Raw genomic sequence first — 72,089 nt, forward strand, 5'->3', positions numbered from 1 at the left:
ATGCAATTTCTGTGTTTCATCAACACACTGATAGTCCACAGATTGCAGAATGCCTCCAGCTTTGCATCGCAAACTACTACTGGTCTTCCAGGGAACGATCAAAGCGTAGACTTTTTGAGACAATACTATATTGAAGGAAAGTGCGCATGGTGACTGTTGTATTCAATCCCTCATGCTATTTCTGTGTTTCATCAACACTTTGATACTCCACAGATTACAGAATGCCTCCAGATGTACATCGGAAACTACTACTGGTCTTCCAGGGAAATCAAAGCGTAGACTGTTTGAGACATTACTCCCAAGGAGGATAGTGCAAATGGTGACGTATTGAATCCCACTGCAATCTCTGTCTTCTATCAACACTCAGTTAGTCCCCAGATTTCAGAATGCCTACAGATGTGCATCGGAAACTACTACTGGTCTTCCAGGTAACGATCGAAACGTAGACTATTTGAGACATTACTCCCATGGATCAAAGTGCGCATGGTGACTGTTGTATTCAATCCCGACGTAATTTCTGTGCTTCATCAACAATCTGATAGTCCAGAGATGAAGGAATGCCACCAGATGTGCATCGCAAACTACTACTGGTCTTCCAGGGAACGATCAAAGCGTAGACTGTTTGAGACATTACTCCCATGGAGGAAAGTGCGCATGGTGACTGTTGTATTAAATCCCGATGCAATTTCTGTGTTTCATCAACACTCTGATACTCCACAGATTACGGAATGCCTCCAGATGTGCATCGGAAACTGCTATTGGTATTCCAATGAACGATCAAAGCGTAGACTGTTTGAGACACTACTCCCATGGAGGATAGTGCGCATGGTAACTGTTGTATTCAATCCCGATGCAATTTCTGTGTTTCATCAACACTCTGATAGCCCACAGATTAAGGAATGCCACCAGGTGTGCATCGGAAACTACTACTGGTCTTCCAGGTAACGACCAAAGCGTAGACTGTTGGAGACATTACTCCTGCGGAGGAAAGTGCGCATGGTGACTGTTGTATTCAATCCCGATGCAATTTCTGTGTTTCATCAACACTCTGATAGTCCACAGATTACAGAATGCCACCAGATGTGCTTCGGAAACTACTACTGGTCTTCCAGGGAACGATCAAAGCGTAGACTGTTTGAGACATTACTCCTGTGGAGGAAAGTGCGCATGGTGACTGTTGTATTCAATCCCGATGCAAATTCTGTGTTCCATCAACACTCTGATAGTAGACAGATTACAGAATGCCTCCAGATGTGCATCGGAAATTACTACTGGTCTTCCAGGGAACGATCAAAGCGTAGATTATTTGAGACATTACTCCCATGGAGGAAAGTGCGCATGGTGACTGTTGTATTCAATCCCGATGTAATTTCTGTGTTTCATCAACACTCTGATATTCAACAGATTAAGGAATGCCACCAATGTGCATCGGAAGCTACTACTGGTCTTCCTGGGAACGATCAAAGCGTAGACTGTTAGAGACATTTCTCCCATGTAGGCAAGTGCGCATGGTGACTGTTGTATTCATTCCCGATGCAATTTCTGTGTTTCATCAACACTTTGAAGGTCCACAGATTACAGAATGCATCCAGATGTGCATCGGCAACTACTACTGGTCTTCCAGGGAACGATCAAAGCGTAGACTATTTGAGACATTACTCCCATGGTGGAAAGTGCGCATGGTGACTGTTGTATTCAATCCCGATGCAATTTCTGTGTTTCATCAACACATTGAAGGTCCACAGATTACAAAATGCATCCAGATGTGCATCGGAAACTACTACTGGTCTTCCAGGGAACGATCAAAACGTAGACTATTTGAGACATTACTCCCATGGATCAAAGTGCGCATGGTGACTGTTGTATTCAATCCCGATGCAATTTCTGTGTTTCATCAACACTCTGATAGTCCGGAGATGAAGGAATGCCACCAGATGTGCATCGGAAACTACTTCTGGTCTTCCAGGGAAAGATCAAAGCGTAGACTGTTTGAGACATTACTCCCGTGGAGGAAAGTTTGCATCCTGACTGCTGTATTCAATCCCGATGCAATTTCGGCGTTTCATCAACACTCTGATACTCCACAGATTACGGAATGCCTCCAGATGTGCATCGGAAACTGCTATTGGTATTCCAATGAACGATCAAAGCGTAGACTGTTTGAGACACTACTCCCATGGAGGAAAGTGCGCATGGTGACTGTTGTATTCAATCCCGATGCAATTTCTGTGTTTCATCAACACTCTGATAGTCCACAGATTACAGAATGCCACCAGATGTGCTTCGGAAACTACTACTGGTCTTCCAGGGAACGATCAAAGCGTAGACTGTTTGAGACATTACTCCTGTGGAGGAAAGTGCGCATGGTGACTGTTGTATTCAATCCCGATGCAAATTCTGTGTTCCATCAACACTCTGAAAGTAGACAGATTACAGAATGCCTCCAGATGTGCATCGGAAATTACTACTGGTCTTCCAGGGAACGATCAAAGCGTAGACTATTTGAGACATTACTCCCATGGAGGAAAGTGCGCATGGTGACTGTTGTATTCAATCCCGATGTAATTTCTGTGCTTCATCAACAACCTGATAGTCCAGAGATGAAGGAATGCCACCAGATGTGCATCGCAAACTACTACTGGTCTTCCAGGGAACGATCAAAGCGTAGACTGTTTGAGACATTACTCCCATGGAGGAAAGTGCGCATGGTGACTGTTGTATTAAATCCCGATGCAATTTCTGTGTTTCATCAACACTCTGATACTCCACAGATTACGGAATGCCTCCAGATGTGCATCGGAAACTGCTATTGGTATTCCAATGAACGATCAAAGCGTAGACTGTTTGAGACACTACTCCCATGGAGGAAAGTGCGCATGGTGACTGTTGTATTCAATCCCGATGCAATTTCTGTGTTTCATCAACACTCTGATAGTCCACAGATTACAGAATGCCACCAGATGTGCTTCGGAAACTACTACTGGTCTTCCATAGAACGATCAAAGCGTAGACTGTTTGAGACATTACTCCTGTGGAGGAAAGTGCGCATGGTGACTGTTGTATTCAATCCCGATGCAAATTCTGTGTTCCATCAACACTCTGATAGTAGACAGATTACAGAATGCCTCCAGATGTGCATCGGAAATTACTACTGGTCTTCCAGGGAACGATCAAAGCGTAGACTATTTGAGACATTACTCCCATGGAGGAAAGTGCGCATGGTGACTGTTGTATTCAATCCCGATGTAATTTCTGTGTTTCATCAACACTCTGATATTCAACAGATTAAGGAATGCCACCAATGTGCATCGGAAGCTACTACTGGTCTTCCTGGGAACGATCAAAGCGTAGACTGTTAGAGACATTTCTCCCATGTAGGCAAGTGCGCATGGTGACTGTTGTATTCATTCCCGATGCAATTTCTGTGTTTCATCAACACTTTGAAGGTCCACAGATTACAGAATGCATCCAGATGTGCATCGGCAACTACTACTGGTCTTCCAGGGAACGATCAAAGCGTAGACTATTTGAGACATTACTCCCATGGATCAAAGTGCGCATGGTGTCTGTTGTATTCAATCCCGATGCAATTTCTGTGTTTCATCAACACTCTGATAGTCCGGAGATGAAGGAATGCCACCAGATGTGCATCGGAAACTACTTCTGGTCTTCCAGGGAAAGATCAAAGCGTAGACTGTTTGAGACATTACTCCCGTGGAGGAAAGTTTGCATCCTGACTGCTGTATTCAATCCCGATGCAATTTCGGCGTTTCATCAACACTCTGATGGTCCACAGATTACAGAATGCCACCAGACATGCATCGGAAACTACTACTGGTCTTCCAGGGAACGATAAAAGCGTAGACTGTTTGAGACATTACTCCCATGGAGGAAAGTGCGCATGGTGACTGTTGTATTTAATCCTGATGCAATTTCTGTGTTTCATCAACACTCTGAGAGTCCACAGATTGAAGAATGCTTCGAGATGTGCATCGGAAACTACTACTGGTCTTCCAGGGAACGATCAAAGCGTAGACTGTTTGAGACACTACTCCCATGGAGGAAAGTGCGCATGGTGACTGTTCTATTATATCCCGATGCAATTTCTGTGTTTCATCAACACACTGACACTCCACAGATTACAGAATGCATCCAGATGTGCATCGGAAGCTACTACTGTTCTTCCTGGGAACGGTCAAAGCGAAGACTGTTAGAGACATTTCTCCCATGTAGGCAAGTGCGCATGGTGACTGTTGTAATCATCCCGATGCAATTTCTGTGTTTCATCAACAATCTGAAGGGCAACAGATTAAGGAATGCCACCAGATTAGCATCGGAAGCTACTACTGTTCTTCCTGGGAACGATCAAAGCGTAGACTGTTAGAGACATTAATCCCATGTAGGCAAGTGCGCTTGGTGATTGTTGTATTCAATCCCGATCCAATATCTGTGTTTCATCAACACTCTGATAGTCCACAGATTACAAAATGCCACCAGACGTGCATCGGAAACTCCTACTGGTCTTCCAGGGAACGATCAAAGCGTAGGCTGTTTGAGACATTCCTCCCGCGGAGGAAAGTGCGCATGGTGACTGTTATTTCAATCCCGATGATATTTCTGTGTTTCATCAACACTCTGATAGTCCACAGATTACAGAATGCCACCAGATGTGCTTCGGAAACTACTACTGGTCTTCCAGGGAACGATCAAAGCGTAGACTGTTTGAGTCATTACTCCTGTGGAGGAAAGTGCGCATGGTGACTGTTGTATTCAATCCCGATACAATTTCTGTGTTCCATCAACACTCTGATAGTAGACAGATTACAGAATGACTCCAGATGTGCATCGGAAACTACTACTGGTCTTCCAGGGAAAACAAAGCGTAGAGTGTTTGAGACATTACTCCCAAGGAGGATAGTGCGAATGGTGACGTATTCAATCCCATTGCAATCTCTGTCTTCTATCAACACTCAGTTAGTCCACAGATTTCAGAATGCCTCCAGATGTGCATTGGAAACTACTACTGGTCTTCCAGGGAACAATCAAAGCGTAGACTGTTTGAGACATTACTCCCATGGAAGAAAGTGCGCATGGTGACTGTTGTATTAAATCAGCGATGCAATTTCTGTGTTTCATCAACACTCTGATACTCCACAGATTACAGAATGCCTCCAGATGTGCATCGGAAACTGCTATTGGTCTTCCAATGAACGATCAAAGCGTAGACTGTTTGAGACACTACTCCCATGGAGGAAAGTGCGCATGGTGACTGTTGTATTCAATCCCGATGCAATTTCTGTGTTTCATCAACACTCTGATTGTCCACAGATTAAGGAATGCCACCAGGTGTGCATCGGAAACTACTACTGGTCTTCCAGGTAACGATCAAAGCGTAGACTGTTGGAGACATTACTCCTGTGGAGGAAAGTGCGCATAGTGACTGTTGTATTCAATCCCGATGCAGTTTCTGTGTTTTATCAACACTCTGATAGTCCACACATTACAGAATGCATCCAGATGTGCATCGGAAACTACCACTGGTCTTCCAGGGAACGATAAAAGCGTAGAATGTTTGAGACATTACTCCCATGGAGGAAAGTGCGCATCGTGATTGTTGTACTCAATCCCGATGCAATTTCTGTGTTTTATTAACACTCTGATAGTTCGGAGATGAAGGAATGCCACCAAATGTGCATCGGAAACTACTTCTGGTCTTCCAGGGAAATATCAAAGCGTAGACTGTTTGAGACATTACTCCCGTCGAGGAAAGTTTGCATCCTGGCTGTTGTATTCAATCCCGATGCAATTTCGGCGTTTCATCAACACTCTGATAGTCCACAGATTACAGAATGCCACCAGACATGCATCGGAAACTACTACTGGTCTTCCAGGGAACGATAAAAGCGTAGACTGTTTGAGACATTACTCCCGTGGAGGAATGTGCGCATGGTGACTGTTGTATTCAATCCCGATGCAATTTCTGTGTTTCATCAACACTCTGAGAGTCCACAGATTGCAGAATGCTTCGAGATGTGCATCGGAAACTACTACTGGTCTTCCAGGGAACGATCAAAGCGTAGACTGTTTGAGACACTACTCCCATGGAGGAAAGTGCGCTTGGTGACTGTTCTATTCAATCCCGATGCAATTTCTGTGTTTCATCAACACTCTGATACTCCACAGATTACAGAATGCATCCAGATGTGCATCGGAAGCTACTACTGTTCTTCCTGGGAACGGTCAAAGCGTAGACTGTTAGAGAAATTTCTCCCATGTAGGCAAGTGCGCATGGTGACTGTTGTAATCATCCCGATGCAATTTCTGTGTTTCATCAACAACCTGAAGGGCAACAGATTAAGGAATGCCACCAGATTTGCATCGGAAGCTAGTACTGTTCTTCCTGGGAACGATCAAAGCGTAGACTGTTTGAGACATTACTCCCGTGGAGGAAAGTGCGCATGGTGACTGTTGTATTAAATCGCGATGCAATTTCTGTGTTTCATCAACACTCTGATACTCCACAGATTACAGAATCCCTCCAGATGTGCATCGGAAACTGCTATTGGTCTTCCAATGAACGATCAAAGCGTAGACTGTTTAAGACACTACTCCCATGGAGGAATTGCGCATGGTGACTGTTGTATTCAATCCCGATGCAATTTCTGTGTTTCATCAACACTCTGATTGTCCACAGATTAAGGAATGCCACCAGGTGTGCATCGGAAACTACTACTGGTGTTCCAGGTAACGATCAAAGCGTAGACTGTTTGAGACATTACTCCTGTGGAGGAAAGTGCGCATGGTGACTGTTGTATTAAATCCCGATGCCATTTCTGTGTTTCATCAACACTCTGATACTCCACAGATTACAGAATGCCTCCAGATGTGCATCGGAAACTGCTATTGGTCTTCCAAAGAACGATCAAATCGTAAACTGTTAGAGACACTCCTCCCATGGAGGGAAGTGCGCATGGTGACTGTTGTATTCAATCCCGATTCAATTTCTGTGTTTCATCAACACTCTGATAGTCCACAGATTACAGAATGCCACCAGATGTGCTTCGGAAACTACTACTGGTCTTCCAGGGAACGATCAAAGCGTAGACTGTTTGAGACATTACTCCTGTGGAGGAAAGAGCGCATGGTGACTGTTGTATTCAATCCCGATGCAAATTCTGTGTTCCATCAACACTCTGATAGTAGACAGATTACAGAATGCCTCCAGATGTGCATCGGAAACTACTACTGGTCTTCCAGGGAACGATCAAAGCGTAGACTATTTGAGACATTACTCCCATGGAGGAAAGTGCGCATGGTGACTGTTGTATTCAATTCCGATGCAATTTCTGTGTTTCATCAACACTCTTATATTCAACAGATTAAGGAATGCCACCAGATGTGCATCGGAAGCTACTACTGGTCTTCCTGGGAACGATCAAAGCGTAGACTGTTAGAGACATTTCTCCCATGTAGGCAAGTGCGCATGGTGACTGTTGTATTCAATCCCGATGCAATTTCTGTGTTTCATCAACACTTTGAAGGTCCACAGATTACAGAATGCCTCCAGATGTGCATCGGAAACTACTACTGGTCTTCCAGGGAACGATCAAAGCGTAGACTATTTGAGACATTACTCCCATGGATCAAAGTGCGCATGGTGACTGTTGTATACAATCCCGATACAATTTCTGTGTTTCATCAACACGTTGAAGGTCCACAGATTACAAAATGCATCCAGATGTGCATCGGAAACTACTACTGGCCTTCCAGGAAACGATGAAAACGTAGACTATTTGAGACATTACTCCCATGGATCAAAGTGCGCATGGTGACTGTTGTATTCAATCCCGATACATTTTCTGTGTTTCATCAACACTCTGATAGTCCGGAGATGAAAGAATGCCACCAGATGTGCATCGGAAACTAATTCTTGTCTTCCAGGGAACGATCAAAGCGTAGACTGTTTGAGACATTACTCCCGTGGAGGAAAGTTTGCATCCTGACTGTTGTATTCCATCCCGATGCAATTTCGGCGTTTCATCAGCACTCTGATAGTCCACAGATTACAGAATGCCACCACACATGCACCGGAAACTACTACTGGTCTTCCAGGGAACGATAAAAGCGTAGACTGTTTAAGACATTACTCCCGTGGAGGAAAGTGCGCATGGTGACTGTTATATTCAATCCCGATGCAATTTCTGTGTTTCATCAACACTCTGAGAGTCCACAGATTGCAGAATGTTTCGAGATGTGAATCGGAAACTACTACTGGTCTTCCAGGGAACGATCAAAGCGTAGACTGATGGAGACACTACTCCCATGGAGGAAAGTGCGCATGGTGACTGTTATTTCAATCCCGATGATATTTCTGTGTTTCATCAACACTCTGATAGTCCACAGATTACAGAATGCCACCAGATGTGCTTCGGAAACTACTACTGGTCTTCCAGGGAACGATAAAAGCGTAGACTGTTTAAGACATTACTCCCGTGGAGGAAAGTGCGCATGGTGACTGTTGTATTCAATCCCGAAGCAATTTCTGTGTTTCATCAACACTCTGATACTCCACAGATTACAGAATGCATCCAGATGTGCATCGGAAGCTACTACTGTTCTTCCTGGGAACGGTCAAAGCGTAGACTGTTAGAGATATTTCTCCCATGTAGGCAAGTGCGCATGGTGACTGTTGTATTCAATCCCGATGCAATTTCTGTGTTTCATCAACAATCTGAAGGGCAACAGATTAAGGAATGCCACCAGATTTGCATCGGAAGCTACTACTGTTCTTCCTGGGAACGATCAAGGCGTAGACTGTTAGAGACATTTCTCCCATGTAGGCAAGTGCGCATGGTGACTGTTGTATTCAATCCCGATGCAATATCTGTGTTTCATCAACACTCTGATAGTCCACAGATTACAAAATGCCACCAGACGTGCATCGGAAACTACTACTGGTCTTCCAGGGAACGATCAAAGCGTAGGCTGTTTGAGACATTACTCCCGTGGAGGAAAGTGCGCATGGTGACTGTTATTTCAATCCCGATGATATTTCTGTGTTTCATCAACACTCTGATAGTCCACAGATTACAGAATGCCACCAGAAGTGCTTCGGAAACTACTACTGGTCTTCCAGGGAACGATCAAAGCGTAGACTGTATGAGACATTACTCCTGTGGAGGAAAGTGCGCATGGTGACTGTTGTATTCAATCCCGATGCAACTTCTGTGTTTCATCAACACTCTGATACTCCACAGATTACAGAATGCCTCCAGATGTGCATCGGAAACTACTACTGGTCTTCCAGGGATCTCAAAGCGTAGAGTGTTTGAGACATTACTCCCATAGAGGAAAGTGCGCATGGTGACTGTTGTATTAAATCCCATTGCAATTTCTGTGTTTCATCAACACTCAGTTAGTCAACAGATTTCAGAATGCCTCCAGATGTGCATCGGAAGCTACTACTGGTCCTCCAGGGAACGATCAGAACGTAGACTCTTTGAGACACTACTCCCATGGAGGAAAGTGCGCATGGTGACTGTTGTATTCAATCCCGATGCAATTTCTGTGTTTCATCAACACTCTGATACTCCACAGATTACAGAATGCCTCCAGATGTGCATCAGAAACTACTACTGGTTTTCCTGGGAACGATAAAAGTGTAAACTGTTAGAGACATTACTCCCATGTAGGGAAGTGCGCATGGTGACTGTTGTATTCAATCCCGATGCAATTTCTGTGTTTCATCAACACGTTGAAGGTCCACAGATTACAGAATGCCACCAGATGTGCATCGGAAACTACTACTGGTCTTCCAGGGAACGATCAAAACGTAGACTATTTGAGACATTACTCACATGGATCAAAGTGCGCATGGTGACTGTTGTATTCAATACCGACGCAATTTCTGTGTTTCATCAATACTCTGATAGTCCAGAGATGAAGGAATGCCACCAGATGTGCATTGGAAACTACTACTGGTCTTCCAGGGATCTCAAAGCGTAGAGTGTTTGAGACATTACTCCCATAGAGGAAAGTGCGCATGGTGACTGTTGTATTCAATCCCGATGCACTTTCTGTGTTTCATAAACACTCTGATAGTCCACACATTGCAGAATGTTTCGAGATGTGCATCGGAAACTACTACTGGTCTTCCAGGGAACGATCAAATCGTAGACTGTTAGAGACATTTCTCCCATGTAGGCAAGTGCGCATGGTGACTGTTGTATTCAATCATGATGCAATATCTGTGTTTCATCAACACTCTGATAGTCCACAGATTACAAAATGCCACCAGATGTGCATCGGAACCTACTACTGGTATTCCTGGGAACGATCAAATCGTAGACTGTTAGAGACATTTCTCCCATGTAGGCAAGTGCGGATGGTGACTGTTGTATTCAATCCCGAAGCAATTTCTGTGTTTCATCAACACTTTGAAGGTCCACAGATTACAGAATGCATCCAGATGTGCATCGGAAACTACTACTGGTCTTCCAGGGAACGATCAAAGCGTAGACTATTTGAGACATTACTCCCATGGATCAAAGTGCGCATGGTGACTGTTGTATACAATCCCGATGCAATTTCTGTGTTTCATCAACACGTTGAAGGTCCACAGATTACAAAATGCATCCAGATGTGCATCGGAAACTACTACTGGTCTTCCAGGGAACGATCAAAACGTAGACTATTTGAGACATTACTCCCATGGATCAAAGTGCGCATGGTGACTGTTGTATTCAATCCCGATGCATTTTCTGTGTTTCATCAACACTCTGATAGTCCGGAGATGAAGGAATGCCACCATATGTGCATCGGAAACTAATTCCGGTCTTCCAGGGAACGATCAAAGCGTAGACTGTTTGAGACATTACTCCCGTGGAGGAAAGTTTGCATCCTGACTGTTGTATTCAATCCCGATGCAATTTCGGCGTTTCATCAGCACTCTGATAGTCCACAGATTACAGAATGCCACATGACATGCATCGGAAACTACTACTGGTCTTCCAGGGAACGATAAAAGCGTAGACTGTTTAAGACATTACTCCCGTGGATGAAAGTGCGCATGGTGACTGTTGTATTCAATCCCGATGCAATTTCTGTGTTTCATCAACACTCTGAGAGTCTACAGATTGCAGAATGCTTCGAGATGTGCATCAGAAACTACTACTGGTCTTCCAGGGAACGATCAAAGCGTAGGCTGTTTGAGACATTACTCCCGTGGAGGAAAGTGCGCATGGTGACTGTTATTTCAATCCCGATGATATTTCTGTGTTTCATCAACACTCTGATAGTCCACAGATTACAGAATGCCACCAGATGTGCTTTGGAAACTACTACTGGTCTTCCAGGGAACGATCAAAGCGTAGACTGTATGAGACATTACTCCTGTGGAGGAAAGTGCGCATGGTGACTGTTGTATTCAATCCCGACGCAACTTCTGTGTTTCATCAACACTCTGATACTCCACAGATTACAGAATGCCTCCAGATGTGCATCGGAAACTACTACTGGTCTTCCAGGGATCTCAAAGCGTAGAGTGTTTGAGACATTACTCCCATGGAGGAAAGTGCGCATCGTGATTGTTGTACTCAATCCCGATGCAATTTCTGTGTTTTATTAACACTCTGATAGTTCGGAGATGAAGGAATGCCACCAAATGTGCATCGGAAACTACTTCTGGTCTTCCAGGGAAAGATCAAAGCGTAGACTGTTTGAGACATTACTCCCGTATAGGAAAGTTTGCATCCTGGCTGTTGTATTCAATCCCGATGTAATTTCGGCGTTTCATCAACACTCTGATAGTCCACAGATTACAGAATGCCACCAGACATGCATCGGAAACTACTACTGGTCTTCCAGGGAACGAGAAAAGCGTAGACTGTTTGAGACATTACTCCCGTGGAGGAATGTGCGCATGGTGACTGTTGTATTCAATCCCGATGCAATTTCTGTGTTTCATCAACACTCTGAGAGTCCACAGATTGCAGAATGCTTCGAGATGTGCATCGGAAACTACTACTGGTCTTCCAGGGAACGATCAAAGCGTAGACTGTTTGAGACACTACTCCCATGGAGGAAAGTGCGCTTGGTGACTGTTCTATTCAATCCCGATGCAATTTCTGTGTTTCATCAACACTCTGATACTCCACAGATTACAGAATGCATCCAGATGTGCATCGGAAGCTACTACTGTTCTTCCTGGGAACGGTCAAAGCGTAGACTGTTAGAGACATTTCTCCCATGTAGGCAAGTGCGCATGGTGACTGTTGTATTCATCCCGATGCAATTTCTGTGTTTCATCAACACTCTGATTGTCCACAGATTAAGGAATGCCACCAGGTGTGCATCGGAAACTACTACTGGTGTTCCAGGTAACGATCAAAGCGTAGACTGTTTGAGACATTACTCCTGTGGAGGAAAGTGCGCATGGTGACTGTTGTATTAAATCCCGATGCAATTTCTGTGTTTCATCAACACTCTGATACTCCACAGATTACAGAATGCCTCCAGATGTGCATCGGAAACTGCTATTGGTCTTCCAAAGAACGATCAAATCGTAAACTGTTAGAGACACTCCTCCCATGGAGGAAAGTGCGCATGGTGACTGTTGTATTCAATCCCGATTCAATTTCTGTGTTTCATCAACACTCTGATAGTCCACAGATTACAGAATGCCACAAGATGTGCTTCGGAAACTACTACTGGTCTTCCAGGGAACGATCAAAGCGTAGACTGTTTGAGACATTACTCCTGTGGAGGAAAGTGCGCATGGTGACTGTTGTATTCAATCCCGATGCAAATTCTGTGTTCCATCAACACTCTGATAGTAGACAGATTACAGAATGCCTCCAGATGTGCATCGGAAACTACTACTGGTCTTCCAGGGAACGATCAAAGCGTAGACTATTTGAGACATTACTCCCATGGATCAAAGTGCGCATGGTGACTGTTGTATACAATCCCGATGCAATTTCTGTGTTTCATCAACACGTTGAAGGTCCACCGATTACAAAATGCATCCAGATGTGCATCGGAAACTACTACTGGCCTTCCAGGGAACGATCAAAACGTAGACTATTTGAGACATTACTCCCATGGATCAAAGTGCGCATGGTGACTGTTGTATTCAATCCCGATACATTTTCTGTGTTTCATCAACACTCTGATAGTCCGGAGATGAAGGAATGCCACCAGATGTGCATCGGAAACTAATTCTTGTCTTCCAGGGAACGATCAAAGCGTAGACTGTTTGAGACATTACTCCCGTGGAGGAAGTTTGCATCCTGACTGTTGTATTCAATCCCGATGCAATTTCGGCGTTTCATCAGCACTCTGATAGTCCACAGATTACAGAATGCCACCAGACATGCACCGGAAACTACTACTGGTCTTCCAGGGAACGATAAAAGCGTAGACTGTTTAAGACATTACTCCCGTGGAGGAAAGTGCGCATGGTGACTGTTGTATTCAATCCCGATGCAATTTCTGTGTTTCATCAACACTTTGAGAGTCCACAGATTGCAGAATGCTTCGAGATGTGAATCGGAAACTACTACTGGTCTTCCAGGGAACGATCAAAGCGTAGACTCTTTGAGACACTACTCCCATGGAGGAAAGTGCGCATGGTGACTGTTGTATTCAATCCCGATGCAATTTCTGTGTTTCATCAACACTCTGATACTCCACAGATTACAGAATGCATCCAGATGTGCATCGGAAGCTACTACTGTTCTTCCTGGGAACGGTCAAAGCGTAGACTGTTAGAGATATTTCTCCCATGTAGGCAAGTGCGCATGGTGACTGTTGTATTCAATCCCGATGCAATTTCTGTGTTTCATCAACAATCTGAAGGGCAACAGTTTAAGGAATACCACCAGATTTGCATCGGAAGCTACTACTGTTCTTCCTGGGAACGATCAAGGCGTAGACTGTTAGAGACTTTTCTCCAATGTAGGCAAGTGCGCATGGTGACTGTTGTATTCAATCCCGATGCAATATCTGTGTTTCATCAACACTCTGATAGTCCACAGATTACAAAATGCCACCAGACGTGCATCGTAAACTACTACTGGTCTTCCAGGTAACGATCAAAGCGTAGGCTGTTTGAGACATTACTCCCGTGGAGGAAAGTGCGCATGGTGACTGTTATTTCAATCCCGATGATATTTCTGTGTTTCATCAACACTCTGATAGTCCACAGATTACAGAATGCCACCAGATGTGCTTCGGAAACTACTACTGGTCTTCCAGGGAACGATCAAAGCGTAGACTGTATGAGACATTACTCCTGTGGAGGAAAGTGCGCATGGTGACTGTTGTATTCAATCCCGATGCAACTTCTGTGTTTCATCAACACTCTGATACTCCACAGATTACAGAATGCCTCCAGATGTGCATCGGAAACTACTACTGGTCTTCCAGGGATCTCAAAGCGTAGAGTGTTTGAGACATTACTCCCATAGAGGAAAGTGCGCATGGTGACTGTTGTATTAAATCCCATTGCAATTTCTGTGTTTCATCAACACTCAGTTAGTCCACAGATTTCAGAATGCCTCCAGATGTGCATCGGAAGCTACTACTGGTCCTCCAGGGAACGATCAGAACGTAGACTCTTTGAGACACTACTCCCATGGAGGAAAGTGCGCATGGTGACTGTTGTATTCAATCCCGATGCAATTTCTGTGTTTCAACAACACTCTGATACTCCACAGATTACAGAATGCCTCCAGATGTGCATCAGAAACTACTACTGGTTTTCCTGGGAACGATAAAAGTGTAAACTGTTAGAGACATTACTCCCATGTAGGGAAGTGCGCATGGTGACTGTTGTATTCAATCCCGATGCTATTTCTGTGTTTCATCAACACGTTGAAGGTCCACAGATTACAGAATGCCACCAGATGTGCATCGGAAACTACTACTGGTCTTCCAGGGAACGATCAAAACGTAGACTATTTGAGACATTACTCACATGGATCAAAGTGCGCATGGTGACTGTTGTATTCAATACCGACGCAATTTCTGTGTTTCATCAACACTCTGATAGTCCAGAGATGAAGGAATGCCACCAGATGTGCATCGGAAACTACTACTGGTCTTCCAGGGATCTCAAAGCGTAGAGTGTTTGAGACATTACTCCCATAGAGGAAAGTGCGCATGGTGACTGTTGTATTCAATCCCGATGCACTTTCTGTGTTTCATAAACACTCTGATTGTCCACACATTGCAGAATGTTTCGAGATGTGCATCGGAAACTACTACTGGTCTTCCAGGGAACGATCAAATCGTAGACTGTTAGAGACATTTCTCCCATGTAGGCAAGTGCGCATGGTGACTGTTGTATTCAATCATGATGCAATATCTGTGTTTCATCAACACTCTGATAGTCCACAGATTACAAAATGCCACCAGATGTGCATCGGAACCTACTACTGGTATTCCTGGGAACGATCAAATCGTAGACTGTTAGAGACATTTCTCCCATGTAGGCAAGTGCGGATGGTGACTGTTGTATTCAATCCCGATGCAATTTCTGTGTTTCATCAACACTTTGAAGGTCCCCAGATTACAGAATGCATCCAGATGTGCATCGGAAACTACTACTGGTCTTCCAGGGAACGATCAAAGCGTAGACTATTTGAGACATTACTCCCATGGATCAAAGTGCGCATGGTGACTGTTGTATACAATCCCGATGCAATTTCTGTGTTTCATCAACACGTTGAAGGTCCACAGATTACAAAATGCATCCAGATGTGCATCGGAAACTACTACTGGTCTTCCAGGGAACGATCAAAACGTAGACTATTTGAGACATTACTCCCATGGATCAAAGTGCGCATGGTGACTGTTGTATTCAATCCCGATGCATTTTCTGTGTTTCATCAACACTCTGATAGTCCGGAGATGAAGGAATGCCACCATATGTGCATCGGAAACTAATTCCGGTCTTCCAGGGAACGATCAAAGCGTAGACTGTTTGAGACATTACTCCCGTGGAGGAAAGTTTGCATCCTGACTGTTGTATTCAATCCCGATGCAATTTCGGCGTTTCATCAGCACTCTGATAGTCCACAGATTACAGAATGCCACATGACATGCATCGGAAACTACTACTGGTCTTCCAGGGAACGATAAAAGCGTAGACTGTTTAAGACATTACTCCCGTGGAGGAAAGTGCGCATGGTGACTGTTGTATTCAATCCCGATGCAATTTCTGTGTTTCATCAACACTCTGAGAGTCTACAGATTGCAGAATGTTTCGAGTTGTGCATCAGAAACTACTACTGGTCTTCCAGGGAACGATCAAAGCGTAGACTGTTTGAGACACTACTCCCATGAAGGAAAGTGCGCATGGTGACTGTTGTATTCAATCCCGATGCAATTTCTGTGTTTCATTAACATTCTGATACTCCACAGATTACAGAATGCATCCAGATGTGCATCGGAAGCTACTACTGTTCTTCCTGGGAACGGTCAAAGCGTAGACTGTTAGAGATATTTCTCCCATGTAGGCAAGTGCGCATGGTGACTGTTGTATTCAATCCCGATGCAATTTCTGTGTTTCATCAACAATCTGAAGGGCAACAGATTAAGGAATGCAACCAGAATTGCATCGGAAGCTACTACTGTTCTTCCTGGGAACGATCAAAGCGTAGACTGTTAGAGACATTTCTCCCATGTAGGCAAGTGCGCATGGTGACTGTTGTATTCAATCCCGATGCAATATCTGTTTCATCAACACTCTGATAGTCCACAGATTACAAAATGCCACCAGACGTGCATCGGAAACTACTACTGGTCTTCCAGGGAACGATCAAAGCGTAGGCTGTTTGAGACATTACTCCCGTGGAGGAAAGTGCGCATGGTGACTGTTATTTCAATCCCGATGATATTTCTGTGTTTCATCAACACTCTGATAGTCCACAGATTACAGAATGCCACCAGATGTGCTTCGGAAACTACTACTGGTCTTCCAGGGAACGATCAAAGCGTAGACTGTTTGAGACATTACTCCTGTGGAGGAAAGTGCGCATGGTGACTGTTGTATTTAATCCCGATGCAATTTCTGTGTTTCATCAACACTCTGATACTCCACAGATTACAGAATGCCTCCAGATGTGCATCGGATACTACTACTGGTTTTCCTGGGAACGATAAAAGCGTAAACTGTTAGAGACATTACTCCCATGTAGGGAAGTGCGCATGATGACTGTTGTATTCAATCCCGATGCAATTTCTGTGTTTCATCTACACGTTGAAGGTCCACAGATTACAGAATGCCACCAGATGTGCATCGGAAACTACTACTGGTCTTCCAGGGAATGATCGAAACGTAGACTATATGAGACATTACCCCCATGGATCAAAGTGCGCATGGTGACTGTTGTATTCAATCCCGACGCAATTTCTGTGTTTAGTCAACACTCTGATAGTCCAGAGATGAAGGAATGCCACCAGATGTGCATCGGAAACTACTACTGATCTTCCAGGGATCTCAAAGCGTAGAGTGTTTGAGACATTACTCCCATAGAGGAAAGTGCGCATGGTGACTGTTGTATTCAATCCCGATGAAATTTCTGTATTTCATAAACACACTGATAGTCCACACATTGCAGAATGCTTCGAGATGTGCATCGGAAACTACTACTGGTCTTCCAGGGAACGATCAAAGCGTAGACTGTTTGAGACACTACTCCCATGGACGAAAGTGCGCATGGTGACTGTTGTATTCAATCCCGATGCAATTTCTGTGTTTCATCAACAATCTGATAGTCAACAGATTACAGAATGCCTCCAGATGTGCATCGGAAGCTACTACTGTTCCTCCTGGGAACGGTCAAAGCGTAGACTGTTAGAGACATTTCTCCCATGTAGGCAAGTGCGCATGGCGACTGTTGTATTCAATCATGGTGCAATATCTGTGTTTCATCAACACTCTGATAGTCCACAGATTACAAAATGCCACCAGATGTGCATCGGAACCTACTACTGGTATTCCTGGGAACGATCAAATCGTAGACTGTTAGAGACATTTCTCCCATGTAGGCAAGTGCGCATGGTGACTGTTGTATTCAATCCCGATGCAATTTCTGTGTTCCATCAACACTCTGATAGTAGAAAGATTACAGAATGCCTCCAGATGTGCATCGGAAACTACTACTGGTCTTCCAGGGATCTCAAAGCGTAGAGTGTTTGAGACATTACTCCCATAGAGGAAAGTGCGCATGGTGACTGTTGTATTCAATCCCACTGCAATTTCTGTGTTTCATCAACACTCAGTTAGTCCACATATTTCAGAATGCCTCCAGATGTGCATCGGAAACTACTACTGGTCTTCCAGGGAACGATCAAAGCGTAGACTATTTGAGACATTACTCCCATGGAGGAAAGTGGGCATGGTGACTGTTGTATTCAATCCCGATGCAATTTCTGTGTTTCATCAACACTCTGATAGTCCACAGATTGCAGAATGCTTCGAGATGTGCATCGGAAACTACTACTGGTCTTCCAGTTAACGATCAAAGCGTAGACTGTTTGAGACACTACTCCCATTGACGAAAGTGCGCACGGTGACTGTTGTATTCAATCCCGATGCTATTTCTGTGTTTCAACAACACTCAGTTTGTCCACAGATTACAGATTGTCTCCAGATGTGCAACGGAAACTACTACTGGTCTTCCTGGGAACGATCAAGACGTAGACTGATCCAGACAACACTCCCTTGGAGTAAAGTGCGGATGGTGACTGTTGTATTCACTCCCGATGGATTTTCTGTGTTTCATCAACACTTTGAAGGTCCACAGGTTACAGAATGCCTCCAGATGTGCATTTTAAACTACTACTCGTCTTCCAGGGAACGATCAAGGCGTATACTGATTCAGACATTACTCCCATGTAGGAAAGTGCGGATGGTCACTGTTGTATTCAATCCCGATGCAATTTCTGTGTTTCATCAACACTCTGATAGTTCACAGATTACAGATTGTCTCCAGATGTGCTTCGGAAACTACTACCCGTCTTCCAGGGAACGACCAAAGCGTAGACTGTTTGAGACATTACTCCCCTCGAGGAATGTTTGCATGGTGACTGTTGTTATCAATCCCCTTTGCCATTTTGTGTTTCATCAACACTCTGATAGTCCACAGATTACAGAATGCCAGCAGATGTGCATCGCAAACTACTACTCGTCTTCCTGGGAACGATCAAAGCGTAGACTGTTTGAGACAGTACTCCCATGGAGGAAAGTGCGCATGGTGACTGTTGTATTCAATCCTGATGCAATTTCTGTGTTTCACCAACACTCTGATAGTCCACAGATTACAGATTGCCTCCAGATGTGCATCGGAAACTACTACTGGTCTTCCGGGGAATGATCAAACCGTAGACTGTTTGAGACTTTACTCCCATGGAGGAAAGTGCGGATGGTGACTGTTGTATTCAATCCCGATGCAATTTCTGTGTTTCATCAACACTTTGATAGTTCACAGAATTACAGATTGTCTCCAGATGTGCTTCGGAAACAACTACTCGTCATCCAGGAAACGATCGAAGCGTAGACTGTTTGAGACATTACTCCCCTGGAGGTATGTTTGCATGGTGACTGTTGTTATCAATCCCCTTTGCCATTTTGTGTTTCATCAACACTCTGATATTCTACAGATTACAGAATGCCACCAGATGTGCATCGGAAACTACTACTGGTCTTCCACGGAACGATCAAAGCGTAGACTGTTTGAGACATTACTCCCATGGAGGAAGGTGCAAATGTTGACAGTTGTATTCAATCCCGATGCAATTTCTGTGTTTCATCAACACTCTGATAGTCCACAAATTACAGATTGCCTCCAGATGTGCATCGGAAACTATTACTGGTCATCAGGGAACGATCAAACATAGTCTGTTTGAGACATTACATACGTGGAGGAAAGTGCGCATGGTGACTGTTGTATTCAATCCCGATGCAATTTCTGTGTTTCATCAACACTCAGTTAGTCCACAGATTACAGATTGTCTCCAGATGTGCATCGGAAACTACTACTGGTCTTCCTGGCAACAATGAAAACGTAGACTGATCCAGACATTACTCCCATGGAGTAAAGTGCGGATGGTGACTGTTGTATTCACTCTCGATGCAATTTCTGTGTTTCATCAACACTTTGAAGGTCCACAGGTTACAGAATGCCTCAAGATGTGCATTGGAAACTAATACTGGTCTTCCAGGGAACGGTCAAAGCGTAGACTGATTCAGACATTATTCCCAAGAAGGAAAGTGCGCATGGTGACTGTTGTATTCAATCCCGATGCAATTTCTGTGTTTCATCAACAGTCTGATAGTCCACAGATTACAGAATGCCTCCACATGTGCATCGGAAACTACTACTGGCCTTCCAGGGAACGATCAAAGCGTAGACTGTTTGAGACATTACTCCCATGAAGGAAAGTGCGCATGGTGATTGTTGTATTCAATCCCGATGCCATTTCTGTGTTTCATCAACACTCTGATAATCCAGAGATTACAGAATGCCACCAGATGTGCATCGGAAAATATTACTGGTCTTCCAGGGAACGATGAAAGCGTGGACTGTTTGAGACATTACTCCCATGGAGGAAAGTGCGCATGGTGACTGTTCTATTCAATCCCGATGCAATTTCTGTGTTTCATGAACACTCTGATAGTCCACAGATTACAGAATGCCTCCAGATGTGCATCGGAAACTACTACTGGTCTTCCTGGGAACGATCAAAGCGTAGACTGTTTGAGACATAACTCCCATGGAGGAAATTGCGGATGGTGACTGTTGTATTCAATCCTGATGCAGTTTCATTGTTTCATCAACACTCTGATAGTCCACAGATTACAGATTGTCACCAGATGTGCCTCGGAAACTACTACTGGCCTTCCAGGGAAAGATCAAATCGTAGACTGTTGGAGACATTACTCCCATGGAGGAAAGTGCGCATGGTGACTGTTGTATTCAATCCCCATGCCATCTCTGTGTTTCATCAACACGCTGATAGTCCACAGATTACAGAATGCCACCAGATGAGCATCGGAAACTACTACTGGTCTTTCAGGGAACGGTCAAAGCGTACATTGTTTGACACGTTAACCCCATGGAGGAAAGTGCGCATGGTGACTGTTGTATTCAAACACGATGCAATTTCTTTGTTTCATCACCACTCTGATAGTCCACAGATTACAGAATGCCTCCAGATGTGCATCGGATACTACTACTGTTCTTCCAGGGAACGATCAAAGCGTATTCTGTTTGAGACATGTCTCCCATGGAGGAAAGTGCGAATATTGACTGTTGTATTCAATCCCGATTCAATTTCTGTGTTTCATCAACAGTCTGATAGTCCACAGATTACAGAATGAGTCCAGATGTGCATCGGAAACTACTACTGGTCTTATAGGGGACGATCAAAGCGTAGAATGTTGAGACATTACTCCCAAGGAGTAGAGTGCGCATGGTGACTGTTGTATTCAATCCCGATGCAAATTCTGTGTTTCATCAACACTTTGAAGGTCCACAGATTACAGAATGCCTATAGATGTGCATTGGAAACTACTACTGGTCTTCCATGGAACGATGAAAGCGTAGACAGTTTGAGACATTACTCCCATGAAGGAATCTGCGCATGGTGATTGTTGTATTCAATCCCGATGCCATTTCTGTGTTTCATCAACACTCTGATAGTCCACAGATTACAGAATGCCACCAGATGTGCATCGGAAAATATTACTGATCTTCCAGGGAACGATGAAAGCGTGGACTGTTTGAGACATTACTCCCATTGAGGAAAGTGCGCATGGTTACTGTTGTATTCAATCCCGATGCAATTTCTGTGTTTCATGAAACCCTGATAGTCCACAGATTACAGAATGCCTCCAGATGTGCATCGGAAACTACTACTGGTCTTCCTGGGAACGATCAAAGCGTAGACTGTTTGAGACATAACTCCCATGGAGGAAATTGCGGATGGTGACTGTTGTATTCAATACTGATGCAGTTTCATTGTTTCATCAACACTCTGATAGTCCACAGATTACAGATTGCCTCCAGATGTGCATCGGAATATACTACAGGTCTTCAGGGAAGGATCAAAGCATAGACTGTTTGAGACATTACTCACGTGGAGGAAAGTGCACATGTTGACTGTTGTATTCGAACCCGATGCTATTTCTGCGTTTCAACAATACTCAGTTTGTCCACAGATTACAGATTGTCTCCAGATGTGCATCGAAAACTACTACTGGTCTTCCTGGGAACGATCAAAACGTAGACTGATCCAGACATTACTCCCATGGAGTAAAGTGCGGATGGTGACTGTTGTATTCACTCCCGATGCAATTTCTGTGTTTCATTACACTTTGAAGGTCCACAGGTTACAGAATGCCTCACGATGTGCATTGGAAACTACTACTGGTCTTCCAGGGAACGGTCAAAGCGTAGACTGATTCAGACATTACTCCCAAGAAGGAAAGTGCGCATGGTGACTGTTGTATTCAATCCCGATGCAATTTCTGTGTTTCATCAACAGTCTGATAGTCCACAGATTACAGAATGCCTCCACATGTGCATCGGAAACTACTACTGGCCTTCCAGGGAACGATCAAAGCGTAGACTGTTTGAGACATTACTCCCATGAAGGAAAGTGCGCATGGTGATTGTTGTATTCAATCCCGATGCCATTTCTGTGTTTCATCAACACTCTGATAGTCCACAGATTACAGAATGCCTCCAGATGTGCGTCGGATACTACTACTGTTCTTCCAGGGAACGATCAAAGCGTATTCTGTTTGAGACATGTCTCCCATGGAGGAAAGTGCGAATATTGACTGTTGTATTCAATCCCGATGCAATTTCTGTGTTTCATCAACAGTCTGATAGTCCACAGATTACAGAATGAGTCCAGATGTGCATCGGAAACTACTACTGGTCTTATAGGGGACGATCAAAGCGTAGAATGTTTGAGACATTATTCCCATGAAGGAATCTGCGCATGGTGATTGTTGTATTCAATCCCGATGCCATTTCTGTGTTTCATCAACACTCTGATAGTCCACAGATTACAGACTGCCACCAGATGTGCATCGGAAAATAATACTGGTCTTCCAGGGAACGATGAAAGCGTGGACTCTTTGAGACATTACTCCCATTGAGGAAAGTGCGCATGGTTACTGTTGTATTCAATCCCGATGCAATTTCTGTGTTTCATGAAACCCTGATAGTCCACAGATTACAGAATGCCTCCAGATGTGCATCGGAAACTACTACTGGTCTTCCTGGGAACGATCAAAGCGTAGACTGTTTGAGACATAACTCCCATGGAGGAAATTGCGGATGGTGACTGTTGTATTCAATACTGATGCAGTTTCATTGTTTCATCAACACTCTGATAGTCCACAGATTACGGATTGTCACCAGATGTGCATCGGAAACTACTACTGGCCTTCCAGGGAAAGATCAAATCGTAGACTGTTGGAGACATTACTCCCATGGAGGAAAGTGCGCATGGTGACTGTTGTATTCAATCCCCATGCCATCTCTGTGTTTCATCAACACGCTGATAGTCCACAGATTACAGAATGCCACCAGATGTGCATCGGAAACTACTACTGGTCTTTCAGGGAACGGTCAAAGCGTAGATTGTTTGACACGTTAACCCCATGGAGGAAAGTGCGCATGGTGACTGTTGTATTCAAACAAGATGCATTTTCTTTGTTTCATCACCACTCTGATAGTCCACAGATTACAGAATGCCTCCAGATGTGCATCGGATACTACTACTGTTCTTCCAGGAACGATCAAAGCGTATTCTGTTTGAGACATGTCTCCCATGGAGGAAAGTATGAATATTGACTGTTGTATTCAATCCCGATGCAATTTCTGTGTTTCATCAACAGTCTGATAGTCCACAGATTACAGAATGAGTCCAGATGTGCATCGGAAACTACTACTGGTCTTATAGGGGACGATCAAAGCGTAGAATGTTTGAGACATTACTCCCATGGAGGAGAGTGCGCATGGTGACTGTTGTATTCAATCCCGATGCAAATTCTGTGTTTCATCAACACTTTGAAGGTCCACAGATTACAGAATGCCTATAGATGTGCATTGGAAACTACTACTGGTCTTCCATGGAACGATCAAAGCGTAGACAGTTTGAGACATTACTCCCATGAAGGAATCTGCGCATGGTGATTGTTGTATTCAATCCCGATGCCATTTCTGTGTTTCATCAACACTCTGATAGTCCACAGATTACAGAATGCCACCAGATGTGCATCGGAAAATATTACTCGTCTTCCAGGGAACGATGAAAGCGTGGACTGTTTGAGACATTACTGCCATTGAGGAAAGTGCGCATGGTTACTGTTGTATTCAATCCCGATGCAATTTCTGTGTTTCATGAAACCCTGATAGTCCACAGATTACAGAATGAATCCAGATGTGCATCGGAAACTACTACTGGTCTTCATGGGAACGATCAAAGCGTAGACTGTTTGAGACATAACTCCCATGGAGGAAATTGCGGATGGTGAATGTTGTATTCAATCCCGATGCAATTTCTGTGTTTCATCAACACTCTGATAGTCCACAGATTACAGATTGCCTCCAGATGTGCATCGGAAAATACTACTGGTCTTCAGGGAAGGATCAAAGCATAGACTGTTTGAGACATTACTCACGTGGAGGAAAGTGCACATGGTGAGTTTTGTATTCGAACCCGATGCTATTTCTGCGTTTCAACAACACTCAGTTTGTCCACAGTTTACAGATTGTCTCCAGATGTGCATCGAAAACTACTACTGGTCTTCCTGGGAACGATCAAAACGTAGACTGATCCAGACATTACTCCCATGGAGTAAAGTGCGGATGGTGACTGTTGTATTCACTCCCCATGCAATTTCTGTGTTTCATCAACACTTTGAAGGTCCACAGGTTACAGAATGCCTCAAGATGTGCATTGGAAAGTACTACTGGTCTTCCAGGGAACGGTCAAAGCGTAGACTGATTCAGACATTACTCCCAAGAAGGAAAGTGCGCATGGTGACTGTTGTATTCAATCCCGATGAAATTTCTGTGTTTCATCAACAGTCTGATAGTCCACAGATTACAGAATGCCTCCACATGTGCATCGGAAACTACTACTGGCCTTCCAGGGAACGATCAAAGCGTAGACTGTTTGAGACATTACTCCCATGAAGGAAAGTGCGCATGGTGATTGTTGTATTCAATCTCGATGGCATTTCTGTGTTTCATCAACACTCTGATAGTCCACAGATTACAGAATGCCTCCAGATGTGCATCGGAAACTACTACTGGTCTTCCTGGGAACGATCAAAGCGTAGACTGTTTGAGACATAACTCCCATGGAGGAAATTGCGGATGGTGACTGTTGTATTCAATCCTGATGCAGCTTCATTGTTTCATCAACACTCTGATAGTCCACAGATTACAGATTGTCACCAGATGTGCATCGGAAACTACTACTGGCCTTCCAGGGAACGATCAAAGCGTTGACTGTTTCAGACGTTACTCCCATGGAGGAAAGTGCGGTTGGTGACTGTTGTATTCAATCCCGATGCAATTTCTGTGTTTCATCAACACTCTGATAGTCCACAGATTAAAGATTGCCTCCAGATGTGCATCGGAAAATACTATTGGTTTTCAGGGAACGATCAAAGCATAGACTGTTTGAGACTTAACTCACGTGGAGGAAAGTGCGCATGGTGACTGTTGTATTCAATCCCGATGCTATTTCTGTGTTTCAACAACACTCAGTTTGTCCACAGATTATAGATTGTCTCCAGATGTGCATCGGAAACTAGTACTGGTCTTCCTGGGAACGATCAAAACGTAGCCTGATCCAGACATTACTCCCATGGAGTAAAGTGCGGAGGGTGACTGTTGTATTCACTCCCGAGGCAATTTCTGTGTTTCATCAACACTTTGAAGGTCCACAGGTTACAGAATGCCTCCAGATGTGCATTGGAAACTACTACTGGTCTTCCAGGGAACGATCAAAGCGTAGACTCATTGAGACATTACTCCCAAGAAGGAAAGTGCGCATGGTGACTGTTGTATTCAATCCCGATGCAATTTCTGTGTTTCATCAAAAGTCTGATAGTCCACAGATTACAGAATGCCTCCAGATGTGCATTGGAAACTACTACTGGTCTTCCAGGGAACGATCAAAGCGTAGACTGAATGAGACATTACTCCCATGAAGGAAAGTGCGCATGGTGATTGTTGTATTCAATCCCGATGCCATTTCTGTGTTTCATCAACACTCTGATAGTCCACAGATTACAGAATGCCACCAGATGAGCATCGGAAAATATTACTGGTCTTCCAGGGAACGATGAAAGCGTGGACTGTTTGAGACATTACTCCCATGGAGGAAAGTGCGCATGGTGACTGTTGTATTCAATCCCGATGCAATTTCTGTGTTTCATGAACACTCTGATAGTCCACAGATTACAGAATGCCTCCAGATGTGCATCGGAAACTACTACTGGTCTTAATGGCAACGATCAAAGCGTAAACTGTTTGAGACATAACTCCCATGGAGGAAATTGCGGATGGTGACTGTTGTATTCAATCCCGATGCAATTTCTGTGTTTCATCAACACTCTGATAGTCCACAGATTACAGATTGTCACCTGATGTGCATGGGAAACTACTACTGGCCTTCCAGGGAAAGATCAAATCGTAGACTGTTGGAGACATTACTCCGTGGAGGAAAGTGCGTATGGTGGCTATTGTATTCAATCCCGAAACAATTTCTGAATTTCATCAACACTTTGAAGGTCCACAGATTACAGAATGCCTATAGATGTGCATCGGAAACTACAACTGCGCTTCCAGGGAAAGATCAAAGCGTAGAAAGTTTCAGACGTTACTCCCATGGAGGAAAGTGCGGATGGTCACTGTTGTATTCAATCCAGATGCAATTTCAGTGTTTCATCAACACTCTGTTAGTCCACAGATTACAAATTGCCTCCAGATGTGCATCGGAAACTACTACTGGTCTTCAGGGAAGGATCAATGCATAGACTGTTTGAGACATTACCCCCTTGGAGAAAAGTGCGGATGGTGACTGTTGTATTAAATCCAGATGCAGTTTCTGCGTTTCATCATCACTCTGATAGTCCACAGATTACAGGTTGCCTCCAGATGTGGATCGCAAACTACTACTGGTCTTATAGGGGACGATCAAAGCGTAGACTGTTTGAGACATTACTCCCATGGAGGAGAGTGCGCATGGTGACTGTTGTATTCAATCCCGATGCAAATTCTGTGTTTCATCAACACTTTGAAGGTCCACAGATTACAGAATGCCTATAGATGTGCATTGGAAACTACTACTGGTCTTCCAGGGAACGATCAAAGCGTTGACTGTTTCAGACGTTACTCCCATGGAGGAAAGTGCGGTTGGTGACTGTTGTATTCAATCCCGATGCAATTTCTGTGTTTCATCAACACTCTGATAGTCCACAGATGACAGATTGATTCCAGAGGTGCATGGTAAAATACTACTAGTCTTCAGGGAACGATCAAAGCATAGACTGTTTGAGACATTACTCACGTGGAGGAAAGTGCGCATGGTGACTGTTGTATTCAATCCCGATGCTATTTCTGTGTTTCATCAACACTCAGTTAGTCCACAGATTACAGATTGTCTCCAGATGTGCATCGGAAACAACTACTAGTTTTCCTGGGAAAGATCAAAGCGTAGACTGTTTCACACATTACTCCCATGGAGTAAGGTGCGGATGGTGACTGGTGTATTCAATCCCGATGAAATATCTGTGTTTCATCAACACTCTGATAGTCCACAGATTACAGAATCCCACCAATTGTGCATCGGAAACTCTTACTGGTCTTCCACGGAACGATCAAAGCGTAGACTGTTTGAGACATTACTCCCATGGAGGAAAGTGCGTATGGTGACTATTGTATTCAATCCCGATGCAATTTCTGTGTTTCATCAACACTCTGGTAGTCCACAGATTACAGAATGCCTCCAGATGTGCATCGGTAACTACTACTGGTCTCCCAGGTAACGATCAATGCGTAGACTGTTTGAGAAATTACTCCCATGGAGGTAAGACGCTTGGTGACTGTTGTATTCAATCCCGAAGCAATTTCTGTGTTTCATCAACACTTTGAAGGTCCACAGATTACAAAATGCCTATAGATGTGCATCGGGAACTACTACTGGTCTTCAGCTAACGATCAAGGCATAGACTGTTTAAGACAATACTCACGTGGAGGAAAGTGAACATGGTGACTGTTGTATTCAATCCAGATGCAATTTCTGTGTTTCATCAACACTCTGATAGTCCACAGATTACAGATTGCCTCCAGATGTGCATCGGAAACTACTACTTGTCTTCAGGGAACGATCAAAGCATAGACTGTTTAAGACATTACTCACGTGGAGGAAAGTGTGCACAGTAACTGTTGTATTCAATCCAGATGCAATTTCTGTGTTTCAACAACACTCAGGTAGTCCACAGATTACAGATTGTCTCCAGATGCGCTTCTAAAACTACTAATCGTCTTCCAGGGAACGATCAAAACGTAGACTGTTTGAGACATTACTCCCCTGAAGGAAAGTGCGCATGGTGACTGTTGTTATGAATCCCCTTGCCATTTCTGTGTTTCATCAACACTCTGATAGTCCACAGATTACAGAATGCCTTCAGATGTGCATCGGAAACTACTACTGGCCCTCCTGGGAACTATCAAAGTGTAGACTGCTTCAGACATTACTCCCATGGAGGAAAGTGTGGATGGTGACTGTCGTATCGGAAGCTGATGCAATTTCTGTGTTTCATCAACACTCTGATTGTCCACAGATTACAGAATACCACCAGATATGCATCGCAAAGCACTACTGGTCTTCCTGGGAACGATCAAAGCGAAGACTGTTAGAGTCATAACTCCCATGGAAGAAAGTGCGCATGGTGACTTTTGTATTCAATCCTGATGCAATTTATGTGTTTCATCAACACTCTGTTAGTCCACAGATTACAGATTGCCTCCAGATGTGCATCGGAAACTACTACTGGTCTTCAGGGAAGTATCGAAGCATAGACTGTTTAAGACATAAATCCCATGGAGGGAAGTGTGGATGGTGACTGTTGTATTCAATCCAGATGCAGTTTCTGCGTTTCATCATCACTCTGATAGTCCACAGATTACAGATTGCCTCCAGATGTGCATCGGAAACTACTACTGGTCTTCCAGGGAACGATCAATGCGTAGACTGTTTGAGAAATTACTCCCATGGAGGTAAGTGCGCATGGTGACTGTTGTATTCAATCCCGATGCAAATTCTGTGTTTCATCAACACTTTGAAGGTCCACAGATTACAGAATGCCTATAGATGTGCATTGGAAACTACTACTGGACTTCCAGGGAACGATCAAATCGTAGACTGTTTCAGACGTTACTCCCATGGAGGAAAGTGCGGTTGGTGACTGTTGTATTCAATCCCCATGCAATTTCTGTGTTTCATCAACACTCTGATAGTCCACAGATTACAGAATGCCACCAGATGTGCATCGGAAACTACTACTGGTATTCGACGGAACGATCAAAGCGTAGACTGTTTGAGACATTACTCCCATGGAGGAAAGTGCGTATGGTGACTATTGTATTCAATCCCGATGGAATTTCTGTGTTTCATCAACACTCTGGTAGTCCACAGATTACAGAATGCCTCCAGATGTGCATCGGAAACTACTACTGGTCTTCCAGGGAACGATCAATGCGTAGACTGTTTGAGAAATTACTCCCATGGAGGTAAGTGCGCATGGTGACTCTTGTATTCAATCCCGAAGCAATTTCTGTGTTTCATCAACACTTTGAAGGTCCACAGATTACAAAATGCCTATAGATGTGCATCGGGAACTACTACTGGTCTTCAGCTAACGATCAAGGCATAGACTGTTTAAGAAAATACTCACGTGGAGGAAAGTGAGCATGGTGACTGTTGTATTCAATCCAGATGCAATTTCTGTGTTTCATCAACACTCTAATAGTCCACAGATTACAGAATGCCTTCAGATGTGCATCGGAAACTACTACTGGTCTTCCTGGGAACTATCAAAGTGTAGACTGTTTGAGACGTTACTCCCATGGAGGAAATTGCGGATGGTGACTGTTGTATTCAATCCCGATGCAATTTCTGTGTTTCATCAACACTCTGATAGTCCACAGATTACAGATTGTCATCAGATGTGCATCGGAAACTACTACTGGTCTTCCAGGGAAAGATCAAAGCATAGACTGTTTGAGACATTACTCCCCTGGAGGAAAGTGCGCATGGTGACTGTTGTATTCAATCCCCATGCCATATCTGTGTTTCATCAACACACTGATAGTCCACAGATTACAGAATGCTACCAGATGTGCATCGGAAACTACTACTGGTCTTCCAGGGAACGGTCAAAGCGTTGATTGTTTGACACGTTACCCCCATTGGAGGAAAGTGCGCATGGTGACTGTTGTATTCAAACCCGATGCCATTTCTGTGTTTCATCAACTCTCTGATAGTCCACAGATTACACAATGCCTCCAGATGTGCATCGAAAACTACTACTGGTCTTCCAGGGAACGGTCAATGCGTAGACTGTTTCTGACATTACTCCCATGGAGGAAAGTGCGCATGGTGACTGTTGTATTCAATCCCGATGCAAATTCTGTGTTTCATCAACACAATGATAGTCCACAGATTACAGAATGCCTCCAGATGTGCATCAGATACTACTACTGTTCTTCCAGGGAACCATCAAAGCGTATCCTGCTTGAGACATTACTCCCATGGAGGAAAGTGCTAATTTTGACTGTTGTATTCAATCCCGATGCAATTTCTGTGTTTCATCAACAGTGTGATAGTCCACAGATTACAGAATGCCTCCAGATGTGCATCGGAAACTACTACTGGTCTTCCAGGGAACGATCATAGCGTAGACTGTTTGAGACATTAATCATATGGAGGAAAGAGCGAATGGTGACTGTTGTATTCAATCCCGATGCAATTTCTGTGTTTCATCAACACTCTGATAGTCCACAGATTACAGAATTTCTCCACATGTGCATCGGAAACTACTACTGGTCTAACAGGGAACGATCAAAGAGTTGACTGTTTGAAACATTACTCCCATGGGGGAAAGTGAGCATGGTGACTGTTGTATTCAATCCCGATGAAATATCTGTGTTTCATCAACACTTTGAAGGTCCACAGATTACAGAATGCTTCCAGATGTGAATCGAAACTACTACTGGTCTACCAGATAACGATCAAAGCGTAGACCGTTTAAGATATTACTCCCATGGAGGAAAGTGCGCATGGTGACTGTTGTATTCAATCCCGATGCAATTTCTGTGTTTCAACAACACTCTGACAGTCTACAGATTACAGAATGCCTCCAGATGTGCATCAGATACTACTACTGTTCTTCCAGGGAACCATCAAAGCGTATTCTGTTTGAGACATTACTCCCATGGAGGAAAGTGCTAATATTGACTGTTGTATTCAATCCCGATGCAATTTCTGTGTTTCAACATCACACTGATAGTAAGCAGATTACAGAATGCCTCCAGATGTGCATGGGAAACTACTACTGGTCTTCCAGGGAACGATCAAAGCGTAGACTGTATGAGACTTTACTTCTATGTAGGAAAATGCGCATGGTGACTGTTGAATTCAATCCCGATGCAATTTCTGTGTTTCATCAAAACTCTGATAGTCCACAGATTACAGATTGCCTGCAGATGTGCATCGAAAACTACCACTGGTCTTCCAGTTAACGATCAAAGCAAAGACTGTTTGAGACATTACTCAAATGGAGGAAAGTGCGCATGGTGACTGTTGTATTCAATCCCGATGGAATTTCTGTGTTTCATCAACACTTTGAAGATCCACAGATTACAGAATTCTTCCAGATGTGCATTGGAAACTACTACTGGTCTTACAGGGAACGATCAAACCGTAGACACTTTCAGACATTACACTCGTGGAGGAAACTGCGCATGGTGACTGTTGTATTCAATCACCATGAAATTTCTGTGTTTCATCAACACAGTGATAGTCCACAGATTACAGAATGCCACCAGATGTGCATCGGAAACTACTACTGGTCTTCCAGGGAACGGTCAAAGCGATGATTGTTTGACACATTACTCCCATGGAGGAAAGTGCGAATAATGATTGTTGTACTCAATCCCGATGCAATTTCTGTGTTTCATCAACAGTGTGATAGTCCACAGATTACAGAACGCCTACAGATGTGCATCGGAAACTACTATTGGTCTTCCAGGGAACGTTTAAAGCGTAGACTGTTTGAGACACTACTCCCATGGAGGAAAGTGCGCATGGTAAATGTTGTATTCAATCCCGATGCAATTTCTGAGTTTCATCAACACTCTGATAGTCCACAGACTACAGAATGCCCCCAGATGAGCTTCGGATTCATCTACTGGCCTTCCAGGGAACGATCAAACCGTAGACTGTTTGAGACATTACTCCCATGGAGGAAAGTGCGAATGGTGACTGTTGTATTCAATCGCGATATAATTTCTGTGTTTCAACAACACTCTGATAGTCCACAGATTACAGAATGAATCCAGATGTGCATCGGAAACTACTACCGGTCTTCCAGGGAACGATCAAAGAGTAGACTGTTTGAAACATTACTCCCATGGAGGAAAGTGCGCATGGTGACTGTTGTATTCAATCCCCATGCCATTTCTGTGTTTCATCAACACACTGATAGTCCACAGATTACAGAATGCCACCAGATTTGCATCGGAAACTACTACTGGTCTTCCAGGGAACGGTCAAAACGTTGATTGTTTGACACGTTACCCCCATGGAATAAAGTGCGCATGGTGACTGTTGTATTCAAACCCGATGCAATATCTGTGTTTCATCAACTCTCTGATAGTCCACAGATTACACAATGCCTCCAGATGTGCAACGAAAACTATTAATGGTCTTCCAGGGAACGGTCAATGCGTAAACTGTTTCAGACATTACTCCCATGGAGGAAAGTGCGCATGGTGACTGTTGTATTCAATCCCGATGCAATTTCTGTGTTTCATCAACACTCTGATAGTCCACAGATTACAGAATTTCTCCGCATGTGCATCGGAAACTACTACTGGTCTAACAGGGAATGATCAAAGAGTAGACTGTTTGAAACATTATTCCCATGGGGGAAGGTGCGCATGGTGACTGTTGTATTCAATCCCGATGAAATATCTGTGTTTCATCAACACTTTGGAGGTCCACAGATTACAGAATGCTTCCAGATGTGAATCGAAACTACTACTGGTCTACCAGTTAACGATCAAAGCGTAGACTGTTTAAGATATTACTCCCATGGAGGAAAGTGCGCATGGTGACTGTTGTATTCAATCCCGATGCAATTTCTGTGTTTCAACAACACTCTGACAGTCCACAGATTACAGAATGCCTCCAGATGTGCATCGGAAACTACTACTTTTTTCCAGGGAACGATCAAAGCGTTGACTGTATGAGACATTACTCCCATGGAGGAAAGTGCGCATGGTGACTGTTGTATTCAATCCCGATGCAATTTCTGTGTTTCAACAACACACTGATAGTAAGCAGTTTACAGAATGCCTCCAGATGTGCATGGGAAACTACTACTGGTCTTCCAGGGAACGATCAAAGCGTAGACTGTTTGAGACTTTACTTCTATGTAGGAAAATGCGCATGGTGACTGTTGAATTCAATCCCGATGCAATTTCTGTGTTTCATCAAAACTCTGATAGTCCGCAGATTACAGATTGCCTGCAGATGTGCATCGGAAACTACCACTGGTGTTATAGTTAACGATCAAAGCAAAGACTGTTTGAGACATTACTCCCATGGAGGAAAGTGCGCATGGTGACTGTTGTATTCAATCCCGATGAAATATCTATGTTTCATCAACACTTTGAAGGTCCACAGATTACAGAATGCTTCCAGATGTGAATCGAAACTACTACTATTCTACCAGATAACGATCAAAGCGTAGACTGTTTAAGATATTACTCCCATGGAGGAAAGTGCGCATGGTGACTGTTGTATTCAATCCCGATGCAATTTCTGTGTTTCAACAACACTCTGACAGTCCACAGATTACAGAATGCCTCCAGATGTGCATCGGAAACTACTACTTTTTTCCAGGGAACGATCAAAGCGTAGACTGTTTGAGACATTACTCCCATGGAGGAAAGTGCGCATGGTGACTGTTGTATTCAATCCCGATGCAATTTCTGTGTTTCAACAACACACTGATAGTAAGCAGATTACCGAATGCCTCCAGATGTGCATGGGAAACTACTACTGGTCTTCCAGGGAACGATCAAAGCGTAGACTGTTTGAGACTTTACTTCTATGTAGGAAAATGCGCATGGTGACTGTTGTATTCAATCCCGATGCAATATCTGTGTTTCATCAACACCCTGATAGTCCACAGATTACAGAATTTCTCCAGATGTGCATAGGAAACTACTACTGGTCTAACAGGGAACGATCAAAGAGTAGACTGTTTGAAACATCACTCCCATGGAGGAAAGTGCGCATGGTGACTGTTGTATTCAATCCCGATGCAATTTCTGTGTTTCAACAACACTCTGACAGTCCACAGATTACAGATTGCCTCCAGATGTGCTTCGGAAACTACTACTGGTTTCCAGGGAACGATCAAAGCGTAGACTGTTTGAGACATTACTCCCCTGGAGGAAAGTGCGCATGGTGACTGTTGTATTCAATCACCATGAAATTTCTGTGTTTCATCAACACACTGATAGTCCACAGATTACAGAATGCCACCAGATGCGCATCGGAAACTACTACTGGTCTTCCAGGGAACGGTCAAAGCGTTGATTGTTTGACACATTACTCCCATGGAGGAAAGTGCGAATATTGATTGTTGTATTCAATCCCGATGCAATTTCTGTGTTTCATCAACAGTGTGATAGTCCACAGATTACAGAACGCCTACAGATGTGCATCGGAAACTACTATTGGTCTTCCAGGGAACGATCAAAGCGTAGACTGTTTGAGACACTACTCCCATGGAGGAAAGTGCGCATGGTGACTGTTGTATTCAATCCCGATGCAATTTCTGAGTTTCATCAACACTCTGATAGTCCACAGACTACAGAATGCCCCCAGATGAGCTTCGGATTCATCTACTGGCTTTCCAGGGAACGATCAAACCGTAGACTGTTTGAGACATTACTCCCATGGAGGAAAGTGCGAATGGTGCCCGTTGTATTCAATCGCGATATAATTTCTGTGTTTCAACAACACTCTGATAGTCCACAGATTACAGAATGAATCCAGATGTGCATCGGAAACTACTACCGGTCTTCCAGGGAACGATCAAAGAGTGGACTGTTTGAGACATTACTCACATGGAGGAAAGTGCGCATGGTGACTGTTGTATTCAATCCCGATGCCATTTCTGTGTTTCATCAACACACTGATAGTCCACAGATTACAGAATGCCACCAGATTTGCATCGGAAACTACTACTGGTCTTCCAGGGAACGGTCAAAACGTTGATTGTTTGACACGTAACCCCCATGGAGGAAAGTGCGCATGGTGACTGTTGTATTCAAACCCGATGCAATATCTGTGTTTCATCAACTCTCTGATAGTCCACAGATTACACAATGCCTCCAGATGTGCAACGAAAACTATTACTGGTGTTCCAGGGAACGGTCAATGCGTAAACTGTTTCAGACTTTACTCCCATGGAGGAAAGTGCGCATGGTGACTGTTGTATTCAATCCCGATGCAATTTCTGTGTTTCATCAACACTCTGATAGTCCACAGATTACAGAATTTCTCCACATGTGCATCGGAAACTAATACTGGTCTAACAGGGAATGATCAAAGAGTAGACTGTTTGAAACATTACTCCCATGTGGGAAAGTGCGCATGGTGACTGTTGTATTCAATCCCGATGAAATATCTGTGTTTCATCAACACTTTGAAGGTCCACAGATTACAGAATGCTTCCAGATGTGAATCGAAACTTTTACTGGTCTACCAGATAACGATCAAAGCGTAGACTGTTTAAGATGTTACTCCCATGGAGGAAAGTGCGCATGGTGACTGTTGTATTCAATCCCGATGCAATTTCTGTGTTTCAACAACACTCTGACAGTCCACAGATTACAGAATGCCTCCAGATGTGCATCGGAAACTACTACTTTTTTCCAAGGAACGATCAAAGCGTAGACTGTTTGAGACATTACTCACATGGAGGAAAGTGCGCATGGTGACTGTTGTATTTAATCCCGATGCAATTTCTGTGTTTCAACATCACACTGATAGTAAGCAGATTACAGAATGCCTCCAGATGTGCATGGGAAACTACTACTGGTCTTCCAGGGAACGATCAAAGCGTAGACTGTTTGAGACTTTACTTCTATGTAGGAAAATGCGCATGGTGACTGTTGAATTCAATCCCGATGCAATTTCTGTGTTTCATCAAAACTCTGATAGTCCACAGATTACAGATTGCCTGCAGATGTGCATCGGAAACTATAACTGGTCTTCCAGTTAACGATCAAAGCAAAGACTGTTTGAGACATTACTCCCATGGAGGAAAGTGCGCATGGTGACTGTTGTATTCAATCCCGATGTAATTTCTGTGTTTCATCACCACTTTTAAAGTCCACAGATTACAGAATTTCTCGAGATGTGCATAGGAAACTACTACTGGTCTAACAGGGAACGATCAAAGAGTAGACTGTTTGAAACATTACTCCCATGGAGGAAAGTGCGCATCGTGACTGTTGTATTCAATCCCGATGCAATATCTGTGTTTCATCAACACTCTGATAGTCCACAGATTACAGAATTTCTCCAGATGTGCATAGGAAACTACTACTGGTCTAACTGGGAACGATCAAAGAGTAGACTGTTTGAAACATCACTCCCATGGAGGAAAGTGCGCATGGTGACTGTTGTATTCAATCCCCATGCCATTTCTGTGTTTCATCAACACACTGATAGTCCACAGATTACAGAATGCCACCAGATTTGCATCGGAAACTACAACTGGTCTTCCAGGGAACGGTCAAAACGTTGATTGTTTGACACGTTACCCCCATGGAGGAAAGTGCGCATGGTGACTGTTATATTCAAACCCGATGCAATATCTGTGTTTCATCAACTCTCTGATAGTCCACAGATTACAGAATGCCTCCAGATGTGCGTCAGATACTACTACTGTTCTTCCAGGGAACGATCAAAGCGTATTCTGTTTGAGACCTTACTCCCATGGAGGAAAGTGCGCATGGTGACTCTTGTATTCATTCCCGATGCAATTTCTGTGTTTCATGAACACTCTGATAGTCCACAGATTACAGAATGCCACCAGATGTGCATCAGAAACTACTACTGGTCTTCCTGGGAACGATCAAAGCGTAGACTGTTTGAGTCATTACTCCCATGGAGGAAAGTGCGCATGGTGACTGTTGTATTAAATCGCGATGCAATTTCTGTGTTTCATCAACACTTTGAAGGTCCACAGATTACAGAATGCCACCAGATGTGCTTCGGAATCCTCAACTGGCCTTCCAGGGAACGATAAACCGTAGACTGTTTGAGACATTACTAACATGGAGGAAAGTGCGAATGGTGACTGTTGTATTCAATCCCGATGTAATTTTTGTGTTTCAACAAGACTCTGTTAGTCCACAGATTACAGAATGCCTCCAGATGTGCATCGGAAACTACTACCGGTCTTCCAGGGAACGATCAAAGCGTAGACTGTTTGAGTCATTACTCCCATGGAGGAAAGTGCGCATGGTTACTTTTGTATTAAATCGCGATGCAATCTCTGTGTTTCAACAACACTCTGATCGTCCACAGAATACACAATGCCTCCAGTTGTGCATCGGAAACTACTACTTTTCTTCCAGGGAACGATCAAGTCGTAGACTGTTTGAGACATTACTCCCATGGAGGAAACTGCGCATGGTGACTGTTGTATTCAATCCCGATGCAATTTCTGTGTTTCATGAACACTCTGATAGTCCACAGATTACAGAATGCCACCAGATGTGCATCGGAAAATATTACTGGTCTTCCAGGGAACGATGAAAGCGTGGACTGTTTGAGACATTACTCCCATGGAGGTAAGTGCGCATGGTGACTGTTGTATTCAATCCCGATGCAATATCTGTGTTTCATGAACACTCTGATAGTCCACAGATTACAGAATGCCTCCAGATGTGCATCGGAAACTACTACTGGTCTTCCTGGGAACGATCAAAGCGTAGACTGTTTGAGACATAACTCCCATGAAGGAAATTGCGGATGGTGACTGTTGTATTCAATCCTGATGCAATTTCTGTGTTTCATCAACACTCTGATAGTCCACAGAATACAGATTGTCACCAGATGTGCATCGGAAACTACTACTGGCCTTCCAGGGAAAGATCAAATCGTAGACTGTTGGTGACATTACTCCCATGGAGGAAAGTGCGCATGGTGACTGTTGTATTCAATCCCCATGCCATCTCTGTGTTTCATCAACACGCTGATAGTCCACAGATTACAGAATGCCACCAGATGTGTGTCGGAAAGTACTACTGGTCTTTCAGGGAACGGTCAAAGCGTAGATTGTTTGACACGTTACCCCCATGGAGGAAAGTGCTTATGGTGACTGTTGTATTCAAACACGATGCAATTTCTGTGTTTCATCAACACTCTGATAGTCTACAGATTACAGAATGCCTCCAGATGTGCATAGGACACTACTACTGTTCTTCCAGGGAACGATCAAAGCGTATTCTGTTTGAGACATGACACCCATGGAGGAAAGTGCGAATATTGACTGTTGTATTCAATACCGATGCAATTTCTGTGTTCCATAAACAGTGTGATAGTCCACAGATTACAGAATGCCTCCAGATATGCATCGGAAACTACTACTGGTCCTCTAGGGAACGATCAAAGCGTAGACTGTTTGAGACATTACTCCCATAGAGGAAAGTGCGAATATTGACTGTTGTATTCAATCCCGATGCAATTTCTGTGTTTCATCAACATTGTGATAGTCCACAGATTACAGAATGCCTCCAGATGTGCATCGGAAACTACTATTGGTCTTCCAGGGAACGATCAAAGCCTAGACTGTTTGAGACATTACTCCCATGGAGGAAAGTGCGCATGGTGACTCCTATATTCATTCCCGATGCAATTTCTGTGTTTCATGAACACTCTGATAGTCCACAAATTACAGAATGCCACCAGATGTGCATCAGAAACTACTACTGGTCTTCCTGGGAACGATCAAAGCGTAGACTGTTTGAGTCATTACTCCCATGGGGGAAAGTGTGCATGGTTACTTTTGTGTTAAATCGCGATGCAATCTCTGTGTTTCAACAACACTCTGATCGTCCACAGATTACAGAATGCCTCCAGATGTGCATCGGAAACTACTACTTTTCTTCCGTGGAACGATCAAGTCGTAGACTGTTTGAGACATTACCCCCATGGAGGAAAGTGCGCATGGTGACTGTTGTATTAAATCGCGATGCCATTTCTGTGTTTCATCAACACTCTGATAATCCAAAGATTACAGAATGCCACCAGATGTGCATCGGAAAATATTACTGGTCTTCCAGGGAACGATGAAAGCGTGGACTGTTTGAGACATTACTCCCATGGAGGTAAGAGCGCATGGTGACTGTTATATTCAATCCCGATGCAATTTCTGTGTTTCATGAACACTCTGATAGTCCACAGATTACAGAATGCCTCCAGATGTGCATCGGAAACTTTTACTGGTCTTCCTGGGAACGATCAAAGCGTAGACTGTTTGAGACATAACTCCCATGGAGGAAATTGCGGATGGTGACTGTTGTATTCAATCCTGATGCAATTTCTGTGTTTCATCAACAGTGTGATAGTCCACATATTACAGAATGCCTCCACATGTGCATCGGAAACTACTACTGGTCTTATAGGGGACGATCAAACCGTAGACTGTTTGGAACATTACTCCCATGGAGGAGAGTGCGCATGGTGACTGTTGTATTCAATCCCGATGCAAATTCTGTGTTTCATCAACACTTTGAAGGTCCACAGATTACAGAATGCCTATAGATGTGCATTGGAAACTACTACTGGTCTTCCAGGGAACGATCAAAGCGTTGACTGTTTCAGACGTCACTCCCATTGAGGAAAGTGCGGTTGGTGACTGTTGTATTCAATCCCGATGCAATTTCTGTGTTTCATCAACACTCTGATAGTCCACAGTTTACAGATTGCCTCCAGTTGTGCATCGGAAAATACTACTGGTCCTCAGGGAACGATCGAAGCATAGACTCTTTAAGACATTACTCACGTGGAGGAAAGTGCGCATGGTGACTGTTGTATTCAATCCCGATGCTATTTCTGTGTTTCATCAACACTCAGTTAGTCCACAGATTACAGATTGTCTCCAGATGTGCATCGGAAACTAGTACTGGTCTTCCTGGGAACGATCAAAACGTAGCCTGATCCAGACATTACTCCCATGGAGTAAAGTGCGGAGGATGACTGTTGTATTCACTCCCGAGGCATTCTCTGTGTTTCATCAACACTTTGAAGGTCCACAGGTTACAGTATGCCTCCAGATGTGCATTGGAAACTACTACTGGTCTTCCAGGGAACGATCAAAGCGTAGACTGATTCAGACATTACTCCCAAGAAGGAAAGTGCGCATGGTGACTGTTGTATTCAATCCCGATGCAATTTCTGTGTTTCATCAAAAGTCTGATAGTCCACAGATTACGGAATGCCACCAGATGTGCATCGGAAAATATTACTGGCCTTCCAGGGAACGATGAAAGCGTGGACTGTTTGAGACATTACTCCCATGGAGGAAAGTGCGCATGGTGACTGTTGTATTAAATCCCGATGCAATTTCTGTGTTTCATGAACACTCTGATAGTCCACAGATTACAGAATGCCTCCAGATGTGCATCGGAAACTACTACTGGTCTTCCTGGGAACGATCAATGTGTAGACTGTTTCAGACATTACTCCCATGGAGGAAAGTGCGGATGGTGACTGTTGTATTCAATCCAGATGCAATCTCTGTGTTTCATCAACACTCTATTAGTCCACAGATTACAGATTGCCTCCAGATGTGCATCGGAAACTACTACTGGTGTTCAGGGAAGGATCAAAGCATAGACTGTTTAAGACATTACTCCCATGGAGGAAAGTGCGGATGGTGACTGTTGTATTAAATCCAGATGCAGTTTCTGCGTTTCATCATCACTCTGATAGACCACAGATTACAGATTGCCTCCAGATGTGCATCGGAAACTACTACTGGTCTTATAGGGGCGATCAAAGCGTAGACTGTTTGAGACATTACTCCCATGGAGGAGAGTGCGCATGGTGACTGTTGTATTCAATCCCGATGCAAATTCTGTGTTTCATCAATACTTTGAAGGTCCACAGATTACAGAATGCCTATAGATGTGCCTTGGAAACTACTACTGGTCTTCCAGTGAACGATCAATAGCGTTGACTGTTTCAGACGTTACTCCCATGGAGGAAAGTGGGGTTGGTGACTGTTGTATTCAATCCCGATGCAATTTCTGTGTTTCATCAACACTCTGATAGTCCACAGATTACAGAATGCCTCCAGATGTGTATCGGAAACTACTACTGGTCTTCCTGGGAACGATCAAAGCGTAGACTGTTTAAGACATAACTCCCATGGAGGAAATTGCGGATGGTGACTGTTGTATTCAATCGCGATGCAATTTCTGTGTTTCATCAACACTCTGATAGTCCACAGATTACAGATTGTCACCTGATGTGCATCGGATACTACTACTTGCCTTCCAGGGAAAGATCAAATCGTAGACTGTTGGAGACATTACTCCCGTGGAGGAAAGTGCGATTGGTGACTATTGTATTCAATCCCGATGCAATTTCTGTGTTTCATCAACACTCTGATAGTCCACAGATTACAGATTGTCACCAGATGTCCATCGGAAACTACTACTGGTCTTCCAGGGATAGATCAAAGCATAGACTGTTTGAGACATTACTCCCGTGGAGGAAAGTGCGCATGGTGACTGTTGTATTCAATCCCCATGCCATTTCTGTGTTTCATCCACACACTGATAGTCCACAGATTACAGAATGATACCAGATGTGCATCGGAAACTACTACTGGTCTTCCAGGGAACGGTCAAAGCGTAGACTCTTTGAGACATTACTCCCATGGAGGAAAGTGCGCATGGTGACTGTTGTATTCAATCCCGATGTAATTTGTGTGTTTCATCAATACTCTGATAATCCACCCGTTACAGAATGCCTCCAGATGTGCATCGGAAACTACTGCTGGTGTTCCAGGGAACGATAAAAGCCAGGACTGTTTCAGACATTACTTCCATGGAGGAAAGTGTGGATGGTGACTGTTGTATTCAATCCTGATGCAATTTCTGTGTTTCATCAACACTTTGAAGGTCCACAGATTACAGAATGCCTATAGATGTGCATCGGAAACTACTACTGGTCTTCCAGGGAACGATCAGAGCGTAGACTGTTTGAGACATTACTCCCATGGAGGAAAGTGCGCATGGTGACTGTTGTATTCAATCCCGATGCAATTTCTGTGTTTCATCAACACTCGGATAGTCCACATATTACAGAATGATACCAGATGTGCATCGGAAACTACTACTGGTCTTCCAGGGAACGATGACATCCTGGACTGTTTCAGACATTACTCCCATGGAGGAAAGTGTGGACGGTGACTGTTGTATTCAATCCTGATGCAATTTCTGTGTTTCATCAACACTCTGATTGTCCACAGATTACAGAATACCAACAGATATGCATCGCAAAGCACTACTGGTCTTCCTGGGAACGATCAAAGCGAAGACTGTTAGAGTCATAACTCCCATGGAAGAAAGTGTGCATGGTGACTGTTGTTTTCAATCCCGATGCAATTTCTGTGTTTCATCAACACTTTGAAGGTCCACAGATTACAGAATGCCTATAGATGTGCATCGGAAACTACAACTGGGCTTCCAGGGAAAGATCAAAGCGTAGACTGTTTCAGGCGTTACTCCCATGGAGGAAAGTGCGGATGGTGACTGTTGTATTCAATCCAGATGCAATTTCTGTGTTTCATCAACACTCTGTTAGTCCACAGATTACAGATTGAATCCAGATGTGCATCGGAAACTACTACTGGTCTTCAGGGAAGGATCAAAGCATAGACTGTTTAAGACATTACTCCCATGGAGGAAAGTGCGGATGGTGACTGTTGTATTAAATCCAAATGCAGTTTCTGCGTTTCATCATCACTCTGATAGTCCACAGATTACAGATTGCCTCCAGATGTTCATCGGAAACTACTACTGGTCTTATTGGGGACGATCAAAGCGTAGACTGTTTGAGACATTACTCCCATGGAGGAGAGTCCGCATGGTGACTGTTGTATTCAATCCCGAAGTAATTTCTGTGTTCATCAACACTTTGAAGGTCCACAGATTACAAAATACCTATAGATGTGCATCGGGAACTACTACTGGTCTTCAGCTAACGATCAAGGCATAGACTGTTTAAGACAATACTCACGTGGAGGAAAGTGCGCATGGTGACTGTTGTATTCAATCCCGATGTAATTTGTGTGTTTCATCAACACTCTGATAATCCACCCGTTACAGAATGCCTCCAGATGTGCATCGGAAACTACTGCTGGTCTTCCAGGGCACGATGAAAACCTGCACTGTTTCAGACATTACTCCCATGGAGGAAAGTGTGGATGGAGACTGTTGTATTCAATCCTGATGCAATTTCTGTGTTTCATCAACACTTTGAAGGTCCACAGATTACAGAATGCCTTCAGATGAGCATCGGAAACTACTACTGGTCTTCCTGGGAACTATCAAAGTGTAGACTGTTTGAGACATTACCCCCATGGAGGAAATTGCGGATGGTGACTGTTGTATTCAATCCCGATGCAATTTCTGTGTTTCATCAACACTCTGATAGTCCACAGATTACAGATTGTCACCAGATGTCCATCGGAAACTACTACTGGTCTTCCAGGGAAAGATCAAAGCATAGACTGTTTGAGACATTACTCCCGTGGAGGAAAGTGCGCATGGTGACTGTTGTATTCAATCCCGATGTAATTTGTGTGTTTCATCAACACTCTGATAATCCACCCGTTACAGAATGCCTCCAGATGTGCATCGGAAACTACTGCTGGTCTTCCAGGGAACGATGAAAGCCTGCACTGTTTCAGACATTACTCCCATGGAGGAAAGTGTGGATGGAGACTGTTGTATTCAATCCTGATGCAATTTCTGTGTTTCATCAACACTTTGAAGGTCCACAGATTACAGAATGCCTATAGATGTGCATCGGAAACTACTACTGGTCTTCCAGGGAACGATCAGAGCGTAGACTGTTTGAGACATTAATCCCGTAGAGGAAAGTGCGCATGGTGACTGTTGTTTTCAATCCCGATGCAATTTCTGTGTTTCATCAACACTCGGATAGTCCACATATTACAGTATGATACCAGATGTGCATCGGAAACTACTACTGGTCTTCCAGGGAACGATGAAATCCTGGACTGTTTCAGACATTACTCCCATGGAGGAAAGTGTGGACGGTGACTGTTGTATTCTATCCTGATGCAATTTCTGTGTTTCATCAACACTCTGATTGTCCACAGATTACAGAATACCAACATATATGCATCGCAAATCACTACTGGTCTTCCTGGGAACGATCAAAGCGAAGACTGTTAGAGTCATAACTCCCATGGAAGAAAGTGCGCATGGTGACTGTTGTATTCAATCCCGATGCAATTTCTGTGTTTCATCAACACTTTGAAGGTCCACAGATTACAGAATGCCTATAGATGTGCATCGGAAACTACAACTGGGCTTCCAGGAAAAGATCAAAGCGTGGACTGTTTCAGGCGTTACTCCCATGGAGGAAAGTGCGGATGGTGACTGTTGTATTCAATCCAGATGCAATTTCTGTGTTTCATCAACACTCTGTTAGTCCCCAGATTACAGATTGCCTCCAGATGTGCATCGGAAACTACTACTGGTCTTCAGGGAAGGAACAAAGCATAGACTGTTTAAGACATTACTCCCATGGAGGAAAGTGCGGATGGTGACTGTTGTATTAAATCCAGATGCAGTTTCTGCGTTTCATCATCACTCTGATAGTCCACAGATTACAGATTGCCTCCAGATGTGCATCGGAAACTACTACTGGTCTTATAGCAGACGATCAAAGCGTAGACTGTTTGAGACATTACTCCCATGGAGGAGAGTGCGCATGGTGACTGTTTTATTCAATCCCGATGCAAATTCTGTGTTTCATCAATACTTTGAAGGTCCACAGATTACAGAATGCCTATAGATGTGCATTGGAAACTACTACTGGTCTTCCAGGGAACGATCAAAGCGTTGACTGTTTCAGACGTTACTCCCATGGAGGAAAGTGCGGTTGGTGACTGTTGTATTCAATCCCGATGCAATTTCTGTGTTTCATCAACACTCTGATAGTCCACAGATGACAGATTGCCTCCAGAAGTGCATGGGAAAATACTACTGGTCTTCAGGGAACGATCAAAGCATAGACTGTTTGAGACATTACTCACGTGGAGGAAAGTGCGCATGGTGACTGTTGTATTCAATCCCGATGCTATTTCTGTGTTTCATCAACACCCAGTTAGTCTACAGATTACACATTGTCTCCAGATGTGCACCGGAAACTACTACTAGTCTTCCTGGGAACGTTCAAAGCGTAGCCTGTTTAAGACATTACTCATGTGGACGAAAGTGCGCATGGTGACTGTTGTATTTAGTCCAGATGCAATTTCTGTGATTCATCAACACTCGGATAGTCCACATATTACAGAATGATACCAGATGTGCATCGGAAACTACTACTGGTCTTCCAGGGAACGATGACATCCTGCACTGTTTCAGACATTACTCCTATGGAGGAAAGTGTGGACGGTGACTGTTGTATTCAATCCCGATGTAATTTGTGTGTTTCATCAACACTCTGATAATCCACCCGTCACAGAATGCCTTCAGATGAGCATCGGAAACTACTACTGGTCTTCCTGGGAACTATCAAAGTGTAGACTGTTTGAGACATTACCCCCATGGAGGAAATTGCGGATGGTGACTGTTGTATTCAATCACGATGCAATTTCTGTGTTTCATCAACACTCTGATAGTCCACAGATTACAGATTGTCACCAGATGTCCATCGGAAACTACTACTGGTCTTCCAGGGAAAGATCAAAGCATAGACTGTTTGTAGACATTACTCCCGTGGAGGAGAGTGCGCATGGTGACTGTTGTATTCAATCCCCATGCCATTTCTGTGTTTCATCAACACACTGATAGTCCACAGATTACAGAATGCTACCAGATGTGCATCGGAAACTACTACTGGTCTTCCAGGGAACGGTCAAAGCGTAAACTCTTTGAGACATTACTCCCATGGAGGAAAGTGCGCATGGTGACTGTTGTATTCAATCCCGATGTAATTTGTGTGTTTCATCAACACTCTGTTAATCCACCCGTTACAGAATGCCTCCAGATGTGCATCGGAAACTACTGCTGGTCTTCCAGGGAACGATGAAAGCCTGGACTGTCTCAGACATTACTCCGATGGAGGAAAGTGTGGATGGTGACTGTTGTATTCAATCCTGACGCAATTTCTATGTTTCATCAACACTTTGAAGGTCCACAGATTACAGAATGCCTATAGATGTGCATCGGAAACTACTACTGGTCTTCCAGGGAACGATCAGAGCGTAGACTGTTTGAGACATTACTCCTGTAGAGGAAAGTGCGCATGGTGACTGTTGTATTCAATCCCGATGCAATTTCTGTGATTCATCAACACTCGGATAGTCCACATATTACAGAATGATACCAGATGTGCATCGGAAACTACTACTGGTCTTCCAGGGAACGATGAAATCCTGGACTGTTTCAGACATTACTCCCATGGAGGAAAGTGTGGACGGTGACTGTTGTATTCAATCCTGATGCAATTTCTGTGTTTCATCAACACTCTGATTGTCCACAGATTACAGAATACCAACAGATATGCATCGCATAGCACTACTGGTCTTCCTGGGATCGATCAAAGCGAAGACTGTTAGAGTCATAACTCCCATGGAAGAAAGTGCGCATGGTGACTGTTGTATTCAATCCCGATGCAATTTCTGTGTTTCATCAACACTCTGATAGTCCACAGATTACAGAATGCCAATAGATGTGCATCGATAACTACATCTGGGCTTCCAGGGAAAGATCAAAGCGTAGACTGTTTCAGGCGTTACTCCCATGGAGGAAAGTGCGGATGGTGACTGTTGTATTCAATCCAGATGCAATTTCTGTGTTTCATCAACACTCTGTTAGTCCACAGATTACAGATTGCCTCCAGATGTGCATCGGAAACTACTACTGGTCTTCAGGGAAGGATCAAAGCATAGACTGTTTAAGACATTACTCCCATGGAGGAAAGTGCGGATGGTGACTGTTGTATTAAATCCAGATGCAGTTTCTGCGTTTCATCATCACTCTGATAGTCCACATATTACAGATTGCCTCCAGATGTGCATCGGAAACTACTACTGGTCTTATAGGGGACGATCAAAGCGTAGACTGTTTCAGACATTACTCCCATGGAGGAGAGTGCGCATGGTGACTGTTGTATTCAATCCCGATGCAAATTCTGTGTTTCATCAATACTTTGAAGGTCCACAGATTACAGAATGCCTATAGATGTGCATTGGAAACTACTACTGGTCTTCCAGGGAACGATCAAAGCGTTGACTGTTTCAGACGTTACTCCCATGGAGGAAAGTGCGGTTGGTGACTGTTGTATTCAATCCCGATGCAATTTCTGTGTTTCATCAACACTCTGATAGTCCACATATTACAGAATGATACCAGATGTGCGTCGGAAACTACTACTGGTCTTCCAGGGAACGATCAATGCGTAGACTGTTTGAGAAATTACTCCCATGGAGGTAAGTGCGCATGGTGACTGTTGTATTCAATCCCGAAGCAATTTCTGTGTTTCATCAACACTTTGAAGGTCCACAGATTACAAAATGCTAATAGATGTGCATCGGGAACTACTACTGGTTTTCAGGGAACGATAAAAGCATAGACTGTTTAAGACATTACTCACGTGGAGGAAAGTGCGCATGGTGACTGTTATATTCAATCCAGATTCAATTTCTGTGTTTCAACAACACTCAGTTAGTCCACAGATTACAGATTGTCTCCAGATGTGCTTCTAAAACTACTACCCGTCTTCCAGGGAACGATCAAAACGTAGACAGTTTGAGACATTACTCCCCTGAAGGAAAGTGCGCATGGTGACTGTTGTTATGAATCCCCTTGCCATTTCTGTGTTTCATCAACACTCTGATAGTCCACAGATTACAGAATGCCTTCAGATGTGCATCGGAAACTACTACTGGCCTTCCTGGGAACTATCAAAGTGTAGACTGTTCGAGACATTACTCCCATGGAGGAAATTTCGGATGGTGACTGTATTATTCAATCCCGATGCAATTTCTGTGTTTCATCAACATTCTGATAGTCCACAGATTGCAGATTGTCACCAGATGTGCATCGGAAACTACTACTGGTCTTCCAGGGAAAGATCAAAGCATAGACTGTTTGAGACATTACTCCCGTGGAGGAAAGTGCACATGGTGACTGTTGTATTCAATCCCCATGCCATTTCTGTGTTTCATCAACACACTGATAGTCCACAGATTACAGAATGCTACCAGATGTGCATCGGAAACTACTACTGGTCTTCCAGGGAACGGTCAAAGCGTAGACTCTTTGAGACATTACTCCCAGGGAGGAAAGTGCGCATGGTGACTGTTGTATTCAATCACGATGTAATTTGTGTGTTTCATCAACACTCTGATAATCCACCCGTTACAGAATGCCCCCAGATGTGCATCGGAAACTACTGCTGGTCTTCCAGGGAACGATGAAAGCCTGGACTGTTTCAGACATTACTCCCATGGAGGAAAGTGTGGATGGTGACTGTTATATTCAATCCAGATGCAATTTCTGTGTTTCATCAACACTTTGTTAGTCTACAGATTACAGATTGCCTCCAGATGTGCATCGGAAACTACTACTGGTCTTCAGGGAAGAATCGAAGCATAGACTGTTTAAGACATTACTCCCATGGAGGGAAGTGCGGATGGTGACTGTTGTATTCAATCCAGATGCAGTTTCTGCGTTTCATCATCACTCTGATAGTCCACAGATTACAGATTGCCTCCAGATGTGCATCGGAAACTACTACTGGTCTTATAGGGGACGATCAAAGCGTAGACTGTTTGAGACATTACTCCCATGGAGGAGAGTGCGCATGGTGACTGTTGTATTCAATCCCGATGGAAATTATGTGTTTCATCAACACTTTGAAGGTCCACAGATTACAGAATGCCTATAGATGTGCATTGGAAACTACTACTGGTCTTCCAGGGAACGATCAAAGCGTTGACTGTTTCAGACGTTACTCCCATGGAGGAAAGTGCGGTTGGTGACTGTTGTATTCAATCCCGATGCAATTTCTGTGTTTCATCAACACTCTGATAGTCCACAGATTACAGATTGCCTCCAGAAGTGCATCGGAAAATACTACTGGTCTTCAGTGAACGATCAAAGCATAGACTGTTTGAGACATTACTCACGTGGAGGAAAGTGCGCATGGTGACCGTTGTATTCAATCCCGATGCTATTTCTGTGTTTCATCAACACTCAGTTAGTCCACAGATTACAGATTGTCTCCAGATGTCCATCGGAAACTACTACTAGTCTTCCTGGGAACGATCAAAGCGTAGACTGTTTCAGACATTACTCCCATGGAGTGAAGTGCGGATGGTGACTGGTGTATTCAATCCCGATTCAATTTCTTTGTTTCATCAACAATCTGATAGTCCACAGATTACAGAATGCCACCAGATGTGCATCGGAAACTACTACTGGTCTTCCACGGAACGATCAAAGCGTAGACAGTTTGAGACATTGCACCCATGGAGGAAAGTGCGTATGGTGACTATTGTATTCAATCCCGATGCAATTTCTGTGTTTCATCAACACTCTGGTAGTCCACAGATTACAGAATGCCTCCAGATGTGCATCGGAAACTACTACTGGTCTTCCAGGGAACGATCAATGCGTAGACTGTTTGAGAAATTACTCCCATTGAGGTAAGTGCGCATGGTGACTGTTGTATTCAATCCCGAAGCAATTTCTGTGTTTCATCAACACTTTGAAGGTCCACAGATTACAAAATGCCTATAGATGTGCATCGGGAACTACTACTGGTCTTCAGCTAACGATCAAGGCATAGACTGTTTAAGACAATACTCACGTGGATTAAAGTGAGCATGGTGACTGTTGTATTCAATCCCGATGCAAATTCTGTGTTTCATCAACACAATGATAGTCCACAGATTACAGAATGCCTCCAGATGTGCATCAGATACTACTACTGTTCTTCCAGGGAACGATCAAAGCGTATCCTGTTTGAGACATTACTCCCATGGAGGAAAGTGCTAATATTGACTGTTGTATTCAATCCCGATGAAATTTCTGTGTTTCATCAACAGTGTGATAGTCCACAGATTACTGAATGCCTCCAGATCTGCATCGGAAACTACTACTGGTCTTCCAGGGAACGATCAAAACGTAGACTGTTTGAGAAATTACTCATATGGAGGAAAGGGCGCATGGTGACTGTTGTATTCAATCCCGATGCAATTTCTGTGTTTCATCAACACTTTGAAGGTCCACAGATTACAAAATGCCTATAGATGTGCATCGGGAACTACTACTGGTCGTCAGCTAACGATCAAGGCATAGAATGTTAAAGACAATACTCACGTGGAGGAAAGTGAGCATGGTGACTGTTGTATTCAATCCAGATGCAATTTCTGTGTTTCATCAACACTCTGATAGTCCACAGATTACAGATTGCCTCCAGATGTGCATCGGAAACTACTACTTGTCTTCAGGGAACGATCAAAGCATAGACTGTTTAAGACATTACTCACGTGGAGGAAAGTGCGCATGGTGACTGTTGTATTCAATCCAGATGCAATTTCTGTGTTTCATCAACACTCAGTTACTCCACAGATAACAGATTGTCTCCAGATGTGCTTCTACAACTACTACCCGTCTTCCAGGGAACGATCAAAACGTAGACTGTTTGAGACATTACTCCCATGAAGGAAAGTGCGCATGGTGACTGTTGTTATGAATCCCCTTGCCATTTCTGTGTTTCATCAACACTCTGATAGTCCACAGATTACAGAATGCCTTCAGATGTGCATCGGAAACTACTACCGGCCTTCCTGGGAACTATCAAAGTGTAGACTGTTTGAGACATTACTCCCATGGAGGAAATTGTGGATGGTGAATGTTGTATTGAATCCCGATGCAATTTCTGTGTTTCATCAACATTCTGATAGTCCACATATTGCAGATTGTCACCGGAAGTGCATCGGAAACTACTACTGGCCTTCCAGGGAAAGATCAAAGCGTAGACTGTTTGAGACATTACTCCCGTGGAGGAAAGTGCGCATGGTGACTGTTGTATTCAATCCCCATGCAATTTCTGTGTTTCATCATCACACAGATAGTCCACAGATTACAGAATGCTACCAGATGTGCATCGGAAACTACTACTGGTCTTCCTGGGAACGGTCAAAGCGTAGACTCTTTGAGACATTACTCCCAAGGAGGAAAGTGCGCATGGTGACTGTTGTATTCAATCCAAACGCCATTTCTGTGTTTCATCAACGCACTGATAGTCCACAGATTACAGAATGCTACCAGATGTGCATCGGAACCTACTGCTGGTCTTCCAGGGAACGATCAAAGCGTAGACTGTTTGAGACATTACTCCCATGGAGGAGAGTGCGCATGGTTACTGTTGTATTCAATTCCGATGCAAATTCTGTGTTTCATCAACACTTTGAAGGTCCACATATTACAGAATGCCTATAGATGTGCATTGGAAACTACTACTGGTCTTCCAGGGAACGATCAAAGCGTTGACTGTTTCAGACGTTACTCCCATGGAGGAAAGTGCGGTTGGTGACTGTTGTATTCAATCCCGATGCAATTTCTGTGTTTCATCAACACTCTGATAGTCCACAGATTACAGATTGCCTAAAGAAGTGCATCGGAAAATACTACTGGTCTTCAGGGAACGATCAAAGCATAGACTGTTTGAGACATACTCACGTGGAGGAAAGTGCGCATGGTGACTGTTGTATTCAATCCAGATGCTATTTCTGTGTTTCATCAACACTCAGTTAGTCCACAGATTACAGATTGTCTCCAGATGTGCATCGGAAACTACTACTAGTCTTCCTGGGAACGATCAAAGCGTAGACTGTTTCAGACATTATTCCCATGGAGTAAAGTGCGGATGGTGACTGGTGTATTCAATCCCGATGCAATTTCTGTGTTTCATCAACAATCTGATAGTCCACAGATTACAGAATGCCACCAGATGTGCATCGGAAACTACTACTGGTCTTCCACGGAACGATCAAAGCGTAGACTGTTTGAGACATTACTCCCATGGAGGAAAGTGCGTTTGGTGACTATTGTATTCAATCCCGCTGCAATTTCTGTGTTTCATTAACACTCTGGTAGTCCACAGATTACAGAATGCCTCCAGATGTGCATCGGAAACTACTACTGGTCTTCCAGGGAACGATCAATGCGTAGACTGTTTGAGAAATTACTCCCATGGAGGTAACTGCGCATGGTGACTGTTGTATTAATCCCGAAGCAATTTCTGTGTTTCATCAACACTTTGAAGGTCCACAGATTACAAAATACCTATAGATGTGCATCGGTAACTACTACTGGTCTTCAGCTAACGATCAAGGCATAGACTGTTTAAGACAATACTCACATGGAGGAAAGTGAGCATGGTGACTGTTGTATTCAATCCAGATGCAATTTCTGTGTTTCATCAACACTCTGATAGTCCACAGATTACAGATTGCCTTTAGATGTGCTTCGGAAACTACTACTTGTCTTCAGGGAAAGATCAAAGCATAGACTGTTTAAGACATTACTCACGTGGAGGAAAGTGCGCATGGTGACAGTTGTATTTAATCCAGATGCAATTTCTGTGTTTCATCAACACTCAGTTAGTCCACAGATTACAGATTGTCTCCAGATGTGCTTCTAAAACTACTACCCGTCTTCCAGGGAACGATCAAAGCGTAGACTGTATGAGACATTACTCCCCTGAAGGAAAGTGCGCATGGTGACTGTTGTTATGAATCCCCTTGCCATTTCTGTGTTTCATCAATACTCTGATAGTCCACAGATTACAGAATGCCTTCAGATGTGCATCGGAAACTACTACTGGTCTTCCTGGGAACTATCAAAGTGTAGACTGTTTGAGACATTACTCCCATGGAGGAAATTGCGGATGGTGTCTGTTGTATTCAATCCCGATGCAATTTCTGTGTTTCATCAGCACTCTGCTAGTCCACAGATTACAGACTGTCACCAGATGTGCATCGGAAACTACTACTGGTCTTCCAGGGAAAGATCAAAGCATAGACTGTTTGAGACATTACTCCCGTGGAGGAATGTGCGCATGGTGACTGTTGTATTCAATCCTTATGCCATTTCTGTGTTTCATCAACACACTGATAGTCCACAGATTACAGAATGCTACCAGATGTGCATCGGAAACTACTACTGGTCTTCCAGGGAACGGTCAAAGCGTTGATTGTTTGACACGTTACCCCATTGGAGGAAAATGCGCATGGTGACTGTTGTATTCAAACCCGATGCCATTTCCGTGTTTCATCAACTCTCTGATAGTCCACAGATTACACAATGCCTCCAGATGTGCATCGAAAACTACTACTGGTCTTCCAGGGAATGGTCAATGCGTAGACTGTTTCTGACATTACTCCCATGGAGGAAAGTGCGCATGGTGACTGTTGTATTCAATCCCGATGCAAATTCTGTGTTTCATCAGCACAATGATAGTCCACAGATTACAGAATGCCTCCAGATGTGCATCAGATACTACTACTGTTCTTCCAGGGAACGATCAAAGCGTATCCTGTTTGAGACATTACTCCCATGGAGGAAAGTGCTAATATTGACTGTTGTATTCAATCCCGATGCAATTTCTGTGTTTCATCAACAGTGTGATAGTCCACAGATTACAGAATGCCTCCAGATGTGCATCGGAAACTACTACTGGTCTTCCAGGGAACGATCAATGCGTAGACTGTTTGAGAAATTACTCCCATGGAGGTAAGTGCGCATGGTGACTGTTGTATTCAATCCCGAAGCAATTTCTGTGTTTCATCAACACTTTGAAGGTCCACAGATTACAAAATGCCTATAGATGTGCATCGGGAACTACTACTGGTCTTCAGCTAACGATCAAGGCATAGACTGTTTAAGACAATACTCACGTGGAGGAAAGTGAGCATGGTGACTGTTGTATTCAATCCAGATGCAATTTCTGTGTTTCATCAACACTCTGATAGTCCACAGATTACAGATTGCCTCCAGATGTGCTTCGGAAATTACTACTTGTCTTCAGGGAACGATCAAAGCATAGACTGTTTAAGACATTACTCACGTGGAGGTAAGTGCGCATGGTGACTGTTGTATTCAATCCAGATGCAATTTCTGTGTTTCATCAACACTCAGTTAGTCCACAGATTACAGATTGTCTCCAGATGTGCTTCTAAAACTACTACCCGTCTTCCAGGGAACGATCAAAACGTAGACTGTTTGAGACATTACTCCCCTGAAGGAAAGTGCGCATGGTGACTGTTGTTATGAATCCCCTTGCCATTTCTGTGTTTCATCAACACTCTGATAGTCCACAGCTTACAGAATGCCTTCAGATATGCATCGGAAACTACTACTGGTCTTCCTGGGAACTATCAAAGTGTAGACTGTTTGAGACATTACTCCCATGGGGGAAATTGTGGATGGTGTCTGTTGTATTCAATCCCGATGCAATTTCTGTGTTTCATCAGCACTCTGATAGTCCACAGATTACAGATTGTCACCAGATGTGCATCGGAAACTACTACTGGTCTTCCAGGGAAAGATCAAAGCATAGACTGTTTGAGACATTACTCCCGTGGAGGAAAGTGCGCATGGTGACTGTTGTATTCAATCCCCATGCCATTTCTGTGTTTCATCAACACACTGATAGTCCACAGATTACAGAATGCTAAATGATGTGCATCGGAAACTACTACTGGTCTTCGAGGGAACGGTCAAGGCGTTGATTGTTTCACACGTTACCCCCATTGGAGGAAAGTGTGCATGGTGACTGTTGTATTCAAACCCGATGCCATTTCTGTGTTTCATCAGCTCTCTGATAGTCCACAGATTACACAATGCCTCCAGATGTGCATCGAAAACTACTACTGGTCTACCAGGGAACGGTCAATGCGTAGACTGTTTCTGACATTACTCCCATGGAGGAAAGTGCGCATGGTGACTGTTGTATTCAATCCCGATGCAAATTCTGTGTTTCATCAACACAATGATAGTCCACAGATTACAGAATGCCTCCAGATGTGCATCAGATACTACTACTGTTCTTCCAGGGAACGATCAAAGCGTATCCTGTTTGAGACAATACTCCCATGGAGGAAAGTGCTAATATTAACTGTTGTATTCAATCCCGATGCAATTACTGTGTTTCATCAACACACTGATATTCCACAGATTACAGAATGCCACCAGATGTGCATCGGTAACTACTACTGGTCTTCCAGGGAACGATCAAAGCGTAGACTGTTTGAGACATTACTCATATGGAGGAAAGAGCGCATGGTGACTGTTGTATTCAATCCCGATGCAATTTCTGTGTTTCATCACCACTTTGAGAGTTCACAGATTACAGAATTTCTCCAGATGTGCTTAGGAAACTACTACTGGTCTAACAGGGAACGGTCAAAGAGTAGACTGTTTGAAACATTACTCCCATGGACTAAAGTGCGCATGGTGACTGTTGTATTCAATCCCGATGCAATTTCTGTGTTTCATCAACACTCTGATAGTCCACAGATTACAGAATTTCTCCAGATGTGCATAGGAAACTACTACTGGTCTAACAGGGAACGATCAAAGAGTAGACTGTTTGAAACATCACTCCCATGGAGGAAAGTGCGCATGGTGACTGTTGTATTCAATCCCGATGCAATTTCTGTGTTTCAACAACACACTGATAGTAAGCAGATTACAGAATGCCTCCAGATGTGCATCGGAACCTACTACTGGTCTTCCAGGGAACGATCAAAGCGTAGACTGTTTGAGACTTTACTCCTATGTAGGAAAATGCGCATGGTGACTGTTGTATTCAATCCCGATGCAATTTCTGTGTTTCATCAAAACTCTGATAGTCCAAAGTTTACAGATTGCGTGCAGATGTGCATCGGAAACTACTACTGGTCTTCTAGTTAACGATCAAAGCAAAGACTGTTTGAGACATTACTCCCATGGAGGAAAGTGCGCATGGTGACTGTTGTATTCAATCCCGATGCAATTTCTGTGTTTCATCAACACTTTGAAGATCCACAGGTTACAGAATGCTTCCAGATGTGCATTGGAAACTACTACTGGTCTTCCAGGGAACGATCAAAGCGTAGACTCTTTGAGACATTACTCCCATGGAGGAAAGTACGAATATTGACTGTTGTATTCAATCCCGATGCAAATTCTGTGTTTCATCAACACTCTGATAGTCCACAGATTATAGAATGCCTCCAGATGTGCATCCGATACTACTACTGTTCTTCCAGGGAACGATCAAAGCGGATTCTTTTTGAGACATTACTCCCATGGAGGAAAGTGCGAATATTGACTGTTGTATTCAATCCCGATGCAATTTCTGTGTTTCATCAACAATGTGATAGTCCACAGATTACAGAACGCCTACAGATGTGCATCGGAAACTACTATTGGTCTTCCAGGGAACGATCAAAGCGTAGACTGTTTGAGACACTACTCCCATGGAGGAAAGTGCGCATGGTGACTGTTGTATTCAATCCCGATGCAATTTCTGTGTTTCATCAACACTCTGATAGTCCACAGACTACAGAATGCCCCCAGATGTGCTTCGGAATCATCTACTGGCCTTCCAGGGAACGATCAAACCGTAGACTGTTTGAGACATTACTCCCATGGAGGAAAGTGCGAATGGTGACTGTTGTGTTCAATCCCGATATAATTTCTGTGTTTCAACAACACTCTGATAGTCCACAGTTTACAGAATGAATCCAGATGTGCATCGGAAACTACTACCGGTCTTCCAGGGAACGATCAAAGAGTAGACTGTTTGAAACATTACTCACATGGAGGAAAGTGCGCATGGTGACTGTTGTATTCAATCACGATGCAATTTCTGTGTTTCAACAACACACTGATAGTCCACAGATTACAGAATGCCACCAGATTTGCATCGGAAACTACTACTGGTCTTCCAGAGAACGGTCAAAACGTTGATTGTTTGACACGTTACCCCCATGGAGGAAAGTGCGCTTGGTGACTGTTGTATTCAAACCCGATGCAATATCTGTGTTTCATCAACTCTCTGATAGTCCACAGATGACCTAATGCCTCCAGATGTGCATCGAAAACTACTACTGGTCTTCGAGGGAACGGTCAATGCGTAAACTGTTTCAGAAATTACTCCCATGGAGGAAAGTGCGAATATTGACTGTTGTATTCAATCACGATGCAAATTCTGTGTTTCATCAACACTCAGATAGTCCACAGATTACAGAATAACTCCAGATGTGCATCAGATACTACTACTGTTCTTCCAGGGAACGATCAAAGCGTATTCTGTTTGAGACATTACTCCCATGGAGGAAAGTGCGAATATTGACTGTTGTATTCAATCCCGAAGCAATTTCTGGGTTTCATCAACAGTGTGATAGTCCACAGATTACAGAATGCCTCCAGATGTGCATCGGAAACTACTACTGGTCTTCCAGGGAACGACCAAAGCGTAGACTGTTTGAGACATTACTCCCATGGAGGAAAGTGCGCATGGTGACTGTTGAATTCAATCCCGATGCAAATTCTGTGTTTCATCAACACTCTGATAGACCACAGATTACAGAATGGCTCCAAATGTGCATCGGAAACTACTACTGTTCTTCCAGGGAACGATCAAAGCGTATTCTGTTTGAGACATTACTCCCATGGAGGAAAGTGCGAATATTGACTGTTGTATTCAATACCGATGTAATTTCTGTGTTTCATAAACAGTGTGATAGTCCACAGATTACAGAATGCCTCCAGATATGCATCGGAAACTACTACAGGTCTTCCTGGGAACGATCAAAGCGTAGACTGTTTGAGTCATTACTCCAATGGGGGGAAGTGTGCATGGTTACTTTTGTGTTAAATCGCGATGCAATCTCTGTGTTTCAACAACACTCTGATCGACCACAGATTACAGAATGCCTCCAGATGTGCATCGGAAACTACTACTTTTCCTCCAGGGAACGATCAAAGCGTATTCTGTTTGAGACATTACTCCCATGGAGGAAATTGCTAATATTGACTGTTGTATTCAATCCCGATGTAATTTCTGTGTCTCATCAACAGTGTGACAGTCCACAGATTACAGAATGCCTCCAGATGTGCATCGGAAACTACTACTGGTCTTCCAGGGAACGATCAAAGCGTAGACTGTATGAGACATTAATCCCATGGAGGTTAGTGCGAATATTGACTGTTTCATTCAATACCGCTGCAATTTCTGTGTTTCATCAACATTGTGATAGTCCACTGATTACAGAATGCCTCCAGATGTGCATCAGATACTACTACTGTTCTTCCGGGGAACGATCAAAGCGTATTCTGTTTGAGACATTACTCCCATGGAGGAAAGTGCGAATATTGACTGTTGTATTGAATCCCGATGTAATTTCTGTGTTTCTTCAACAGTGTGATAGTCCACAGATTACAGAATGCCTCCAGATGTGCATCGGAAACTACGACAGGTCTTCTAGTTAACGATCAAAGCAAAGACTGTTTGAGACATTAGTCCCATGGAGGAAAGTGCGCATGGTGACTTTTGTATTCAATCCCGATGCAATTTCTGTGTTTCATCAACACTTTGAAGATCCACAGATTACAGAATGCCTCCAGATATGCATCGGAAACTACTATTGGTCTTCCAGGGAACGATCAAAGCGTAGACTGTTTAAGACATTACTCCCATGGAGGAAAGTGCGCATGGTGACTGTTGTATTCAATCCCGATGCAAATTTTGTGTTTCATCAACACTCTGATAGTCCACAGATTACAAAATGCCTCCAGATGTGCATCGGAAACTACTAATGGTCTTCCAGGGAACGATCAAAGCGTAGACTGTTTGAGACATTACTCCCATGGAGGTTACTGCGAATATTGACTGTTTTATTCAATGCCATTGCAATTTCTGTGTTTCATCAACATTGTGATAGTCCACAGATTACAGAATGCCTCCAGATGTGCATCGGAAACTACTACTGGTCTTCCAGGGAACGATCAAAGAGTAGACTGTTTGAGACATTACTCCCATGGAGGAAAGTTCGAATATTGACTGTTGTATTCAATCCCGATGCAATTTCTGTGTTTCATCAACAGTGTGACAGTCCACAGATTACAGAATGCCTCCAGATGTGCATCGGAAACTACTACTGGTCTTCCAGGGAACGATCAAAGCGTAGACTGTTTGAGACATTACTCCCATGGAGGAATGTGCGCATGGTGACTGTTGTAGTCAATCCCGATGCAATTTCTGTGTTTCATCAACACTCTGATAGTCCACAGATTACAGAATGCCTACACATGTGCATCGGAAAGTACTACTGGTCTTCCTGGGAACGATCAAGGCGTAGACTGTTTGAGTCATTACTCCCATGGAGGAAAGTGCGCATGGTTACTTTTGTATTAAATCGCGATGCAATCTCTGTGATTCAACAACACTCTGATCGTCCACAGATTACAGAATGCCTCCAGATGTGCATCGGAAACTACTACTTTTCTTCCAGGGAACGATCAAGTCGTAGACTGTTTGAGACATTACTCCCATGGAGGAAAGTGCGCATGGTGACTGTTGTATTAAATCGCGATGCAATTTCTGTGTTTCATCAACACTTTGAAGGTGAACAGATTACAGAATGCCTCCAGATGTGCTTCGGAATCATCTACTGGCCTTCCAGGGAACGATCAAACCGTAGACTGTTTCAGACATTACTCCCATGGAGGAAAGTGCGAATGGTTACTGTTGTATTCCATCGCGATGTAATTTTTGTGTTTCAACAAAACTCTGATAGTCCACAGATTACAGAATGCCGCCAGATGTGCATCGGAGACTACTACCGGTCTTCCAGGGAACGATCAAAGAGTAGACTGTTTGAAACATTACTCCCATGGAGGAAAGTGCGCATGGTGACTGTTGTATTCAATCCCCATGCCATTTCTGTGTTTCATCAACACACAGATAGTATACAAATTACAAATTGCCACCAGATGTGATCCGGAAACTACTATTGGTCTTCCAAGGAACGATCAAAGCGTAGACCGTTTGAGACATTACTCCCATGGAGGAAAGTGCGCATGGTGACTGTTGTATTCAATACCGATGTAATTTCTGTGTTTCATCAACATTTTGATAGTCCACACATTACAGGATGCCCCCAGATGTGCATTGGAAACTACTACTGGTCTTCCAGGGAACGATCACAACGTAGAGTTTTTGAGACATTACTCCCATGGAGCAAAGTTCGCATGGTGACTGTTGTATTCATTCCCGATGCAATTTCTGTGTATCATGAACACTCTGATAGTCCACAGATTACAGAATGCCACCAGATGTGCATCGGAAACTACTACTGGTCTTCCTGGGAACGATCAAAGCGTACACTGTTTGAGTCATTACTCCCATGGAGGAAAGTGCGCATGGTTACTTTTGTATTAAATCGCGATGCAATCTCTGTGTTTCAACAACACTCTGATCATCCACAGATTACAGAATGCCTCCAGATGTGAATCGGAAACTACTACTTTTCTTCCAGGGAACGATCAAGTCGTAGACTGTTTGGGACATTACTCCCATGGAGGAAAATGCGCTTGGTGACTGTTGTATTAAATCGCGATGCAATTTCTTTGTTTCATCAACACTTAGGAGGTCCACAGATTAGAGAACGCCTCCAGATGTGCTTCGGAATCATCTACTGGCCTTTCAGGGAACGATCAAACCGTAGACTGTTTCAGACATTACTCCCATGGAGGAAAGTGCGCAAGGTGACTGTTGAATTCAATCCCGATGCAAATTCTGTGTTTCATCAACACTCTGATAGACCACAGATTACAGAATGCCTCCAGATGTGCATCAGATACTACTACTGTTCTTCCAGATAGCGATCAAAGCGTATTCTGTTTGAGACATTACTCCCATGGAGGAAAGTGCGAATATTGACTGTTGTATTCAATACCGATGCAATTTCTGTGTTTCATCAACAGTGTGATAGTCCACAGATTACAGAATGCCTCCAGATATGCATCGGAAACTACTACTGGTCTTCCAGGGAACGATCAAAGCGTAGACTGTTTGAGACATTACTCCCATGGAGGAAAGTGCGAATATTGACTGTTGTATTCAATCCCGATGCAATTTCTGTGTTTCATCAACATCGTGATAGTCCACAGATTACAGAATGCCTCCAGATGTGCATCGGAAACTACTATTGGTCTTCCAGGGAACGATCAAAGCGTAGACTGTTGTGACATTACTCCCATGGAGGAAAGTGCGCATGGTGACTCTTGTATTCATTCCCGATGCAATTTCTGTGTTTCATGAACACTCTGATAGTCCACAGATTACAGAATGCCACGGATGTGCATCAGAAACTACTATTGGTCTTCCTGGGATCGATCAAAGCGTAGACTGTTTGAGTCGTTACTCCCATGAGGGAAAGTGTGCATGGTTACTTTTGTGTTAAATCGCGATGCAATCTCTGTGTTTAACAACACTTTGATCGTCCACAGATTACACAATGCCTCCAGATGTGCATCGGAAACTACTACAATTCTTCCAGGGAACGATCAAGTCGTAGACTGTTTGAGACATTACTCCCATGGAAGAAAGTGCGCATGGTGACTGTTGTATTGAATCGCGATGCAATTTCTGTGTTTCATCAACACTTTGAAGGTCCACAGATTACAGAATGCCTCCAGATGTGCTTCGGAATCATCTACTGGCCTTCCAGGGAACGATCAAACCGTAGACTGTTTGAGACATTACTCCCATGGAGGAAAGTGCGAATGGTGACTGTTGTATTCAATCCCGATGTAATTTTTGTGTTTCAACAAAACTCTGATAGTCCACAGATTACAGAATGCCTCCAGATGTGCATCGGAAACTACTACCGGTCTTCCAGGGAACGATCAAAGAGTAGACTGTTTGAAACATTACTCCCATGGAGGGAAGTGCGCATGGTGACTGTTGTATTCAATCCCGATGTAATTTTTGTGTTTCAACAAAACTCTGATAGTCCACACATTACAGGATGCCCACAGATGTGCATCGGAAACTACTACTGGCCTTCCAGGGAACGATCACAACGTAGAGTTTTTGAGACATTACTCCCATGGAGGAAAGTTCGCATGGTGACTGTTGTATTCATTCCCGATGCAATTTCTGTGTATCATGAACACTCCGATAGTCCACAGATTACAGAATGCCACCAGATGTGCATCGGAAACTACTACTGGTCTTCCTGGGAACGATCAAAGCGTAGACTGTTTGAGTCATACTCCCATGGAGGAAAGTGCGCATGGTTACTTTTGTAGTAAATTGCGATGCAATCTCTGTGTTTCAACAACACTCTGATCGTCCACAGATTACAGAGTGCCTCCAGATGTGCATCGGAAACTACTACTTTTCTTCCAGGGAACGATCAAGTCGTAGACTGTTTGAGACATTACTCCCTTGAAGGAAAGTGCGCATGGTGACTGTTGTATTAAATCACGATGCAATTTCTTTGTTTCATCAACACTTAGGAGGTCCACAGATTACAGAATGCCTCCAGATGTGCTTCGGAATCATCTACTGTCCTTCCAGAGAACGATCAAACCGTAGACTGTTTCAGACATTACTCCCATGGAGGAAAGTGCGCATGGTGACTGTTGAATTCAATCCCGATGCAAATTCTGTGTTTCATCAACACTCTGATAGACCACAGATTACAGAATGCCTCCAGATGTGCATCAGATACTACTACTGTTCTTCCAGGGAACGATCAAAGCGTATTCTGTTTGAGACATTACTCCCATGGAGGAAAGTGCGAATATTGACTGTTGTATTCAATACCGATGCAATTTTTCTGTTTCATCAACAGTGTGATAGTCCACAGATTACAGAATGCCTCCAGATATGCATCGGAAACTACTACTAGTCTTCCAGGGAACGATCAAAGCGTAGACTGTTTTTAGACATTACTCCCATGGAGGAAAGTGCGAATATTGACTGTTGTATTCAATCCCGATGCAATTTCTGTGTTTCATCAACATCGTGATAGTCCACAGATTACAGAATGCCTCCAGATGTGCATCGGAAACTACTATTGGTCTTCCAGGGAACGATCAAAGCGTAGACTGTTTGAGACATTACTCCCATGGAGGAAAGTGCGCATGGTGACTCTTGTATTCATTCCCGATGCAATTTCTGTGTTTCATGAACACTCTGATAGTCCACAGATTACAGAATGCCACAGATGTGCATCAGAAACTACTACTGGTCTTCCTGGGATCGATCAAAGCGTAGACTGTTTGAGTCGTTACTCCCATGGGGGAAAGTGTGCATGGTTACTTTTGTGTTAAATCGCGATGCAATCTCTGTGTTTAACAACACTTTGATCGTCCACAGATTACACAATGCCTCCAGATGTGCATCGGAAACTACTACAATTCTTCCAGGGAACGATCAAGTCGTAGACTGTTTGAGACATTACTCCCATGGAAGAAAGTGCGCATGGTGACTGTTGTATTGAATCGCGATGCAATTTCTGTGTTTCATCAACACTTTGAAGGTCCACAGATTACAGAATGCCTCCAGATGTGCTTCGGAATCATCTACTGGCCTTCCAGGGAACGATCAAACCGTAGACTGTTTGAGACATTACTCCCATGGAGGAAAGTGCGAATGGTGACTGTTGTATTCAATCCCGATGTAATTTTTGTGTTTCAACAAAACTCTGATAGTCCACAGATTACAGAATGCCTCCAGATGTGCATCGGAAACTACTACCGGTCTTCCAGGGAACGATCAAAGAGTAGACTGTTTGAAACATTACTCCCATGGAGGAAAGTGCGCATGGTGACTGTTGTATTCAATCCCGATGTAATTTTTGTGTTTCAACAAAACTCTGATAGTCCACACATTACAGGATGCCCACAGATGTGCATCGGAAACTACTACTGGCCTTCCAGGGAACGATCACAACGTAGAGTTTTTGAGACATTACTCCCATGGAGGAAAGTTCGCATGGTGACTGTTGTATTCATTCCCGATGCAATTTCTGTGTATCATGAACACTCCGATAGTCCACAGATTACAGAATGCCACCAGATGTGCATCGGAAACTACTACTGGTCTTCCTGGGAACGATCAAAGCGTAGACTGTTTGAGTCATACTCCCATGGAGGAAAGTGCGCATGGTTACTTTTGTAGTAAATTGCGATGCAATCTCTGTGTTTCAACAACACTCTGATCGTCCACAGATTACAGAGTGCCTCCAGATGTGCATCGGAAACTACTACTTTTCTTCCAGGGAACGATCAAGTCGTAGACTGTTTGAGACATTACTCCCTTGAAGGAAAGTGCGCATGGTGACTGTTGTATTAAATCACGATGCAATTTCTTTGTTTCATCAACACTTAGGAGGTCCACAGATTACAGAATGCCTCCAGATGTGCTTCGGAATCATCTACTGTCCTTCCAGAGAACGATCAAACCGTAGACTGTTTCAGACATTACTCCCATGGAGGAAAGTGCGCATGGTGACTGTTGAATTCAATCCCGATGCAAATTCTGTGTTTCATCAACACTCTGATAGACCACAGATTACAGAATGCCTCCAGATGTGCATCAGATACTACTACTGTTCTTCCAGGGAACGATCAAAGCGTATTCTGTTTGAGACATTACTCCCATGGAGGAAAGTGCGAATATTGACTGTTGTATTCAATACCGATGCAATTTTTCTGTTTCATCAACAGTGTGATAGTCCACAGATTACAGAATGCCTCCAGATATGCATCGGAAACTACTACTAGTCTTCCAGGGAACGATCAAAGCGTAGACTGTTTTTAGACATTACTCCCATGGAGGAAAGTGCGAATATTGACTGTTGTATTCAATCCCGATGCAATTTCTGTGTTTCATCAACATCGTGATAGTCCACAGATTACAGAATGCCTCCAGATGTGCATCGGAAACTACTATTGGTCTTCCAGGGAACGATCAAAGCGTAGACTGTTTGAGACATTACTCCCATGGAGGAAAGTGCGCATGGTGACTCTTGTATTCATTCCCGATGCAATTTCTGTGTTTCATGAACACTCTGATAGTCCACAGATTACAGAATGCCACAGATGTGCATCAGAAACTACTACTGGTCTTCCTGGGATCGATCAAAGCGTAGACTGTTTGAGTCGTTACTCCCATGGGGGAAAGTGTGCATGGTTACTTTTGTGTTAAATCGCGATGCAATCTCTGTGTTTAACAACACTTTGATCGTCCACAGATTACACAATGCCTCCAGATGTGCATCGGAAACTACTACAATTCTTCCAGGGAACGATCAAGTCGTAGACTGTTTGAGACATTACTCCCATGGAAGAAAGTGCGCATGGTGACTGTTGTATTGAATCGCGATGCAATTTCTGTGTTTCATCAACACTTTGAAGGTCCACAGATTACAGAATGCCTCCAGATGTGCTTCGGAATCATCTACTGGCCTTCCAGGGAACGATCAAACCGTAGACTGTTTGAGACATTACTCCCATGGAGGAAAGTGCGAATGGTGACTGTTGTATTCAATCCCGATGTAATTTTTGTGTTTCAACAAAACTCTGATAGTCCACAGATTACAGAATGCCTCCAGATGTGCATCGGAAACTACTACCGGTCTTCCAGGGAACGATCAAAGAGTAGACTGTTTGAAACATTACTCCCATGGAGGAAAGTGCGCATGGTGACTGTTGTATTCAATCCCGATGTAATTTTTGTGTTTCAACAAAACTCTGATAGTCCACACATTACAGGATGCCCACAGATGTGCATCGGAAACTACTACTGGCCTTCCAGGGAACGATCACAACGTAGAGTTTTTGAGACATTACTCCCATGGAGGAAAGTTCGCATGGTGACTGTTGTATTCATTCCCGATGCAATTTCTGTGTATCATGAACACTCCGATAGTCCACAGATTACAGAATGCCACCAGATGTGCATCGGAAACTACTACTGGTCTTCCTGGGAACGATCAAAGAGTAGACTGTTTGAGTCATTACTCCCATGGAGGAAAGTGCGCATGGTTACTTTTGTAGTAAATTGCGATGCAATCTCTGTGTTTCAACAACACTCTGATCGTCCACAGATTACAGAGTGCCTCCAGATGTGCATCGGAAACTACTACTTTTCTTCCAGGGAACGATCAAGTCGTAGACTGTTTGAGACATTACTCCCTTGAAGGAAAGTGCGCATGGTGACTGTTGTATTAAATCACGATGCAATTTCTTTGTTTCATCAACACTTTGGAGGTCCACAGATTACAGAATGCCTCCAGATGTGCTTCTGAATCATCTACTGTCCTTCCAGAGAACGATCAAACCGTAGACTGTTTCAGACATTACTCCCATGGAGGAAAGTGCGCATGGTGACTGTTGAATTCAATCCCGATGCAAATTCTGTGTTTCATCAACACTCTGATAGACCACAGATTACAGAATGCCTCCAGGTGTGCATCAGATACTACAACTGTTCTTCCAGATAGCGATCAAAGCGTATTCTGTTTGAGACATTACTCCCATGGAGGAAAGTGCGAATATTGACTGTTGTATTCAATACCGATGCAATTTCTGTGTTTCATCAACAGTGTGATACTCCACAGATTACAGAATGCCTCCAGATATGCATCGGAAACTACTACTGGTCTTCCAGGGAACGATCAAAGCGTAGACTGTTTGAGACATTACTCCCATGGAGGAAAGTGCGAATATTGACTGTTGTATTCAATCCCGATGCAATTTCTGTGTTTCATCAACATCGTGATAGTCCACAGATTACAGAATGCCTCCAGATGTGCATCGGAAACTACTATTGGTCTTCCAGGGAACGATCAAAGCGTAGACTGTTTGAGACATTACTCCCATGGAGGAAAGTGCGCATGGTGACTCTTGTATTCATTCCCGATGCAATTTATGTGTTTCATGAACACTCTGATAGTCCACAGATTACAGAATGCCACAGATGTGCATCAGAAACTACTACTGGTCTTCCTGGGATCGATCAAAGCGTAGACTGTTTGAGTCGTTACTCCCATGGGGGAAAGTGTGCATGGTTACTTTTGTGTTAAATCGCGATGCAATCTCTGAGTTTCAACAACACTTTGATCGTCCACAGATTACACAATGCCTCCAGATGTGCATCGGAAACTACTACTTTTCTTCCAGGGAACGATCAAGTCGTAGACTGTTTGAGACATTACTCCCATGGAAGAAAGTGCGCATGGTGACTGTTGTATTAAATCGCGATGCAATTTCTGTGTTTCATCAACACTTTGAAGGTCCACAGATTACAGAATGCCTCCAGATGTGCTTCGGAATCATCTACTGGCCTTCCAGGGAACGATCAAACCGTAGACTGTTTGAGTCATTACTCCCATGGAGGAAAGTGCGAATATTGTCTGTTGTATTCAATCCCGGTGCAATTTCTGTGTTTCATCAACATCGTGATAGTCCACAGATTACAGAATGCCTCCAGATGTGCATCGGAAACTACTGTTGGTCTTCCAGGGAACGATCAAAGCGTAGACTGTTTGAGACATTACTCCCATGGAGGAAAGTTCGCATGGTGACTGTTGTATTCATTCCCGATGCAATTTCTGTGTATCATGAACACTCCGATAGTCCACAGATTACAGAATGCCACCAGATGTGCATCGGAAACTACTACTGGTCTTCCTGGGAACGATCAAAGCGTAGACTGTTCGAGTCATTACTCCCATGGAGGAAAGTGCGCATGGTTACTTTTGTATTAAATTGCAATGCAATCTCTGTGTTTCAACAACACTCTGATCGTCCACAGATTACAGAATGCCTCCAGATGTGCATCGGAAACTTCTACTTTTCTTCCAGGGAACGATCAAGTCGTAGACTGTTTGAGACGTTACTCCCTTGAAGGAAAGTGCGCATGGTGACTGTTGTATTAAATCACGATGCAATTTCTTTGTTTCATCAACACTTTGGAGGTCCACAGATTACAGAATGCCTCCAGATGTGCTTCGGATACATCTACTGTCCTTCCAGGGAACGATCAAACCGTAGAGTGTTTCAGACATTACTCCCATGGAGGAAAGTGCGCATGGTGACTGTTGAATTCAATCCCGATGCAAATTCTGTGTTTCATCAACACTCTGATAGACCACAGATTACAGAATGCCTCCAGATGTGCATCAGATACTACTACTGTTCTTCCAGGGAACGATCAAAGCGTATTCTGTTTGAGACATTACTCCCATGGAGGAAAGTGCGAATATTGACTGTTGTATTCAATACCGATGCAATTTTTCTGTTTCATCAACAGTGTGATAGTCCACAGATTACAGAATGCCTCCAGATATGCATCGGAAACTACTACTGGTCTTCCAGGGAACGATCAAAGCGTAGACTGTTTTTAGACATTACTCCTATGGAGGAAAGTGCGAATATTGACTGTTGTATTCAATCCCGATGCAATTTCTGTGTTTCATCAACATTGTGATAGTCCACAGATTACAGAATGCCTCCAGATGTGCATCGGAAACTACTATTGGTCTTCCAGGGAACGATCAAAGCGTAGACTGTTTGGGACATTACTCCCATGGAGGAAAGTGCGCATGGTGACTCTTGTATTCATTCCCGATGCAATTTCTGTGTTTCATGAACACTCTGATAGTCCACAGATTACAGAATGCCACCAGATGTGCATCAGAAACTACTACTGGTATTCCTGGGAACGATCAAAGCGTAGACTGTTTGAGTCGTTACTCCCATGGGGGAAAGTGTGCATGGTTACTTTTGTGTTAAATCGCGATGCAATCTCTGTGTTTCAACAACACTCTGATCGGCCACAGATTACAGAATGCATCCAGATGTGTTTCCGAAACATCTACTGGCTTTCTAGGGAACGATCAAACCGTAGACTGTTTGAGACTTTACTCCCATGGAGGAAAGTGCGCATGGTGACTGTTGTACTCAATCCCCATGCCATTTCTGTGTTTCATCAATACACTGATAGTCCACAGATTACAGAATGCCACCAGATGTGAGTCGGAAACAACTACTGGTCTTCCAGGGAACGGTCAAAGCGTTGATTGTTTGACACGTTACACCCATTGAGGAAAGTGCGAATGGTGACTGTTGTATTCAATCCTGATGCAATTTCTGTGTTTCATCAACACTCCCATAGCCCACAGATTACAGAATGCCTTCAGATGTGCATCAGATACTACTACTGTTCTTCTAGTCAACGATCAAAACGTATTCTGTTTGAGACATTACTCCCATGGAGGAAAGTGCGAATATTGACTGTTGTATTCTATCCCGAAGCAATTTCTGTATTTCATCAACAGTGTGATAGTCCACAGATTACAGAATGCCTCCAGATGTGCATCGTAAACTACTACTGGTCTTCCAGGGAACGATCAAAGCGTAGACTGTATGAGACATTACTCCCATGGAGGAAAGTTCGAATATTGACTGTTGTATTCAATCCCGATGCAATTTCTGTGTTTCATCAACAGTGTGATAGTCCACAGATTACAGAATGCCTCCAGATATGCATCGGAAACTTCTACTGGTCTTCCAGGGAACGATCAAAGCGTAGACTGTTTGAGACATTACTCCCATGGAGGAAAGTGCGAATATTGACTGTTGTATTCAATCCCGATGCAATTTCTGTGTTTCATCAACATCGTGATAGTCCACAGATTACAGAATGCCTCCAGATGTGCATCGGAAACTACTATTGGTCTTCCAGGGAACGATCAAAGCGTAGACTGTTTGAGACATTACTCCCATGGAGGAAAGTGCGCATGGTGACTCTTGTATTCATTCCCGATGCAATTTATGTGTTTCATGAACACTCTGATAGTCCACAGATTACAGAATGCCACAGATGTGCATCAGAAACTACTACTGGTCTTCCTGGGATCGATCAAAGCGTAGACTGTTTGAGTCGTTACTCCCATGGGGGAAAGTGTGCATGGTTACTTTTGTGTTAAATCGCGATGCAATCTCTGTGTTTCAACAACACTTTGATCGTCCACAGATTACACAATGCCTCCAGATGTGCATCGGAAACTACTACTTTTCTTCCAGGGAACGATCAAGTCGTAGACTGTTTGAGACATTACTCCCATGGAAGAAAGTGCGCATGGTGACTGTTGTATTAAATCGCGATGCAATTTCTGTGTTTCATCAACACTTTGAAGGTCCACAGATTACAGAATGCCTCCAGATGTGCTTCGGAATCATCTACTGGCCTTCCAGGGAACGATCAAACCGTAGACTGTTTGAGTCATTACTCCCATGGAGGAAAGTGTGAATATTGTCTGTTGTATTCAATCCCGATGCAATTTCTGTGTTTCATCAACATCGTGATAGTCCACAGATTACAGAATGCCTCCAGATGTGCATCGGAAACTACTATTGGTCTTCCAGGGAACGATCAAAGCGTAGACTGTTTGAGACATTACTCCCATGGAGGAAAGTTCGCATGGTGACTGTTGTATTCATTCCCGATGCAATTTCTGTGTATCATGAACACTCCGATAGTCCACAGATTACAGAATGCACCAGATGTGCATCGGAAACTACTACTGGTCTTCCTGGGAACGATCAAAGCGTAGACTGTTTGAGTCATTACTCCCATGGAGGAAAGTGCGCATGGTTACTTTTGTATTAAATTGCAATGCAATCTCTGTGTTTCAACAACACTCTGATCGTCCACAGATTACAGAATGCCTCCAGATGTGCGTCGGAAACTACTACTTTTCTTCCAGGGAACGATCAAGTCGTAGACTGTTTGTGACATTACTCCCTTGAAGGAAAGTGCGCATGGTGACTGTTGTATTAAATCACGATGCAATTTCTTTGTTTCATCAACACTTTGGAGGTCCACAGATTACAGAATGCCTCCAGATGTGCTTCGGAATCATCTACTGTCCTTCCAGGGAACGATCATACCGTAGAGTGTTTCAGACATTACTCCCATGGAGGAAAGTGCGCATGGTGACTGTTGAATTCAATCCCGATGCAAATTCTGTGTTTCATCAACACTCTGATAGACCACAGATTACAGAATGCCTCCAGATGTGCATCAGATACTACTACTGTTCTTCCAGGGAACGATCAAAGCGTATTCTGTTTGAGACATTACTCCCATGGAGGAAAGTGCGAATATTGACTGTTGTATTCAATACCGATGCAATTTTTGTGTTTCATCAACAGTGTGATAGTCCACAGATTACAGAATGCCTCCAGATATGCATCGGAAACTACTACTGGTCTTCCAGGGAACGATCAAAGCGTAGACTGTTTTTAGACATTACTCCCATGGAGGAAAGTGCGAATATTGACTGTTGTATTCAATCCCGATGCAATTTCTGTGTTTCA

Source organism: Schistocerca gregaria, chromosome 3, assembly GCF_023897955.1.
Source record: "Schistocerca gregaria isolate iqSchGreg1 chromosome 3, iqSchGreg1.2, whole genome shotgun sequence".
NCBI classification, from domain to species: Eukaryota; Metazoa; Arthropoda; class Insecta; order Orthoptera; family Acrididae; genus Schistocerca; species Schistocerca gregaria.